Here is a 72,089-nt window from a genome sequence, read left to right on the forward strand (position 1 = left end):
CATGGTGCTATTCTTAAAAAAGGATATATTGCCCAAAGAGAAATCAGAAGCTGACAAGGTACGGAGAAAGGCTCCTCGGTTCTGGCTATCCAAGGACCAAAAGTTGTACAAACGCTTATTTTCTGGGTCATACCTGCTATGCATACATCTTAAGACATCAAAACTACTTCTTGAGGGGTTACATGAAGGGATTTGTGGAAGCTACACAGGAGGTAGATCTTTGTCTCACAAAGCCATCACTTAGGGCTACTAGTGGTCAAATATGCAAAAGGAAGCACAAGAGTATGTGAAGAAGTGTGATCAATGCCAAAGATTTGCACCCAACATTCATCAACCGGGAGGAGTCTTTAATCCTTTGTCCAGCCTTTGGCCATTCGCTCAATGGGGCTTGGACATTGTGGGTCCTTTCCCTAGGGCAGTTAGGAATAAGAGTTATCTGCTGGTTGGTACAAATTACTTCACCAAGTGGATTGAAACTGAACCATTGGCCAATATCAGGGACTTGGATGCCAAGAGATTTGTTTGGAAGAATATTGTCACTTAGTTTGGGATCCCTCATACCCTCATTTCGGATAATGGTTTTCAATTGGATAATAAGGCCTTTAGGAGGTACTGTTGTGACCTGGGAATTACGAAATAGGTATTCCACTTCGGCTTATCCTCAAGGGAATGGACAGGCCGAGGCTATCAATAAATCATAGTAAATGGACTCAAGAAGAGGTTGGATGATGCGAAAGGAAAATGGGTAGAAGAATTGTTACATGTCCTTTGGACATATCAGATTACACCTCGTAGGTCAATGGGGGAAACGTCATTTTCAATGACGTACGGAGCTGAGGTAGTTATTCCTCTAGAGATTGGGTTTCCAACACTGAGAACGAGTTCTTTCACTCCGAGCAACAATGATGGGCTATTGGGGAATAACTTAGACTTAGTTGAAGAACGAAGAAAAAATGCTATGATCCAATTGGTCTATTATCAACACAAGTTCAAGTAAGGATATGATGCCAACGTGAAGCTGAGACTTCTAGAACTGGGGGACTTGGTGTTAAGAAAAGTTTTGGGTACTGCTAAGACCAGCATGGGGAAAGTTGGGACCTAATTGGGAAGGACCATATCGCATCACATCAGTGGCAAGAATAAGTGCATATTATCTGAAAGATTTAGATGAAAATACTATATACTCCGTCCTTGGAATGTAAACAACCTGAAAAAGTATTATTATTAATGAAAGCAGTCTTTACCATATTTCTGGTTTATCATATTATATGTCATCTGTTCTACTACTTATTGGATATTAAACAGAACTTTGGTCATGCCTGGATCCTTGGACCATACACTTTGGGTAAATTCATATCTTAATGACATCTTTCTAAGTATTACACAGAACCTCAGTTATGCCTGGCTCCTCGGGCCATATGTTTTGGGTAAATTAATACTTAATGACATCTTTCTAAGTGTTAAACAGAACCTCAGTCATGCCTGACTCTTCGGATCACATGTTTTGGATAAATTAACACTCTATGACATCTTTCTAAGTATTAAAGAGAACCTTAATCATGCCTAGCTTCCTAGACCACATGCTTTGGGAAAATTAATATTTAATGACATCTTTCTAAGTGTTAAACAGAACCTTAGTCATACCTGACTCCTTGGACCACATGTTTCGGGTAAATTGACACTCTATGACATCTTTCCAAGTGTTGGACAGAACCTTGGGTATGTCTCACTCCTCAAACCACACGCCTTGGGTAAATCAACACAACCTATTTATTTTCCTAAGTGTCAAAATAGATCCTAGGTTATACACAACTTCTCGGATCAGTGGCTTTAAGTAAGTTAATGCTCTTGGATATTTATATAAGTGTTGAGCAGAATAAGGGTTGTCTGCCCTGTTTATTTTTTAAAATATATATTATTCATCTCCATAAGATTTAGCCTTCCTTGTAGAAGGCCCAACTCTCAGTACAAGTATGTGATAATTCTCATTATTGCTGGCACTTGTTCAATTTATTTGAATTAGCAATAATGCACTACCATTAGCTTTTGTTAAAGTATGAGTAATAACAATCCACTATTGTTAGCAATCTCATCAGTCCCAAGTCTCATTAAGGGACAGAACAGTAACAACACCAATAAGAGAATAAAAGTTACAAGGAAAAAGAAAGATTCATGAAACAAAAGGTAAAGTCTTTTCATTGATCAAAAGGAGGGTATATTACAAACAGTGATGAAATACCACAACAACAAAAAATACAAAAAGATAAAAAAAAAAAAAAAATCCTATAACTATGCCTTTGCTTGGTGAGGGTCCTCCTTGGGATCAGCTGCCTTAAATTGGGTATCCCCGGCCTTGGATTTAGACTCTGTATCCTTAGCCTTGGAGGCCACATCCCTGATCGTAAGAGCATCCTCAGAGTGATTGTCCTTGATCGGTGGCCGGACCTCCTTACCTTTGCTAGCCTCTATTGAGACTTCAGTATCAGGAAAAAGGGCTTGGATGGTGGAGAGTTGCTCAGGAGGAGGGAGAGGATCAGCAACAGGAGGAGGGAGCATTCCTAGGACTTCTCGGATGTCCTCCGGGAAGAAAATGTTCTCAGCACTCTTCAGCTCGAAGTTAGCAGGGACTCTTGCCTGGTTAAGCGCTTCTGCCTATACCTCGGTGCAGTAGTTCCTGCACACCCCTGCCACCTCTTCTGCCAACCACGTCTCCGTTTCCTGTACCTCACGTTCGTAGGATGCTGTCTCCGCAGCCTCAGAAGCTTCCTTGGTCACCTGAGCTGCATCCTTAACTTTCTGCAGCTCAGCCTTAAGATCCAGGACTAGCTGTCACTAGGTGGCCAGCTCTATCTTAGTCATGTGAAGCTGTTTGCGTTGGTCCTTGGCCTGGATCTCCGCGCTCTTCAAACCCGCCTCGGCACTCAGACGTGCGCTCTCCGCAACGGTTAACTTGTTGGCAAGCTCCTTATTTTTCTGATCTGAGGCACCCAAGGCCCTGTTAGCCTCAGCACAGAGGTTGGCCTCGACCCTGGCTTCATTCTGGGCATCATTGACTTATTCTTCGGCCACAGAAACTTCTTGGATAGCTTGCACATAAACAACAAATGAATATGTAAGAAATAAAAAAAAATGGTAGGAAGGGAAACAAATAAAGTGTACCTAGGGGCTTACCATAGCCAGGTCCCTCTTCAAGGATAGGAAAAGCTCTAGCTGCCTTATTTTCCTCAAGGCCTCTATGTCCTTGGGAAGCAGAAGGTGGCGCTTTAGAACCTTGGCCACGTGATAGGCATGGCCTCTTTAGAATTCTCTGATGGAGGAATTCTAGGGCAATGTTGTGCCATCCAACTCCAACTTGGGATTTCAAGTTGGATGGCATACATTGGCCGAGTGCTTAGCCTCCCTGCTCTCCACCGAAGTTTCCCTCAGTCTATCTTTGGTTGTTTTTTGCTGCTTTGGGCCCCTCAGTGGGGCAATCTCTCCTTCCTCGATGTCGTTCTCCTTCCTCTTCTTCTTTTGCAAGTTTAGATCAGAGAGTAAGCCGAAAGGGGAGGGAAGAGGGGGAAGGGGAGGATTGGGAGGAAGCTGAGTCTTTGGGGCCTCCTTGGACGATGACCCCTTGTTCCTCCCAGCAACAAGATCTTTTAGGCCTTTCCTTGAGTTCAAGGCCATATCTTTTTCCTCCTCGGAGCAATTGTCAATCCGAGCAACTACAAGTTTAGGAGGATGAGTCGCAGAGGATCTATCAAAGTTAACCTCAGAATTTGAGAGCTCCATAGGCCTTTCTAGTGCCTCTCCTTCTTCTTCGAGGTGGAACTGGTCAATCTCAGCCTTTAAGGACAGGCGTGAAAAGGCTGTTTCTTCCCTTGGAATTGCTACTTCACAAGGAATACGTTGGGAGGGCAGCTCAACAGGTGGCAAATCTCCTTGGGCTAAGAAGCCAGGCACTGAAACGTCTATTCGGGCTAGTCTAGGATCACCGGCTCTTATTGTTTGGCTCGCATCCTGGAATTGATTTGACAATGGCTCAAAATCGAGTATTAAGTGGACAGCTCACAATTGCCTGTCTTCACTTATAAATATCTTTGACCTTAGTACTTTGTTGAGACCCTGAACGTTAACCAGGCTGAGTCTTGGAGCGATGTGTCTTTTGTCTACAAAAAAAATCCGAGGAGTAAAGATCAACGAAACCCATCGTCAAAGGAAAGCGAAGTGTTAAAGGGAAAAGGTAGTAAAGCTAAAAGAGCTAAATCCCATGTCGAGGGACCTAAACTTAGGGTACCCCACCTGGCTCTCCCTCTCGAGTTGGGCAGTGAAGATCGTCGTGCTATTCCCCGGAGGTGATCAGGTAGTCATCCTTTAAGCCTTTGTTGGACTTAGGAAGACACGATACCAGTTTAACAATGTTGGACTACGATTTGAGGTAATATCCCACGTTGTCAAGTGAGTGGCACTCGTACATGTGAATGACATCATGCCACGTGAGTCCCAAGCCCATTTGCTCGTTGAGAGCATCTACGCTACCCAAGACTTTAAATAGGTTAGAGGCGCATTGGTGGGGGCACAATCTGTGATTGATTAGATAGTCTCGGGTCACCCTACCCATGGGAAGCGTTATTCCTCCTTCTATGAAAGCAATCATAGGAATAATGACCTCCCTTTCTTTTCTGTGTGTTAGTATTTGGTCCGGAGCACAATACCGCAGGGCAACTCCCTAGGGTATGTGATATTTGGCCCTAAAGCCCTCTATACCGGCTGAGGACTCTACAAGGTGCTTAAACCTACCCATTTGGTTAAACTAAAGGGAAACAAATAAAGTTTTCAAGGGAAGGAAGTAAAGAATGGAGGGCCGAGGAGAATGGTCGAGGAGAAAAGAAATTGGAAGTATAAAAACTTACGAGAATGAGAGCAACGACACTTCTAAATCTCCTTAAGAATAGAGAGATGTAGGAAATCTTTAGGGGCTTGAGAGCTTGAGAGATCTTAAGAGTTTACGAATTTGTAAGTTAAAGAGAAAAATAAACCCTCCGGGCGCTTTATATAGAGGGTGGAATTGAGTGGGAGTTATCCCGCTCAAAATTCAAGAAAAAACGCCTACCGTTAGATCTGCATCTCACTGTAAGATACGGGGAACAAAGCGCCGCCTGGAGCAATTAATGACACATCGCGGGCTCTGAAGCGTCAGAATAGTTATGAGGCACACGAAACGGTGTTCTCACATGTGCAAATCAAATAAATAAATGGACTTAACTCTTAAAATCAAAACCCCACTTTTTCTCCCTGGATAAGAGGGAAAAAACCGGAGTTTTGAGGAGTTATTGTAGGGATAAGGGCCCAAAATTATATATTGGGCCTTGGGCCTTGGCCAAGGACGTTGGTTGGTCCGAGGACAAATAAACAGCAATGAGGGTGTTAAGCTCAGAGTCGCATGAGTAAGTTGCAAATGGAAAGGTTGAGGAAGGTGAATCGAGGATGAGTATCTCCTCGGATAAACAAAGCACAGATCAAATGTATATCCTATTGTTTAAAATGACCTTCCAGGAAATTTCACTGATAGGGACATGCATTATGGACATACAAAAGGGATGGAAGCTCAGAAATATCTAAGAGAAAGCTGCTAGCACTGCGTTGAATGCTTTGTAGCTAACTCTCTGGCCACATTAATGAGGAAGTGATCTCTGAACAGTGTTTTTTAGTTTTATAGCTACCCTCAAAGATTTCAGAAGGGTGCTGATGGGACAAGGATTAGCATTTAACAATCTACTGTCCACGTGTAGGGTAAAGGTGAGAAGAAAGAGATAGTATAAATTAGAGGGAAGACCCCGAGACAAAGGGATTGAGAGATTAAGAAAGAAACATTGTAGCAATCAAAGTTGTATATGTAACCAACTTCAAGTAATATTTACAAGAACTGATCTCCTCGGACGGTGCCGAGGACGAATTTACTTAGATCAACCCAGTCTATTTTTGCTTGATTGTCTTTTAGATCCACTCTAACTATTATTCAACTCATTATAACCCAGCTTTCCAGCTCACTCTCTACAAATTTATTGTATTGCGCTCTTTACACCTAACTCATTTGATCTATTGGGCTTGGGCTCCAAAAAGCGCGCTTACAGGTCCTATTTAGCGCAATTGGGAAACCTAACTTAGAATCCCTTTTTTTACTTACTTCTTAAGTTTTCAACCTGATTTAGCTAAATTGTAGTAATTGATGCCTTAAAAGAATTCTTCTAATTGACTAACATACTCATTGTACAAGACACATACTTTAAGTGTAAAAAATCCATGAGTGAGGAAAGCTTAAAAGTCAAATTTGAGGGGGAAAATAATAATAATATAATAATGGCCTTGAAGTCGACACCACGAAGAATCCCATGAGGATACCCAAGGTTTGACCCCCTCCCCACTCAATGTAGCAGAAGAAGATGAAGAAATTAAAGTATTGTTGATGCAATTGATCGTATATATAGTGGAACCTCGATGATAGACACTTGCATGAAGGTAAAGGAAGACACAAGAGGGTCGTTAGTTTGATCCGTTGAGGGATTCTCTGTTGCTTAAGACAATAATAAATAATTAATATGAAGAAATTAAAGTATTGCTGATGCAGTTGATTGCACAATCAAACCTTGACGATAAACACTAGCATGAAGGAAAGGGAAGATACAAGTGGATCGTCAATTTAGTTGGTCGAGTGATTTTTCATTGCTTAAGTCAATAAAGGTATAGTTTTTTTTTTTGTTTTTTTTTTATTATTTATTTTTATTTTATTTTATTTTATTAAAAAAATGTAATTAACAAGAAACAACTAATTATTTTGTGCATACCATAACTCAAGAAACTAATTTCTTAATATTTTATAGTGGTTATGATTCAAATTGGACAGTGATTCTCGGGGAATAGAACTTTAAAGGATAATACTATGATTCTCATAATTTGTTCTTGAGATAGTCACTTGGAGACGGAATTTGTGGATCTCACATGTCAGTGAGACATAAGTCTCATACGTCGAGCATATACAAGAATTAGGCTAGTCACTTAGGGGACAAAATTGGCCTCTGTCCTTTACGGGCAAAATTAATAGCATTCTATCCCATTTCCCAAACTAATTAGGGAAATGCCCCTCTTTTGAAACTCGACTTTCTCAAAATCGAGTTAAATTTTTTTTTCTTGAGCCCTATAGTGGCGTTTTAAGGAGCCTATAGTGACGTTTTAATGACCTATAGTGGCGTTTTGTAACTCGATTTCCATGAAGTCGAGTTATATGCAATTTTTTTACCTATAACTCAATTTCATGGAGCTTGAGTTAAAAAACGCCACTATAGGTCCTTAAAAACATCACTATAGGACTTAACTCAATTTTGAGAAAGTCGATTTTCCGAAAAGGGGCATTTCCCTAATTAGTTTGGAAAATGGGGTAGAATGTTATTTATTTTGCCCGAAAGGGGCAAAAGCCAATTTTGTCCGTCACTTGGGTTTAGGAGTGTGCATGAGCCAGGTTGGGTTTTTCAACCCAAGCCACACAAGTCAATCCACATGAATTGGGTTGGACCCATGAGTTGGCCAGATTTGTTTTTTAATTACTTTATTAATATTAAATTGAGAATTAGAACAATGCCACTACAAATAAGAGAAATTTATAACCAAATAATTCTAAGCATAACTCCAAATCAACACAAACTATATGAGAAGAACTTAGGAGTTTGAGCTTTATTTAAGAAGAGAGGTAAAAAGATAAATAATAAAATAGCATAATATATTTTTAAATATATACTTTAAATTTTAAATATATATTAAATATAAGTGGGTTGGGTTGAGTTAGGTGGATTTGTGAATCTTATAACCCCAGCCTAATCCGACCCATTGTAAAAACAAATTTCCCAACCCAACCCACCAACTCTTAAAAATATACCCAACCTAATAGATTGAATTAAATCGGGTCGATTTTGACATGTTGGCTGCACACCCCTACTTGAGTTATTAGATATATAGGTTAACTCGGACTCATCCTTCCTTCTTGCCTGACCTCATTTACCCTTAAAGCTGTGCAAAGAAATGTGGTTGGGCTTGTCATGCCATATTATCATGTTGTCTATCATGGATAAACTTGACATAATCATACCATTTAAAGCATCTCCTTATAATATTGACTTGACTTGTAAAATTATTGAAAATCTTAAGATGAGAGAGAGATTGAATATAAGGAAAAAACAATCATGAAAAACTCAAAATTCTAAAAGAAAAAAAGGATAAAGACAAGATTTTAAACTTTCTTTCTTTTCCCCCTATAGTAAATAAATCATGAAGTAGTGTTTATATGTATATTTTTAATTATTTGTTAAAGTGGTAAAATCAACACTACTTATCTCAGATAAACGGTTTAATATTTAAAAATTAAAAATTATAATTTAAATATTGATCTCGAAAAGTTTAGAAGATTCTCGTATCAAAGGACCCCAACATTGCATTTCAAGTCATGACTATCACTGTAGCAATATGCCACGCCATATTCTTTTTCTAAAATGTCTGTTTCGTATTAATCTTTTCAAATTCACAGAAAGTCAAAACACGTGCAAGTGGTGACCTCACATCACTTTATAGAGTTTATTTCAAGCGTAATGCTAACATAGTAATATACAATCAGAATGCATATCTAACATATACTCAATAGTCATCATGAGTGATGAGCTTATAAATCATTTGGCGAGAAATGTGCGCGTGAAGAGTTCTTAGTTTAACTGGGATTTTATGATGTTTTCAATAAAAATATTTAGGATTTGAATTCTATTTTTCTTATTGTAACTATTCAAAAGAGACAAAATTGAACTATATAACTTTCAATGAATGATTAGATCAGGGACGGACTCAAGAATTTAGGCTAAGGGGGGCCATAGATGAGCAGAAAAAAAAATTCTCTTTGTCTTGCCGCCTTGCTTTTTATTCTCAGTTTTTCTTTTTCTTTTTCTTTTTCTATTGCGTTCTCTGTTTGGAGTTTGGACTGAAATTTTGTATTTACTTTTTTTTTAAATGATTTACATTGGGCTGGCCGGCTAGTAATGGGGTTGAAAATTTTGGAGGGGGTCTATTGCGTTTGGAGTTTGGGTTGAATTTTTGTATTTACCTTTATTTTATTTTATTTTTTGGTTGATTTACATTGGGTTGGTCGGCTAGTAATGGGGTTGAAAATTTTGGAGGGAGGGGGGGGGGGGGGGGGGGGTGGAAGACCTAAGTGAGGAGGGGCCCAAGTTATTATTATTATTATTAATTTTTTTGAAAATATACCTACTAATAAAAAAAAAATTTTGGGCCAGGGGGGTTCGGGCCCCTGCCTGTGTCTGTCCCTGGACTCGATAGTCAATTAAAACTATGACTAATCCTAAGGTTAATATTTTCTATTTAGTAATATTAGGAACTCAAAAAATTTCAAAATCCTTTTTATAATCTTTAACGCAATAACTGTTATTAGAGCAATATTTTTTTTTTGGTTGATAATTTGAAAATTGGGAGTGGAGGTCTCTAGAATTCCTTTTAAAAATATCAAGATGTGTTAGTTGAATTACAAAACTCCTAACTTATTAGAGTAATATTACTCAACCTTGATGCTTTTTGTTTATTAATTAATAACAATCACAATATGTCATTTTAATAGTTGTGGAAAATATTGTAATTTTTTTGGGATATATTTTGAGCTATTGTTTTTTTTTTTTTTTTTAAAATTTTTTTATTACTTGTTTTGAAATTAAAAAAGAATTAAAAGCTTTGTAATTTAATAATTTTTTTGATGTTTTCATTAGAGATGTTTAGAGTGAATTAAAATCTTTTATCTCTTACTATCGAATTAAAAACAAATAAAAGACAAAGAATTTTTTTATTTTTTATTTTTTGGGGAGAGAAACAAAGAAAAGAATGTCTACAAAATATTTCCGACATTTAGGATAAACCAAGGCTATCAAAACCATGGAAATTTTGTGCCAAGTCATGGAAACATCTGGGTAGTTGCTTAAGAACGGAAATACGTGGCCTGAATATAGACTCAAGATTTATGCCTCATACAATTAATGTGACGTATGGCGTCTGCCGGTCCAAACCTCCAAAACCAATTCCTGTCATTTTTTTTTTTTTTTAGTTGATAGGAACCAATCCTGTCATTGAAAACAAGAAAAGAGACATATCTTATTGGAATCTAGAAAAAAGCTGATACCCATAGAGTTGTTTAAAAAAATAATCATTAACGGAAAAAGTACTTGAGGTTTTTAACTTTTGACAAATGGATTAGAAGTATAAGATTTCATGCAAGTGAAGAGTTTTTTAATTTAGTGACATATCTATGTGGAAGAATTTGGATTCAAACTTGGAGGCAAGATCCCACCAACTTATTGTAAGAAGGAAAACAAAAAAGGATTAAACACTCCTCAAAAACAAAAAGTTACAAGAAAAATAAAAAAGAAGTTAGGCCATAGAAATAAGCTTATAATTAATAACAACAAGAGTTAAGTCTTTCTATAATGACTTGAGAATAATAATTCTTGACAAGTTGTTTATTTACTGTTATTAGAGGATAAAAAAATAATTTAAGTGTTGGGTTCGAATTAGAACTAGTCACAATTTACTACATAAGATTTATTGTAAAAATATTGTAGATATATATAACACTTTTCGAAAAAAAAAATTATGACAATTTATTAAAAAGTAAATCTTTAATGTCTTGTAAGAGACCTTCTATTGTCACAACAAAATTTCATAATATTTTTACAATAAATTTAAATATCAACATATTCTAAGTCAAAATAAAATATGATTACAACTCAAAATAAAATTGGTATAAAGATATTGTGAGATTTCATAGTGCCCAAAGACTTTTGTCTTCTAGTAATTTTAGTCCACAAACTTAAACAAAGTTTTCTTTTCTATAAATAATCTAATGAAAAACAGATACCTGGTTTAAGACCGGCAATTGAAAATTGGATTCAATATTTTTGTACATTAGATTTGTCAAAATTATGATATGTATTTATTTTTAGTTATGTGTAACGATCCAAAGCTCTTTTTGTATTAGACCCAAGTCATGTCTATTCAAGATTAAATACATGTGAATATAGATTCTTAATAAAGAATTTATTTTCCAAATAAATAGTCTTAATTATTAAGTTTCCTTTTAAAATCATTATAGAATTTGGCATGGCAAAATAGAAAGATGAGGCTAATCCTTTGCCACGTGTATAGAAAGAAGAAGAAAAATATAGCATTGAATTTGGGTTGGTGTTGCAACTAAGTAATCTCTGACAAAATGCAACTTATTATGGTGGAGTTGATGAGTATAGGAGCACTCACTCTCTCTCTCTCTGAGAGAGAGAGCCAACTAGCTAGGACCAATGTCGAAGCCGCCGAGTCCAGACAAGCCCAGCTCATCAGCCCTGGCTCTTACTTTAAAGTATCATGACGTCATCATACCACCTAGTCATGACGTCACGACATCTAACCAGGCTTTCGGCGATGGGCACGTGGATGGATTATTTGATGCAAAGGTAATATGAGAAATCAGCTCTGCCCCACCTCTTCCACTCTCCGCCTTTGCCGCGTGCATTACACGGACATAAAAAAATTGCTTACCTAATTTGTTCTAATAAAAAAATAATTCCTTTAAACATATTGTATTGCATGTGGCTGCTCTCTAAATAGTAAGACCTGTGCTTAATGATCACGTAAGATCGTGTTTAAGTAGTTATGGACTTATGAACTAGACTTAATATTGGGTAAATTAATTAAAAATTTTGTATCTTAGTGACATTGTATGATCTTCTATATGAGAAGAATTAGAGATTTAAATTCTCTCTTAGTCATTATCATAATTATTAAATTATATAAAAAAAATTTTATAAGAGAGATTAAGAATTAGTACTTTAAGGGTAATGATACCGGTTCTAGTTAAGGATCATAACCTTTTATCTATTTGAAAATATATCATAGGTTCTATGGTGGGACCAAGGTTAGGGAATGGCTCAACCTTCCACTTGCAAACAACTACAACCTCTTCTACCAAAAAAAAAAAAAAAAAAAACTACAACCTCATTAAGGTTTAGGCTCTTCAAGCAATGATTAGTAATGGATAAGAACTACTATCGTCATGCTATTTATTTGAAAAAATCTTATAAAATGCCTAGAATTTAGAATGTGTTTTATACTCAGTCTCATGTTTTTAATATTGAAAATTAAAGTTCCAAATTCATGAAACTATTTTAATTTGAAGAATTTATCCATCTTCATTATTCATTTTCATTATTATAAATTGTAACGAAGTAGAAAAAAAAATTGATAATTTTTATGTTACAACTGGGTATAATAAATTTTGATTTTTATGCAATCACTATCTCATTTTACCATTTTTATTCAGTGTTTTTGGGATTGAATTATGAATAATTTCTAGGTAAAACACAAAATTGAATCAATGGTTTCTTGTACTACTTTACTCCATTATTGCCCACGATAACAAAAATAAGTGACATGGCTAGACATAACCTTTAAATTAAAATGGTTTCATAAATTTTTTTACTTTAACTAACAATTTGAAAAAGGGTATAAACTTTGGCCTTTTATGTAATTTTCTATTTCTATTTTTAATTATTTAAAAAGGCATAATATAATGTTAATGTAAGCGTGAGAAACACGCGCCATGGTGGCGCATGGGAATAGTTAATCTACGCCATAACTTTCTTGTTAGTTTCCATTTGCTGTATCAAAGCTTTAGCTAGAACTATCAATTGTTTTTTACCTTCATTTCCTCTTTATCTTCTTTTCTCACCATTTCTTTTTCCTTTCCAAGAGACTTCTTTTGCAGCCTCAAACGCAATCCCTCTTTTGCTCTCTCTCACCCAATAATCTACTCCACTTTCATGCAAAACATGTTATCTTTTTGAGCTCCTCAAACCCCCTCCTTTTTTATATTTCCAACCACCAAACATGGAAAACAACCTACTAACAAGTGTGCACCAAAGAAAACCAACCAAGAAGGCCAAGCAACCCAAGAAAAACAACAACAACCCCATCAAAGTTGTGTACATATCCAACCCTATGAAGGTCAAGACCAGTGCTTCACAATTCAGGGCCTTGGTTCAAGAACTCACTGGCCAAGATTCTGAATTGCCTGACCCCACAAAGTATTCAAACAGAGATGAACATGTCGGTGGCCGCCAGCATCAAACGGCTCCCGATCCCATGATTAATGATGACAATAAGATGGATGGTGATGATGATGATGATGATGATCATTCACAACAAGAGGAGGTGCCCACTGTGGACCCCAGTACTAGTCAAGAACAGCCCGAGAGTTCAAGCTCTCAGCTTGAGCCGTACGATGATGTTTTCACTCCCCAGATGATTGACAGTTTTTCTGGTTTGTTGCCCAATACTGTATTCTATGATTCTCCCCAACTTGATGTGCTTAGAAGGCTGGATACAGTGTGAAAATTGAGTAAGCTCTCTCAAGCTAAAGGCCTAAGGCCTAGAATCACTGTACGTTACATATCTATTCTATATGTAATTTTTCTATGTTTCTGTTTTTGTTTTTTAATTATTGAATTATGTTAGTATTTTGGGACCCTATAGGCTTTATCCCGTAAATTTCATATTACTGCTGGGTCCAGTCTTGAACTTCTTCTTCTCTGAAAGGGAGGATCTAGAGGACTAGAACTATCCTATCCGTACGGCACGGCTATTGACATATATGATATTATTGTATTTAATTTGAACGTGTTATTTTGTTTCTATTTGTATCAACTTTGTTTTATTAAATTCTAGGGTTGTAATTGTAAGTTTGTAACTCTTGGTGACTAATGGTTTAATGATGTGCTTAATTTGAATAACTTTGATTTTGCACTTTTGATTGTGTTTAATTAAGTGCTAGACTTGTGTTGGGGTTGAATTTGATAAGCAAGAAAAAGATGTGGAAAAAAGTGCAAGAGGCAATATGGGTCCCAGCTTATTTACACTTGTTAGGTCAAGTACACATCATGGAGTGATGGGAGCAGTAGTTGTTGCTGGAAAAACCTAGCCATGAGTCCAAACACCATTTCTCTTCCAAGTTGATAGCAAAGAGCTATACTGTATGGTATGTAAATGTTCATGTTGACCAGTGGTCTGTGTGGAAAATGTGGTTTGGAAAGTAAAGCAGAATTAGTGGTTCAAAATGATTTTCTCTTTTCCCAAGAGCAAGATTTTATAAAAAGGACGAAGTTATTAACTGGAGGGCGACTTTAAGCATATCTTTATTATGGAATGGTAACGCTTTTTTCTCTAGTAATTAAGAAGTGTGCAAGGTTATTCAATGAAATATAATGGAACCATTACTGAAATAGATCATGACAATCATAAAAAGGAAAAAAAGAAAAAGAAAAACCAAAACTATTTGTTCATAACATGTGTCTGGGATTGGGGTTGGTGTGTGTTTTCTTTTGGGTGGGGGGTGGGGGGGGGGGGGGGGGTGTGTACTAAATGATTTTGAAAATGAAATGTAGGTTTTAGGTGCCTAAATGCTTGTTTATTATTTGCTCAATTGTGGCAATGCTAAATGGTGATTAAAATGAAATACATGTTTTTAGTGCTCCTATGATATTAATGGTACTCATGTCTGTAATTTAAGCTTCCCGTGAGTTAGTGCTATGGCTTTCCAGCTTGCAGTATATGTAGGAGATAAGAGGCTTTTGTATCTATAAGGTTTTGTCTTTTGTATTCTTTCTAGGGTTCATTTTCCAAACTTTTGGCTTATTATGATGATATTATTGATTATCGGAAAAAAATTAGAGGGATGTCTTTCTCAGCCTTGTAGTCCCATGCATGATTTGAAAAGATGCTTTCCTTTATAGAAAGGATATGCATATTACAAAGGCCACCGGCTGCTAGTGGGCACGTGTATGTCATATATGGATATGCAGTTCCCTTTTATATTTTAGTGATCACTCTATAGGTGAGAATTATTTTCAAAATTTGGATTTATTAGTTACTTCTCTGAAAAATAGGTACACACAGTCACTTTGAACTTATGATTGCTACATTGAATTTCTACATAAGAATGGATTTATTATAAGAAGGTACTAGAGATGGTATCTTCTAAATGGAGGATTTAGGCAATTCTCTTGAAAAGTTAATTACTAATTACTCAAATATATATTCAGATTCACAGTGCATATGGTGTGTGAGGTAAGAGAGAGGGAGAGAGAGAGAGAGGTAAATCAAATTTTCTACTATTCAAGTTCCTCAGAGAGAGCTAGAAAGCTTCAGAACCCCTCTAGATGGATAGATAGAACCATTTATAACATAAAATAACAGGTTTAAGTAAAATCTTCCTTAAAATTCTTTAAAAAGAAAAAAAGATTTTCGTTCTCTTAGTGTCTCTATGTTTGTTTTAAAGCAAGAGAAAGTGACCTAGCTAGTATTCATCCTCCTTTTGGCTCTAAGTAGCTTTATCACTTATAATATGGTATATAGCAGATATATAAGAGTAGTCTTTGAGCTTCCTCGAAGCTCTCTCTCTATCCATATGCATGCATGCATGCATTTGCACCAGAAGATTGTCCATATGAGTTCACTATTTCACTCTCTTGACTTAATTTGTGGTTCCCCTTGGAAAGTAAGGTTTGAATTCAAGTCAAGTCTGCTGAGTTTGTATCTAACCACTATAAATACATCCAGAGATTCAAGAAACCCACGTGCTAGTGAAAGTAAACAATATTCATGTGACAACTATTGTGTGTCAAATAGTGACAGGTCCTCCAACAAATTGACTTAAGTTTTTTTTATTTTTTATTTTTTATTTTTTATTATTTTATTGGAAACAATATTAGAGCTGAGAGCACTAGAATATTTGGGTTGGAGTTGAATATTTAACCACAATAAGTCCTATTTTTTGTTAAGTGTTTAGCTATGAAAATCTTGGCAGATCGAGGAGTTTGTCTCAATGCATGGCTACCAAGTTGAATTCAACTAGCCATTCATTGCATCTTAATTAGTTTATTCTCATAATTGCTTATATAAGCCTATCTTGACGTAGGAATCCACACGAGAAAAAAGTATTCATGTCTGTGTGCTATAGCCTAGGATTCCTACGAGAAAAAACTATTCATGCCTGTGTGCTATAGCCTAGGATTCCTACGAGAAAAAACTATTCATGCCTGTGTGCTATAGCCTAGGAGCAGGTCTTTAGGCTTTAGCCTTTTTTTTTTTTTTTTTTTTTGGGGGGGGGGGGGGGGGGGTGTGGGGGTGTTGTTTGGGGCAAAGTATAAACCAAGAAAGGGCACAAAAAATTATTTCCCAATACATTTAAAAAAAATCATTAATCGAAAATGAATTCAATATTCTTTTAAATTCTGAAAATAAATTATGATTGATTATAGAGTAAACATAAATTTCCTTTTTAGTGTACAAAATCAAATAGCTTTTGATTTATTTATTTATTTATAAAACTTAGTTTTGACAAAATTTAAGACTAAATTTGCTCATCTTGATAGATTGTTGATCTTTTAATCCTTAACGGCTGTTTGGCACCAAAAAAAAGAAAGAAAAAAAAAACGTACTTCTAGAGGGCGTTTGGCTTGCCCGTTTTCCTGCGTCCACGTTTGGTGTTGCGATTTCTTTGTTTTTTTTTTTTTTCCTTCTGCCCGCATAAGTTGACTTTGGTGGACAAAAATTACTTTTTTGCACTGTAGCAATACTGTTCATGTACTGTAGCAACACTGTTCACACATTAAAAAATATTAAAAATGGGTCCCACGGTACTTTTCACACATTTAAAAATTATTTTGCTACAGTGTTTTCAGTTTTCAGTTTTCAGTTTTCAGTTTCAGCAACAATAAGCTTAATCCAAACGGACCCTAATCTACTACGGTCCCATCAAAATTTTGAAGGAGAAAAGAAAAAAAGAAAGAAAAATGTGCGGACACTTCACACATATAAGATTAAGAAACTAGCTTAGAATATAAATAAATAAATAATTTTACTTTAAGACCCTTAGTCTAATTATTTCTTAATTTGTCCTTAATTTTCTACTTATTAATCTACTTTTACAACGAGTATTTCAAACTGCTAGGTGTGTCTCATGCGGTAATAAGCAAGCTGGCAAGATGCATAAGTGAAAGTTCTTACCTGATAGGTAAATGTTTGCTTTATTGCTATGATTGTTACTTCACTAGAATCACTACACATGACTAGGAGAGTAAGAGTCATGCTGAAGGGCAGTTGGCCGCCCACGTGAGTAGGGGATATAATACTGTAACAATACTACTATTATTGTTGTGTTAATCATTTTCACTACTTAAAGAGAGAAGGAGAGGCGGAGCTCATTGGGCTAAGGGGGGCCATGCATGTTCCCCCCTGGCCATAACATTGCTTCATCCCTGCCTAGAGGACAAGTTAAATTACTATTAGGGTTTTTAGTAGTTGCTTATGTACTCCCTTTTTAGTATACATTTGATGTGTGACTCAATAAACGCCCGCACAATACACATTTATTTAATCCAAACCATATGGTTCGGGGTCTATTTATAGACATGACTTTATACATTTTCAGGAACATTTGTGCTCTCTTTTTAACGGTTAGGAACTAAGCTAGGAAAGTTTGAGCAAGACCATTTAGAGCATTCACAACAATCCGCGTATGATAGAAAACTGTGTAAAATTTACACAGTTTTGCCTAAAAATGACCTATATCAGTCCATGTATAATTGTGAATGGTGATTGTAATGTATGAAGAAAGAAAAAAAATTAAAAAAATTAAGAAAAAAATGATATTTTAATGAAATGTAGTGTAAAATAGGACTAATAAGTTGCATATATATATATATATATATATATGCTGATTGACCTCTCACTATACTTTTGGTATCTCAAATTTTGAATTCTTCTCTCTTTTTCCCTGATCTTTTTGTGTGGCTATCAATGATTGAGTAAAGCCATATATCATGGGCTTTTTCATTATCTCTGCCAATAAATGAACAGAAGATTCAAAGGTAAAATTAGACATGTGTACTTGCATCTATAAAATAAAGAAAAATTATTGTATAGTCTTGGATTATATTTCCTCCCTCTTTTATATATATATATATATATGCTGATTGACCTCTCACTATACTTTTGGTATCTCAAATTTTGAATTCTTCTCTCTTTTTCCCTGATCTTTTTGTGTGGCTATCAATGATTGAGTAAAGCCATATATCATGGGCTTTTTTTTTATCTCTGCCAATAAATGAACAAAAGATTCAAAGGTAAAATTAGACATATGTTCTTGCATCTATAAAATAAAGAAAAATTATTGTATAGTCTTGGATTATATTTCCTCCCTCTCGCAGAGGGTGGGTCCTATGGTGGATAGAACCCACCCTTTAGTAAGAAGGAGGGAGTATAGTCCAAGACTATGCAGTAACAGCCCATAAAATAAGAACATCATTTCAATGGGTAAAAGTTAGGAAAGAAATTTTCAAATTCACTTTTACTCCCAGCCAAATTTGACAAAATTTCAATGTTAAAAGATAGTCAAATGACAGCACAACTTTGACTCAAAAACTATATATATATATATTAGTTGATTAATTTTCTTCCCCCAATATTTGAAGCCTCATCATTAGTCAAACAATGAGAGTACTATCCTTGATGAAGACAGGATTTAAAAACTCAGAATGATCGAGCTGAAATAATCTTATTTGATTATTCTAAAACATTTAATGGTTTGAAATGTTTATTATAAATATATATATATATATATATTTATATATCTTAGTTGGTTAATTTTCTTCCCCCAATATTTGAAGTCTCTTCGTTAGTCAAACAATGAGAGTACCATCCTTGATGAAGACAGTATTTAAAAACTCAGAATGATCGAGCTGAAATAATCTTATTTGATTATTCTAAAACATTTCAACGAACATAATCTGGTGAATGCAACAAAATAATTAGCTTAAAATAGCATGTTGTATTGATCGCTCTTTCAATCAACGAATTGAATTTTAACTCTAATGGGCGGTAGAGGTTTTTTTTTTTTTGAGGGAATAATGGGCGGTAGAGTTAAAAGACTTGAAATCACATGTTTGGGTATTATGATAATTAAAAAGTCATTTAAAAAAAAAAGATTCAAGAAAATGATTAATTTAATTATTATATATCTATATATTATCTAAAAGCTAATTGAGCCACATTAACGGCCATATTCTCATTTTCTTTCTATCTTTTTTCCCCTATTAGTCCACACCTACCATTAGAGTATTTACATCAACTCGTGTGAAAATTTATGTCTATTTTAGCTTTAAAACATACTTTTTCTATTTTACATATTCACTTTCCAAAACAACTCATGTTAAATTATCTATATTACACTACATTTCACCAAAATATAAAATTTTCTTAATTTTTTTAATTGTTCATATTTCTTTACATACAATAACCACTATCCACCTTCTTCTTTCATCATTGGGATATGTAAAGAAAGAATAAAATAAATAAATGAAAAAAAAAATGTCAGTATAAATTTACACGATTATTGTAGCAAACTTGTAAATTTACACAATTATACACTCCTTGACGTGGGTCATTTTAACTATGTAAATTTTACATATTTTTCTATTATTAGTTTACAGTGACAAAAACTTGTAAACTAGCAATAGGCATAATGATCACTTGGTTAGGTTAAGTGTCTATTTGCCATCGGGACTCTAATGTAGGGTGTACTATTAAATTATCAATTGTCCCAAAAACTTAAGTTGTTAGGAAATATTGAATTTAATTATTTAACTATAGTTATAACCATGGGCGGAACTAGGAATTTATGTTTAAAGGCTGAGTTATGTTACTGTTATAAACTCTAATAAGTATACAAAAATTGTCTAGTTTGATATTAGATATTTACACAAATAGAAGAAATAATATCTCTTATCAAAGGTATACTCAATAATGATATTTCATAGAGTTAATTTAAGCTATTATCATGCATATAATTTCATTTTCAATATAAACAATCAAATTGTCATGCAAAGTGATAACAAAATCACAATGAAACCAATGAAGTCTTCAAAACCACAAATAATCTAAAACTTTAGCATATATAAGAATTAATTTTACAACAAAAATGAAAACAAGAAAACAAAAATAACTTGTCTTTATAACTACTAAGCTTATTAATTTTTTTAAAGAAAGATCATGCGATATGTTTTGAGGTCTCTATAATTGTACTACTAAGTCTATTACTTAATTTATTTTTTTAAAGATCATAGGATATATTTTGTGGGGCCATGGTCCCCCAAAGGATACAAATGGTTCTACCCCTGGTTCTAACACCTCCCCTCACATGTGAATGTGAGATTTTTAACATTTCAAATAGGAGGTAGAGTAAAGCTTGTTTTGATATTATATTAAATTATCGATTTTTCCAAACATTTAAGTTGTTAGGAAATTATGAATTTAATTATTTAATTATAATTTTAACATGTACTACTATCATAAGATGAAATATTATTATCATCATTATACGTGACAACTTTTATGATATTACCATATCAAGAAAACATACCTGCCTATTAATAAAAATCCAAATATATTCAGAAGCCACAACCAGCTTAAAAGGGATAAAATTGGAAAAAAAAAAAATCATTTAGGAGTTTACAAAACATTTTTTGTAATCAAGCAAGAGCCAAGGGAGTTTTCAGGATTAATTTGCCCAATCTAAATCTCTATTACTTCAAATGAAGCCTAAGTCATTCCAACATCAAGTTAAATAAGAACATGTCATCATAGATAGTAATCATACTTGAACTTTTAAGGATGGTTTTTTTCCCTCAGTTATAATCATTTTATGATATGACTGCATAGTTATTTACACTACTGCACAAATTGAGACAGCTTTGGAATTTCAAAGGTGCTGGTTATCCATCCACTCAAAGACTTCCAACTACTGTACATTGAAGACAATTATCAATCTCTAAATCACCTTGATACAACCCATAGCATATATATATATATATAAATATATATTTTTTTTAATTTAATAAATAATTGGTGAAAACACCATTTTAGTCCCTACATTTTGAAGTCACAATCAATTTGGTCCCTACATTTTGGTAACAGTCAATTTGGTCCCTATTATTTTCAACTTGCATTTAATTTAGTCCCTACCGTTTACTTACTAACGGAAAATGCTTATGTGGCAAACAGTTTGCACAATTGGCATGTTTAATATTAAATATTAAATGAAATGCTGATGTGTCTAATTTTTAGTGGCTAATGTGGCCATATCAATGCTAAGATGACAAAAAATAGCCACATCAGCTTTTAAAAATATATTTTCTTTTTTACCGATTTTTTTTTTCCTTTTCTCTAGTTTTTCACTTCTATCTTTTTCTTTTAGAAATCCACAGTATCATAAGAACACATCTGAACCCAAATCCCAAATTTAAACTAAACCCCAAACCTTACCCAGATCTACCAAACCACTCATCTTCATCTCCACCTCTCTTTTAATTTCCGGATCACATGGTCGATCTGTGGCCATGAATCGGGCTCCGTGGTGGGTGTGCTGGATGGTTGGGTTGTGGAGAATCTGGGTTACTGCGGCCTTTCACAAACGATGAGCTCTGTTATGGAACTCATCCATTTTTTTTTTTTTATACATTTTTAGTTCTGTTTTTTCTTTTTAACTTTTCTTCTTTATTCTTTAGGTTTTTCCCTGAGGTTGATAGCCACTGAGTTGGTTTTTTCTACTTGTACAACCTTCAGGTGCTAAATCTTTGTATTTTTTTCTTCTTTATTTTTTAATATACTTCTATCGTTTTACTGTTTAAAAAAAAAAAAAAAAGTTCAAAGTTTAAATTAAAAAAAAAAATAGGTAAAAAAGAAAATATATTTTTAAAAGTTGATGTGGCTATTTTTTGCCATCTAAGCACTGATATGGCCACGTTAGCCACTAAAATTTAGCCACATTGGCATTTTATTTAATATTTTAATATTAAACATGCTAATTGTGCAAACTATTTGCCACGTAGGTATTTTCCGTTAGTGAGTTAACGGTAGGGACTAAATTAAATGCAAGTTGAAAATAACAGGGACTAAATTGACTGCTACCAAAATGTAAGGACCAAATTGACCGTGACTTCAAAATGTAGGGACTAAAATAATGTTTTCGCCTAAATAATTTTCTAGGATGGGACAATCTAGGAGCTCTAATATCATCACAAAAATTGCCATTGTCATCCATCCACACACACAATATTAACCACAAATTGGATATCATATGATTCATTTAAGCACAAACTCATCTGTAAGAAATCGTTCCCTCACATCAATTAGGTAACAGGAAATGAAGAGTCTAACCCTGCCCTCAGAATTTGTACTTTTAGTAAGCAAATTTGGGTGTAATGCTGAAAGCAATAATGGCTGTGCAAATATATTATGCCAGTTATTGATGCAGATGACCAAAAATAGTAATAACCATCGTAGTTATACTTGGTTTCAAAGCCTCCTTCAATTGGGTTAGGTGTTATGGTTCCTTGGACAAACCCCGCAATTTTATTTATTTATTTACTTTTTCATAAGTTGTAAACTACCCAAATTTAATTATCTCACAGAAGTCATACGGTTAATCCTTTTTGAAATTCATTTGCAAGCCTATCATAGCATAAAAAGGTCTTTGCATATGGCTACTCATCATGCATTCAAAATCATCCATATAAAAACTATGATGGGTATGACCTAATCCTGTTCTTAAAGGGGAAAAAAAAAGATATGATTTTTTTTCAGCTGCACTTTAGGGTAGACAGTCATGTTTGACATATTATATATTTGAACTAATCAATTAGCTTGGAGTTAGACGCATCAAGAATTTCATTCTTCATTGGAACTGTACGAACAATTCACCTAAAACTCTTTGAGTATCCAATAACCCAAAAATGAACGCAGATCAGTAAGGAACCAAGATAATGAAACCCCAAAGACAGGTCATGCCCTACTTCCTCACAAAAGAGAGAGAGAACCTACTAGACCACCTGCTGAATTAACCAGTGACCAAGTCATATAAAATTTGGATAACTGCAATGCATGAAACATGAAAAGAAAGTATGCAGCTTTCGTAGGTGATTAGACAACCTAATGACATGAGATAAGCTGATTTTGTATGACTGATTTACACCTCCCTCCCCCTCCCCCTCTCCAAAAAAAAAAAAAAATAGACTACGTAGTACACAGTCTTTCCGCTAGAAAAACAACACATGCTTGGAAGAAAAACTAATAAATGGAACTCCACCGTATGGATTCCCTTCTGATATACTTTCTGGAAGTACTCTGCATTTGACATTGCTTCCAAAACTCATTCTATTGACTACCGTTAGAAGAACATAAGGCTAAGGGACTTCCGCACAAACTTGACAGCTCGTTTTTTAATTCTGTCTATGGGTAATGTGAGATACTTTACAGGTAGCAGAATGTTTGTATAAATAACTATATCCAGACTCAAAGAATGTGAGATACTTTAGGCTGAACTTGACATCCTACTACATACCAGACTCAAAGATTTATAAAGCTAGAAAAAGAGACACATGATTGCCTACTTTACTAAAGATGATACTAAGAAGGTTGATACAATACAAGTGTGATGCCCCTCTTGCCACACATTTATAGACAAATCAATTTATATATAAAAGTACTGACCTCATGTGAGAGTTCATGATTTAAAATAAAAAAAAAATAAAAAAAAAGCTTCCCTTGAGAATGCTACGAATGTGTAGTGAAGCTTCAAACTAATTTTTATTATCTCAAAATATATACGTTTTTTTACTCTAATTTAGTTTACTTTTTCTTTATAATATATGTACAACATTCTTAAAAACTGTTTTACGTAAAATATCACAAAATGCATGAGCAAGTTACTAGTTTACATAATTGGAAAACTCAGAAATTTATATAGTTATTTCACTATCCTTACGCAATAATGCAATCTACAAATAGGAGCGTCATCGAGAAGGTACAAATCTATATATTACTAAAAGCTGAAACGTAGCATTTAATGCTGCTACTCTTACGTTGCGCCACATCAGCTGTCACGTCATTCTTTTTTTTCTTTTTTCTTTTTAAATATAATTTTTCCTACAATTTTAAAATGATTTTTACAATTTTCAGCCCTATAAATGCAACCCACTATTTATTTATTTACTTCCAGTATCACCCTATAATAAATCTGTATAATTAATCCAGTCCACTTCTTATTTATTTAGTTCCACTCTCAAGCTCAACCCAAAACCTTTTCAATTTAGTTTTAGGGTTTCGTGTGAGCCTTTTCAGCTTAAAGGAAGAAAACAAAAACAAAAACAAAAAAACAAAACGTTGAATCCTTTCAAGCTTTAGGGTTTTTTTTTTTTTTTCCAATTTTCTTATAATTGTTTTTAACATTTTTTTTTTAATATTTACACTTCTCCAACATTTCTCTCTCCCTTACCATTTCATCTCTCCACTACTTCTTCACTCTTTCTCCCTCCCTTACCTTTTCATCTCCCCACTACCCTCTACATTAATATCATTCTTCCTCTTTCCCTTTATCTTCCTTTATTTTTGTCTCTTCTTATTCACATCCTCTTACTATAAATTTGTCACTATCTCTTCTATTCTATGCATAGTTTTCCCTCACAAAAAAAAGGTTCCCTCTCTCTCTCCCTCTCTCTCTCTCTCTCTCTCTCTCTCTCTCTCTCTCTAAATTTTTTGGTGGATTTCTTTATTTTTCTTGCATCTTTACTTTAGGTTGATAATTTTTTATATTCTTTAAAACTCTATTTTGGGTTAATGCGATTTAGTTTTGTTTTTTAAATTGTGATTTAGTTTTGTTTTTTAAATTGTTATTGTTTTTATTTTTTATTTTTTATTCTCTTTGATTGTTAAATGTTATCCTATTGCGTTCTAAAGAATTAAATATAGCATATAAAAATATAATATTATTCTATTACATAGTATGATTTGAATAAATTAGTATTTATTCTATTACATAGCATGATTTTTTTATAATTCTCAATTTAGATGTTAAACTATGAGACTTTACTAGTTTTTGTTTATTTTCTAATCATTTGTGGTGGACAAAATACTCTTAATAGTTGTATTAGAAGTACTCGATAATTCCATTTATTTAAAGAAAAGCAAAGGTTAGCCAAACGAAAATAATCGGATAGGTGACAAATTTTAACTTTTGCAATTTTATTTTGTAACAATACATGTATGGAAATTTAATTCTTAGATTTTGCTAATAATTGTTTATTTGATAATATGTTTTGGGCGGCCGAAATTATAATTTCTACAAAGAAAATAACCTTAATAGATTATTAATTTTTTTTAGTTTACGTTTTTTTGGTGTTTTAAATTGTTCCTATATTACATTTATGATTGTTCTTATAATAAATAAAAATATAATTATTAAATACATTACTCATTATTAGATTAGTTTAAATTGTAAAAAAAAAAATTAATAAAACCACCATAAAAATAATTATCACGCACAACGCATGGGCTCGTGGCTAGTATGAGTAAAAGCCAAAAGGCATGTAATAATCAACAAGCTGGACAAAAAGTCTTAAGGATAAAGAAGAGACCCTGAAATGTTTGACCTAGGGCATTGGAAGACCAAAAAATAATAGCTTCATTTGTTCTTTACCTATTTTATGGGACAGATTGAATCTGCTTTTGCCAATTCCTAAGTCTTCAGACAGGTTATCTCATCATCCGGGACATTTAGGTCAAATTAGATGTAGACATGGCCATTGGAAATCAGTTGTGTAAATCTATTATATGTCACCCACAATCATTCATTCACTTTGAGCCTGATTCTAAGTTTCTAACTAAAGTAAGCACACAACCACAAAATACACGACCGCCTTACTCGAAAATATGAAAACAATCTTCTCCATGATTTGGTAACAATAAATCTGATCTAACTTATATCACCATTCTACCAGTTCCTCTAATAATAATAATAATAATAATTAAAAAAAAAAAAAACTTACATCACCATCAAATTCAATTACTAAACACAGTATTAAATGGTTAAACAAGTCAAGCTTTGAATGTCCCTGTTTTGTGGTGGCAAATAAGTAATTCATGATGTCCACCTCTTAATTCTAATAAACCAGGCAAAAATCCAAAATAAAAACAACAATGAACAGCTTGGAAACTAGAGACGTCCATATGTAGGATGCTTTCATATAAAAAAAACAGCAACTTTGTTTCAAATTCAAAGAAGACTAAATTAAAATGAAAAAAAGAAAAGAAAAATACAAGTTACTGTCCTATTCTATCAAATAATGATTGGACTTAAAGTTGGCAGGAGTTCTACCCTAGGGGTGTTTGTAAATCAAAAAAATGCACAATCAGAGAAGTCAGCAGCATACAATCCCATCCACGAACCAAGCAGAAGATCTACACAAGACAGTGGCTACTGACTAATATCAGAAAGACCAGAGAATGTGTCATCAATAAGATTAAGTCCGTCATCAAATGCAGACCCATCTTCTTGGTTCCTTCTTGTGAATCCAAGAATTGGAATTGTGAACGATCATCAAGGGGAGCAAATCTTGGATTTTCATCAAACGGGACTTGATCATCAAAGGCTGAAAATCTTGGACTTTCATCAAATGGGTCCTGATCATCAAGGGCAGAAAATCTTGGATTTTCATGAAATAATTTTCCGATATGTATAAGAGTAACTAATAATTTTCCGATTTGTACTCATTCTGTGCAGATTAGATTTGAATCCTTGACTTCGGCTATGCAAAATGTTCTAAGCCAATTTTTTGGGTTATGTAAACTTGGTTTCCAAGTGGGCAATAAGAGATGAATGAAAGAGAGTCAAGAGACACCTGGGCCATGTTGTCTAGTGGTGTGGCACCGATGTTGATGCAATGATGTTGTTGCCTATGGTTGATGTGGCAAACGTTGTTGAGACACATAGCTAGACCAAATTTGCTGCACTAGGATTAGCTGGAAGTGGAGTGAAGGAGAGATTGTCAGATTCGTGGAATCAATTTCAAGAAAGATGAATATCTGTGAGATTGAGCAATGAGGAAAGAAGTGTATTCAAGACTGCAGTGGTTGAGAAAGAGAGACTATTCTATGCTCGCTGTTTGGAAGAATATTGACTCGCTCAATATCCCATTAGTATCTTGCACGATTCTCAAGCCAAACATTTGGAATTGACCACAACAGAGACTGCCATGAACTTGCTTACCCTTTCTCAGAAAAATAACGTAGCCCTTACGCGACATCGTTCATGTTTTGTCGATTAGCATGCCGGCTTCCATACTAACAATTCAATCATCTTTCAATTTCCCTTATCCTCCCCCCAAAAAATAAATAAAACAAAATAAAATGAATGAACAAAGTTTATTGAACAAAGACGACAAACAATATCATTCTCAAAAAAAGAAGCTATTCCAGCTGTTATTCACTTTGCAACAAACACACCAATAATGCATCAACATGGTTACCATCAATCGAACTCAACTCTTCCTTCAATTCTTCAAGTATTAGAGGCCAGCCATTCAAGTCCTAAAGTATAGAAACTAGCCATTCAAATCTTCAAGTTTTCATCAGAGTCTTCATTAGCCACCATTAGAACCTCTTTTCACAGACCATTTTGCCTAGTTCAATTCACATTCAAGTCTTCAAATACTGAAACCAAGTTGAAATTATATAAAGTTACCAATTGAGCTCCTTACTAATGTTAAACATCACTTTGACAAATATTCATTACTGGAATCCACAACAGTTAAAAGCCACAAATTTAAAGAAAGCTATCAAAAAATTCTCAAATAAAAAAGAGGTTCAACCAAATCACAAGCCCTACAAGAACCGGCAAATCTTTCATTTCCAATTGAAATTATATACTCCATTGAAGTTAAAATTATCAAAAAATCTCCAAGAACACTTAAAGATTTAGCACTTAGTTGAAACCCAATAAAACTTTCTTGTATAGAGCGACAAAATTGAACTCCAGAATACAAACAAGAATAGAAACCAAAAAAAGCAAGAAACTAAAAGTTATCTGCACCTTATCATTATTCATGAATTAAACAAGAGCAGCAAAAAGAATAAAAGCTCATTAACGTATTTCCAAATTCATCAATCAGAGACAATTTGAGAGCAAATGAAATGAGGATAAAAGATCTGTTTCTTCACATTGCCAAACGTTCAAAATAAACAATTAATGCAGCAGGAAAATGAAGGGGTAATAGGATAAAACTCATCAAAATATTGCTAGTTATTAAGAACGTTAATTAGAGGATAAAGAAGCTGTACCATTTCCACATAGCTGTACATGGTGATGATGAACTTTCTGTTTGCAGCTGTAGAACTTGGTGAGCAAGTCTGCAAATAAAAGCAAATAACAGATTCATAATGACATAATTTCAGAACAAAAGCCATAACTGACATTGAGAGGGAGAGAGAGAGAGAGATTTGCCATGGGCTTTCTTGAAATGTTTGAGAAGAATCCAGATGCTTGTCGAATTGAAATATAGAGTAGAAGAGGTTTTAGAGATAAATTGAAAATGTTCTACAAACCCAGAAAATTTAGCCCACAAAAATCAAATTTTCTAAAATTAACCTGAGATTATACTGCAGGAATGGTGAATTGAAGCACCCCATCAACCCATCTGGGTATCAGAGTGAGAAAGATTGGGTATCAGATACAAAGAGAGTGAGAAAATAGTGGAAGCAGTGGTAGAGCACATCAGGCATTAGCAACACATGACACCAACAGCAGTGCAGCACTGCACCACTGCTCAGAAACTTGAAGAAGCAGCTTACTGGGGGATTACATTGGAAATTTTGCATTTTTCAGTGAGATTCCTACAGGTCGGGAATAAGAAAACCACCAGAGATGGTAATTTAAGATTACCACATGAAATTCCTAGGAATATTCTCCAATTCCCTTAACCAAAAGGCCCCTAAGAAACATTATATTACATCATCCACTTCCTCCAAGAAGAAAGAAATAAGAACTGTTAAATGACAACAATATAAATATTATAGAATTGATAACAAGTAAATGATATAAAATTAAATCGCTTATACATATTACTTAATTTTTCCAAAAATCTATACAATTGCACAACTTTCAACTAGATTTTTTTTTATCCATCCTGTTTTTACCTACAAGGCTACAACTTTCCTAAAGCACTTTCTTGCACCTATCTCAGACTTGTTATACGACAATTACCCCAGTCAAAAACACAGGCTTTATATAAATTAAAAAAATAAAACCCAAATGCCCAATTCTTGCACAATTCTCATACTGTCTTAAAATGCTGCCTTTGATTGTTGTTTAGCAACAATATCTCATCGCATCACTCATTACTATAAGGGTCTAATTTGAATAAACAAAGTTCAGTGTCTAGACGATGAAACAGAGGGATTTTCATGATGGATTCTTGATTAACAGGAACACCAAAAAGGGTTTGCAGACTACATTCACAAATTAACAACACTGTTAGCCTTTTAAGTACTTATAATCCAAAATGATGCCATGCAAGCTTCACTTCTTCCCACATTAAAAAGCGATAGGAAACAAATGGTTTTCTCCTTTTTTTTCCCCCTTAATAAAAAACATCCAGACCTTTCTCACCTGAGAACCATCCTTCAATTATTTAACTCAAACTAGGTAGAACTTAAGGAGCCTCTTCCAACATCATAACTGGAGCACTAGAACACAAAACCTTCAAATAGAAGGGAATGAATGTATCATAAAAACCACAGGAATTGAGGAAATTTAACTTTTTCCTATAATTTGGAAAATATTAAGAAAAAATATACTGATGCAAATACCTTTGGTGAGGTACTTCTACCATCTCCATCAACCTAGTGTTTAAAAGATATATCCTGGCAAAAGCTTAACCCTCCTTACAAGCTCATCCTTCAATAGCTGCACATCCATTTGCGACAAATAAATGCAATGAAAAAGATAAATCAATACAATTACAATTGCTAACCATATATATAATATTTATAAGAGCATGCTTTACATTTTAAAACTCATGCATCTCAGCTTGTAGCACATATTTTCATAAAATTTCTAAGCAACCAAAAAAAAACACTTGCAAGGAACAAAGACTAATTAAATAAAGTTGATAACCAAAATTATAGTACTAAATTAGAGGTTTTAGGGTTGAGAAATAGCCTTCCATTTAGAGAGAATAAATACAGTAGCTAGTTTTATACAATTTATATCTCAACTGATGCAGTTTAAGCTTTCATAGTTTGGTATTAACTAAGTTAAATAAGCAATGTGATCAATGTTTAAAATATAAACCATCAGCAAATCCTGAACTGACAACACATCATAAGAAAAAACCCGGAAGACCAAATAATTAAATACGAGTGAGTAGGCAGAATAGAAACTATAGATAACAATATTACCTTCAAGATACCTGCCAAGAGCTTTGTAGCTCAGTGGCATAGCCTGCTCTCCATTATTCCAGTGTTTGAATCCCCCCTCCCCTACTGTTGTAATTATTGAATTATCAAAAAACAACCTTCACGATGCCTGACAAAAATACAGAAGAATCTCTGATCTATGGAGAAAAGATCAAATGAATCTCAACCCACTGAAGCAGCCACATCAGAAAGGTCCTCAGAGCCAGATGTGCCCACAAACGGATCATTTTCCAAATATCCTTTTAACAATAAGCTCCCAACATCTACTTTCAGACCTTGGACATGTTCTTCAGATAAAGGCACACAGATTGCATTAGCTGGTATTAACCCGAGATCTCTCATCTCAATTAAGAGATTAACGGCTGAATTAGAATTGTGGGATCTACAAAGGAACTCACATAACCTAAAGTAATTATTACAACTGAGTTCTATCCTTGCATCAATCATCTCTTGTAGCAACTCTATCACCATTTTAAGATCTCTTTCTCTACAAAAGATATAGAGCATTACGTTATATGTATGTGCATTGGGAGTTATATTGACCTCCTTCATCTGGTTATATAGGGTGCAAGCCTCTCCAAATCTACCACTCTTAAGAAGTCCACGGATAGCAACTGTGTATGATACAGCATCAAGTGGATGCTTCTCTACAACTGCTTTCCTAAATACTCTAATGGCCTTATAAAATTTTCCAGCCTTTACAAGTCCATCTGTAATTACAGTATGGATGTAAGCATCCTGACCAGGATAATTCATGATGATCCCATAGTACACATTAACTGCTTCATCAACTCTTCTCGCTCCACATAGTCCACTAAGTAATCCAACAAAACTATACTTATCTGGCGTAAAACCTCTATCAAGCATATCACTATATAACTCCACAGCAAGACTTGGAAACCCCGCGTTACAAAAATAAATTAGCAGTGCATTACAAACCACCAAGTCTGCTTCTATGACAAGTCCATGGACTAATTTGGGCAAGAGAGAAAACCTCTTAGACAAACATATGGTAGATAACAAAGAACAAAATGTATAAGAATCAGGTGCCATTTTTTGAGTTTCTAAATTTACAAAAACATCAACCGCATCATCATACCTTCCAACCTTGGAGAAACAGTCTATTAATACATTACAAAGAACCAAGTCAGGGGCATAACCTTTGGATTTCATGATATTTAAAACATGGAATGCATCACCAATCATTTTTGATTCCATAAGCCCCTTTATTAAAGTAGTATATGTTACAATATTTGGAGAACAACCAGTCTTACCCATCTTCTCCAATAGACTACACGCAATATCAATTCTATGCAGCCGGCAAAACCCATCAATAAGTATACTCCATGCATTCACAGATAATGGAATGCCCAAAATAATCATTCGACCCAACACTTGATATGCCTCCACTAACATACCCAACTTGCAAAAATAATTCAAAATCATCTCAAATGTCTCAACATTCGGGTAATACCCCATTCCCAACATCATTGTAAAAATCTCCCGAACACGAACCAAATCATTCAACTTACAAAAATTACACAATGCAATATTAAATGTCAAAAAATTAGGCAACTGGGTCTCCTTAAAAACCTTAATGGCTACATCAACACGCCCAATCTTGAACAATATATCCATAATTACATTACGCGCAAACGTGTTGGGCTCAAAACCAGAGCAACCCATTTGCTCAAAAGCCTCAAAAACCATGTCATACATTCCTCCACGCCAATAAATCCTCAACAAAAGCAAAAAAGTTTGTGCCTTTGGAACACACCCAATACTCTCTAACCCCCAAACAACCCCTCCAACTGTCTCATACCGTTGCATAAGGCGGTTAACCACACCGACCATGTGGTCAAACGCAGTGGTATTATGGAAATAATTGGGTTGCTTAGCACACCATAGAAAGAAGCTCAATGCAATCAAATCAGAAGTGCAGTTCAGTAAGGTGGAATGTACAATCTGATGAGTGAGAGTGATAAACAGCTTGTTATTTTTCTCGGGAAAATGTTGATGATTTTCACGGAATTTTTTATACTGGGTAGTTGGGTTAGTTGCACATACCGTCGCTGCCGAGGAGAGAAAACGAAGTGGCAGAACTGGTGCAATGAAGAAGAGGCGATTTGGGGTTGACTGTAAGAAACTCCATCTATAATACCTCCATAACATTTCCAGGAAAATTTTTATTTTCCCAGAAACCAAACGAAGCGAGTAGAGAAGACGAGCATGGTGGGCGGCTAGAGCTACCTCCGGTGTGATAAATGGCCTAACCCAAGTAACCCATTCCTCTTTATATATTGAGGGGCCAATAATTAATATATGAAAAGTGCATATCTATAATTGCAAAAATAAATACTAGCGATTGAATACCTTACAATTTGGTCCTTTATTATTATTATATTTATATATATTTTTTTATTGCTGATACAGTAATAATTTTTCTTTTCAATCAAGCAAAAAGTTCCTATCATTCAAATCTTCCATCTCTAACCAAACACACATAAGAGAAAACTAAATATTTTCTATCCCAACCAAACGAAACTAGGCATTTTAGGGATTTTGGTTATATACCAAATTTTCTACTATTGAATAGGGAAGCTTTGTTTTGAGAAAGAGAAGCATTTATATGATTTTTCAAATGAAATCAAGACACACATTTTAAAAAATTTTAGATATATATTATGACATTTCTAAATAAAAAATACTTCTACTTCGATTTATTTTCTCATGATTAACTTATTATGTTAATTCATTAATGAAAATGTATTATTTTGATTATTATTTTTTAAATCTTTTTATTTTGTATAACATTAACATACATACCTAACTATAACAATGATTGTATACTAAATAACCCAATCAAATCATGTGTTTAAAATATGATTATCTTGAACATAAAATTTATTTTGATTACCTATATAACAAAGAAAGATATATTCAAAACTATTAACAAAAAAAAAAAAATCAATCAATCAGTGATTTCTAAAATATGAAAAACCAACAAGGGAAATTTGAGTACACTCATGCGAAAAAATAAATATATTACAGTTTACATATATTCATCATCACTTTTTGATGCAGATTTTGACAATGGACCTCTCTAGTAAAACTGTAAAAGTACTAGAGTCCAGCCTCTAAATTTAGAGTATCAGCAAGCAGGAAGCCAGAAATTTGAAACCATTATAAATTTAGAATGCTATACTTCGCCATTGCCTCAAAAAAGGGCCTATTAACTGCCTATACCTAACTTTGAAGGAGAAAAAGCACCAAAATCAACTTCACAAAGGTGGTCTCTTTCTCAATTCTGAACTGGGGTTGGGGTTGAATCAGGCAAAATTAGAGGATTCTCTTCCTTTGAATTGCTTAATACTTGATCAGCATGCCACTTTGAGAAACCTTCAAGTGACTCTTGCATCCATGGATACTGGCAACACTCCTTTGCTTTAGGGACTGTTAGCCAACTTCTCTGACGAGTGTTCTGTTCTGGCCAAGACTCAAGTTCCTCAGTCACAAGCAAGGCAAACATGGCAGCTTTGCACAAACCATCTGGACAAAACTCATCTTGCAGGGTTTTGCTCTTAAAAATGTAGTCCCCCAGAAAATGCTGGGGAAAAAAGACAGCCTTTATTCTATAAACAAATGGAACTGCTGGACAAAAGATGTCATTTCCAACTAAAACACACAAAATTAACCTTTTATGCCAGAAATGGCATCAAGGGATATCAAGCAATATGTTTTGCAGGAATATTAGAAACTCCCTATTTTCTTTAACAGTAGAGTGGTTAAACAAAGAAATAAACACTTCATTAATTTCAAATTTTACTTTTAACAACAGCAAAAGCAGGAAAAAAGCAGCCAAGAAACCAATAAGGTCATCCTAAATTTATACAAATATTGAAATCTTGTTCTTTTTATTTTTATTTTTATTTTTTATAATTTTTGTTAGGGATTAGAAAAAAAAAGGAAAAGAAAACCCTCCCTCATTGAAAGTAAAGTTACTGTTCTATAACAATATATGTATGTACACAAAAGTAACCACAAACATGATTGAATATCAACTAAATGCCTCCTCCAACCCCAATCATTCTGAAACTTCAACATAAACTTCTGCCCATAAGCCATGTCTTCAACTTAGGGCTCCATTGCCCTTGTTGTTGGGAGGCAAAGAAGAAAGGTAAAAATCCATTTAATGATAATCCAGGTCAATGGATTAAAATTAAATAAGGATTTTTTTAACAAAACTTTACAGATGGATTTGAGAGAAAAGAACACTTCAGCAAAGAAAAGGAGAAGAAATAAGAAAGAGATTCAAAGATGGAGGAGAGAAGAATGTGAGAGGCAATCCCAATAAAAGATTAGACTAGAAGGTTTATGCAAGGACCAAATATTTAAGGTAATGGATCCATCCCTAAACAGGGATTCCACCTCACCTCCCATTGGGCAACACGAGGACTAACTGAATACACAACCAAGATATAGGGAGGGGGCTATCACAATGTAGTTGTGGCATGTGACTCCAATGCATTTCATGATCAGATATGCTTCCACAATGAATTTAAAATAACTCTTGCATTTTGGCTCCCTTATTGTGCACCCAAAGCTCACAGTTGCATGCAGCACTGCTAATTCTTTCCTTGTAGGCTTTGATGCCTTGAAGTATTTTTCATTCGTTTCAATGAAAAAAAAAAAAAAAAAAAAAAAATCTTCCTTGATGTCCTTGCACATAAAGTGATGCTCTTGTCTTTGATTGATTGATCAGACAATAATTTCAAGCTGGTAAGCTAATATTTTTGTTGCGTTTGAGAATTTGCTGGTGTATTACTGGGGAACAACTCAATGTTTCAAAGATTGTAGTGCAGTTGGCGTTTGTTAAATCTAGGAAGTCAGATTGGTATGTGACAATAGTTTAAAACACTTGTACTTCAGGACTCTACATTTTATTTGATATAAGAGATTGAGAGTCTATGCGTGCACAAGTACACTTAAATATTTTTTCAGGAATCACACTATTATTGGTGGTGGTAAAATATTAACTTAAATCTTGGAGAGGAATCACAGTATGTAAGAAAGAGATTTAATGCAATTGACATCTAAAGGCTGCACTTTATCTGTCTCCAAATTCACACACATGAATACTAAAAGCCACAGTCTAAGCATGGGTGTCATGCTGGTAAAGGCCATTGTCATACAGGTATTGGCCCTTTTCATAAAAGAGACCTTTGATTGAATTTTACATACACCAAGGAATAGCGGGTTCCAAGGGGTGGTAGAGGGACACCAGCTGATGAATAACCGATAGGCTAATGGGCTGCCAATGGACCAGAAAAATTAGGGAAAGAAGTAAGGTCAATATATCTTTTCATAATTATGAATCGCTTAGAATTGCAATTGAATGTTAGCAAGATACATTGCAGATCAAAATTGTTTTCTTAGTCTTCCATAAAAGGTTATGCTTGACTTTTACTAACAGGAGGTAGATGTCTTCCAAGAATACATATCCCATGCCCATGTCATCTATTGAAGAAAAAGAACAGGATGTTCTAACTCTTTGTACTTCCACATAATCCTTAGGGTACTGATGGGAAAGTTTCCAAAGTGCTTAATGGATATCTATTCTAAAATTCCTACATGAATATGTTAATCTATGAAAGGAAATGGGGATTTCTTAATCGAATACATGTGTCAACTCATTCACACTCACTAACAAATGTGTGCACAAACAAACACACTTCCACATACACACACAATTGACTTAATAAATTACAAACTCTTTCAGCCTCCTAAAAGAGCAACTCTATCAAACCATTGAAAGATGATAATACAATTAAGACTTGAAAAATAGCATACATAGAGCAAAAGATAACAAAGTCATTTCTCCATACCACTAAATTGCCTCGAACTCCAGCCTCTTCTAAAGCTTCACGTTTTGCTGCCTCCTCAACCGTCTCATCATTTTCCCAGCCACCCTATAACCGAACAAATCGCAACAGCAAAAGCACAAATAGTAATTTATTATTTCTAATTCCTTTTGGGAGACAATGAAATATTAATACTAACTTGGTCTGTAACAAATCAATGATTATCACTCTGTTATCAACATTTCACTGAATGTTATGCATGCAATTAAGACTATTATATAAAAAAATTTACAATATAAATTAAAAAAAAAAAAAAAAAACTGTGGAACTTGGTGGCCATTCAGGCATAAAAAACCATATGGAATTCAGTTTTGGCTCTAACAGTAAGGGAGAAAGAGAGATGCTTTTTGCGCAAGGATAGGAAAACAGAATTTCGCAGGAGGTTGATATGAAGCTTAGGGAGGTGAGAAGTGCTTATGATGTGGATGTAGGAAAAGCCAAGATGACTCGTGTTTTCATTCCTTTTCTTGCTATTGCAGCCAGGGGAAAAAGAAGGGGGGGGGGGGGGGTTGTGGGGGGATTGGCAATGTCATTTCTGGACTTACTTGATACCGCTTCTCATAAACAAGCAAAAGTGGGATAGAATATGAATAGAAAGGGGATGTAGAAATGTTTAAGATGTAATCTTTCATAGAGCTCTGAATGATTAGGAGGCAAAGGCAGTTTAAAAATCGTTTGATGAGTATATTGTGGTCTCTGTTGTGGAAGAACACCTGTACTAAAATTGAAACTTTGAAGCCTTGGCAGACAATTACAATATGAATTTTTCAACAAAACAAGATCCAGGTTCAATGGCTCTTCCAGGCTGACGGCTTATTGCACAAATTTATCATTAAAACTTACCTTATAAGTAGAAATTGGAAATCTCTAATAAAATTTGCAAGTGAAAAAGGAAGGGGAAGAAAATATAAACCATTGTTCAAGGTCTTTGGAACATCTTAATGTTCCACTTTTGGTGCTTGTTGTGTGCTTCTAGAAGTAGATACTAATTACTGGTTTCTTGCTAGATTGGTGAGATCCAATAAGTTCACTTCAAAGTCTTGGAATGTGGTCTGCTATGTAATTTCTGATACTTTTCTAGAAAGTGAAATGTTAATATTCTCAAAATCACCTAACTACTTGTTTCAAGAGGTACTACTATTAAGACTCACATTCTTGGCTGCTAGTATTGAAAAAGCCTGTAAAGTTTGTCACTGGGATTCTTGGGAGCCCATCTTTTCAGGATGAGGCACTTTTAGGGGTAGAAGGGCTTTGCATTTTAGGCCATTTAATCTTTTTTGGTATACATCTTACCAAACTGGATTCAATTCATCATGATAAGATTTCTGCTTTCAACAAGAGAGAGAGAGATTTCTTAAACACCATTGATTTCTGTGTTTCACAAGTTGAATGACTAGCTTAATCTGTTGCTTTTGGCAACCAAAAATTAGTTACAATTTTTTAGTGTATCCATTCCAAATTATATTCAACATTCCTTTCTAGAATTTAATGGTTTACAACAAAAGTTGTACTTGCTCTAAAACTATTTGAAGCTAACCCCAGCTTGATCGCCAAAGTCATGCCACAACAACATCAACAAAACCTTAGTCCTAAAATTTTGGGGTTGGCTATCTCCAAACTCATACCATTAACAGTTAATTTTACCCGTTGTCCATGCATTTGTGTTATGCACTGCTGTAGACTTTTACAAGGGCTTAACCACCATACTCATTAATTAACCTAAAGAAATAAGTTGCCTAACACCTTCCCACTCTCGAATCTAGCTTCCATTTCTTGCACCTTTCCACTCTCGAATCTAGTTTCCATTTCTTGCATCTATCAACAAGTCATTTCTTATAATGAATATCAGGGCACATCCTCATCCCCCCACCAAAAAAAAAGAAAAAGCATCGACATAAAAAAAAAAACAGTTTCGAACATTCCGTTTGCTGTCAAAAGGCAAACATAGTACATACAGAAGTACTGTCTTAAATCCTAAGTATATATATACATTCAAGCTAAGTGAAAAGTGAAAACTTTCAAGGACAGCAAATACGAATAAAATCGTTATATGCAAGTATTCAATAATACACAGCTTTACAAGACGTGACAACAAAAGAAAACATAACACAATCGGAGAAGACAACAAAAGACAAGTGATAACGGCCAAAACTAATCAACCACAATAAAAAGCCTTATATTCTCTTTTTTTTTTTTTTTTTTTTCCTTTCTTAATTTAAAATTTTAATATAACAAAGATTCTGATTCTAAAACATAAAAAAATACAATCATAAAAGAAAAATTATAAACCTTAGGGAAGAGAAGACCACGTCCACTAGTTGAATTGATCATGAGTAGCTCCACAACATCATTATCCAACGTTCCATCACTATTTTTACTAATCTTAAAAGGAATACACCTGCCATATTTTATATATATAAATATAATACATAACCAAATTAATTTGCAAAAGAAAATTTTAGCAACCATATATAGCCAATATTATTTTTGAAAGACTGTAAGAAAATGAAGCAATACATATATATATAACATATATACCCAGCAACAAGACGGCAACCGTCCTTGTAACGTTGCAGATGGCGACCAGTACGAGCCACCAATTCTGACATTTCTTCTGCTTCTTGACTGCTGCCCTTCTCTGTTCTTTCCTTCCAACTTAAAAAAAAAAAAAAAAAAAAAAAAAAAAAAACAATAATTTCACTACTTTCTATATATGACAAATTAACACCCGCCACGAGACGACAACTAAAGAGTACATGTGACCGACCTTAATTAAACTAGAGAATTCATAGCCTGACTGACTCCAAAATTTTGTGAGAGTTTTTGTTGCATCAAACCTGCTTATTAGCTTTCAAAATCCAAATTTTTTTTTTTTTTTCTTTTTTCTGAAAGAAAATATTAGAATGGGATGGAAATAAATATGCATGCAAAGCACGGGGAGGCAACTGGCCAGGAGAGACGGTGAAAGGTCAACAGTGGGGTCCACGATGCTTTAGGTCTATTCTACGCTTTTCTCTTTTTTATTTTTTATTTTTTTTTATTTTTTATTTTTTTTTTAGATAATAATCATTTAAGTACTGATTCTCTAATTTTCTTTTAATAGACTTAAAAAAAAATTATTATTATTATTTTAAAAATGCTAAACTGAAAATTTTTAGTAGTCTTTTTCAGAAAAGAAACAAGGATCATGATTAGCCACAAATTTTTTTTCCTTGGTCATGTTTAATGCATCGCTGTATTTTACTTTTTTTTTTTTTAGATAGAAATCATACTCTAATTTAATTTAAGTATATGTTTATGTTAATCAAACCAAATCTGAGCATACTTACATTACATTTCCAAGGATCCAAGTTTAGAGATATCACAATTTTAGGAATCTAAATACGAGAATATATCTTTATTCATAATATTGTTGCCCATTTTTGTACCTAATATTTTGCTAGAATTTATTTATTTATTTGGTTAAAATATAGGATTTTAAAATAGCATACATAAGCAAATAATTTTTCTTTTTTTTTTTAAATGTTGGCAATTTTGAAAATTTATAATTAAAAAAAATCTCATACAGTACTATTCTGCCTTATTCGTTGGGCATGTTGCATGCTGTGTCATTTGTCACACAATGATACAAATCCCACTTTCCAATTAGAAGACTATGACTATAGTATTATGTCATGTTTGAAAATGACTATATGTCAATATAGTTGGCTTTATGTATTCAAAATCTGCAATAATGACCGCTTTCAAAAAAAAAAAAAAAAAATCTGCAATAATGACCATAATAGACTTCAACTTGGTCCAGTTTTTGCGGTTGCATATATGATACCAAATAATATTAAAAAAAAAAAAAAAAAAAAAAAAGAGAGAATATCATGCCTTACACTTTCATTAGAAATTTGTTAATAGTGCCAAAAACCTCTATGTGGAATGAATTGAATTCTCTCCATTTGAAACAAATTTGTTTTTTAATTCTGATTAAATATTATAGATTCATTTTTTATTTATTTATAATTCTGATTAAATATTATATAAATTTAAAGATGTAATATAAGGCGAGCTTGAGTTTAAAGCCTATTTGGTGAAGAAGAATTAAGTTTGGGGATAATAATAATAAAATGAAAAATTATATAAAAAGACCCAAAGTTTAAATCCTAATTCAGGTCATAGTTTTTTTTTTTTTTTTATAATTTTTTTTAAATATATATTTTTATATTAAAGTCTCATAAATATTAAACAATTTCAATTTGAATCTTATATCCATGTCCTCGTTGTTCTATGCAATAACTAAGTAGAGAAAATGGCGAAACTTTTGATAAAACTTAAGTAATTAGTTTTGATTTTCTAGCAATCACTTTCTTACACTAAACAAAACTTTCACTCTCTAAGAGGAGTTTTCTCTCTCTACCATCTTTGTTCAATAGCTACTAAATTTATTTATAAACAAGCTCTAAGTAAAACACAGAAGTTAATCAATGATTTCCCACTTTTCCCTACTTCATTTATATTTGAACAAAGGCTTCAAATATAAATGATTGCATAAATTTTGGACTTTAATTGACAAAATTAAAAACTTAGGATTTAATTCGAAAAGGTTCCGTATGAACAACAACAAACCAGTGTGTACTCCAGTGAAAGTGAATGAAAAACTACACTCAAATGATGTTGCAGAGAAATATGACATAAATCCAGAACATTTTTATGTAATTTTTCCAAATAATAATAATAATAAGTTGCCTACTTTGTCTTGAAAGTGGAATGCAAAGTTGTTCCACCATGTTCCAACACTCACCTTGGTTGAATCTTCATTCATGTTCATTGATTTGGAAAACACCAAAATTTTGATTCCTAGAGGCCTTTTTGACACACTAGCAATTCCACTCGCATTTAGTGCTTTTTTTATTTTTAATATTTTGGATGAGATGTTTGGGGCTCTCTTGAACTAGGGTAATGCCTTTGGCTCAAGGCTAAACTAAAAGGCCAACTCTGCAGTGTGCTTTTACTAGGGAATGATGAATGCCACTTCTTTTCTAACCAAAAAACATTCTTAGATTTATTGCCCTACATGTCATTCTCTGATTCGTCAAAATTAAAGAGCTTTACTTTATAAGAGGATTTGGTTGCAGGGTAGGATATGATATACGATATGAATTGAGAATGAAGACAAAAGGGTATCTGAAATGCCATCTATAATTAGATGCTACAAAATCTATGAGAAATGGCTTTATTGCTTAAAATAACCTAGTGTACAGATTTAGAATCGTTTTTCAGTTAAAAAGGCTAAAGTCCAGAGGCTCTCTGACAAGAACCATTAAAATGCTTGTCACTTTGTTCTAAGGTCAAAAGACTCAAAACACTAGTTTTTAGTAAATTAGATACACACTGAGACTTGCGTGCACATAAACACAAAGTATTTGAGTAAAAACAAAAAGGGATTACCACTGCACACCTTGTTACAATGGTCACTCCACAAGTATAAATGCTTGTGGGGTGTGGGAGGTAAAGGCCGAGATTTAAGAGAAGGGATTGCAGTAAGCGAAGGACATAAGTATCATCATTACGGAAATTACAGCTAGAGTGACTGTTGATCTTCTTCAATGTTACAAATGATAATATCAATGTATTCAGTACAAAAATTACCATAAAAAAATGTGTTTAATACAAGTCCTTAAAGGCTACATTTAAAGATATAATTGAGTTTCAGCATTCAAAAGGTCTAATTCCTGGCTATAATCTGTGACTTGAATATTTAGTGTGATGCAAAGAGAATGCACATACCACAGGGATGGGTATTTACCAGAATTATTGACATGTTGAACCATTTGAATATTTCAGTAACTATTCACAATGTCTGACACTGAAGAATATGTTCCAACAGTTGCACAAATGACACCCAATACAGCTATTGTGGTACTTGAAACAATCTGATTATGTAGGTGAAGAGAAATAGTGTCAAGAAAGGTAGGAAAAAAAAAAAAAAAAAAAAGAGGACATGAATATAGTAAGTAAAGAAAAACATGCAAACATAAATGGCACTAGCTTTTCTGGAAGAGTGCAAGAAAATAGGGGGGGGGGGGGGGGTGGGGAAAGAATATTGAAACGTGTTTTGTATATGGATCCCTAATAAGTCTCCTTTATGGTCTTATTGTAAGAACCAGTCTTGCATGGGAAAAATATAAACCAGGAATAACTGTCTCAAAAAATTTTGTTTTGAGAAACCGAGAGGGACTTGAAGGGCCGGGTCTTCTTACTTATTGCCATTACATTTATTCAGCCTTAAGATCCTCCTACAACAAATTCTTTTCCTCTGATTTGAAAGACACTTTGCAGGGGATAATCAATGAATTTAAATTTACATTTGCTATTGAGTCAGTATTCACTGTCCTAACCACTTTCATTGTTGAAGTAGAACTCACCATCTTATTAAATTAGTTTATTCTAGATCCACCTAATGGCCTTCTTTTCTTTTCTTTTTTATTTTTAATTTTCCCATCATCAGATTTCACCATGCCATAAAGGAGATATTTTTAGGTATCATTTTGGGTTCTACTGTTTACAGCTAGTAATGGGCATATTTTTAAATTTTAAGGAATTAGTCCTATCTGCAATAAACAGAGCCCACAACTATAGTCTTCATATCAGCCGTTATCTAAAGTGACATGGTGTTGTGTAGCACCAAATTGCTGTCAGATTCTTCCCCCATATGTATAGAATAATTTTCTTCCAAAATGATTTTGAATAAAGAATATATATATATATATATATAGAGAGAGAGAGAGAGAGAGAGAGAGAGAGAGAGTAAAACTCTGCTTACCTGTGTCCTTGTAGCTTTATTCCCCTTGATTTTTAAAAAACATAAAGCTGGCATTATTATTGACTGGATCAAAGACACATCCATCCATTAAAACATGTTATGTCATATTGGTTGGCATAAATCAGCATTTCAGAAACAATGCAGGCTATATACACCACAAACCAAGTGAATTTGTGTTTTGCAAGTGCAGAAACATTTATATCAAATTACAATGGCTTATGAAAATTAATGATCTTTTACGTCATGTTGCCCTCCAGAATCTTTGTTTAATAAAGTCAAACAAAATTCCTTTTCTTTAAGTAAAAGTTTCTTGACGAGTTTTGTGAAGAATCATCATTAAAATATTTAGAATGTTATAAAAAAAAATGATTGTATGGAATTCTTACATGAAATTGATGTGGACTACAACTATGTATATATTGAACAAAGTGAAAGCTTACCACAATTATACTGAAGAGAGAACCAATTAAAGCCATAACAAGACCTGCAACCATTAAAAAAAAGAAAAAAGAGACTATTAAGTAATTGAGTTCACTTGATAGCCCAAGAAGTTGTTGAAGCTGGAAGAGAATGAATCAGAAGTTGCAACTATTTCCACCAAATCCTTACAGGTTACACCTATAAAACGTTTCTAAATTGAAAGTAAGAAAAATTAATTACAAGAAACATATTTAGATGCATGATTATTTTTGTTTTGTAAAAAAATTAGTCAGCAGGATAAAAAACTGAAAATTGCAATGTCACCAAAGTGGCATTAGTTCAAAAATGACCTAGTAAGAATCAACCCCTAGCTGACCTAATTCAGAATTTGAATTAAATCCAACCTTGATCCTAATCCATTTATACAAATGCCAATCCAATTGCATCAGGGTCAGCAAAGGACAAGTTACTTGACACCACATTGGAAATACATGTAATATAGAACTACTTATATTTAATTGAAAGGATTCTTGCAGGACTGCAGCACATACTTCATAGCTTGTGCAGTGATTAAGCAATTCATTACATATTGCAAGGTCTCTAGGCTTGGTTTGAACAAAATACTTCATAGCATTGGGCAAGAGGCTCAATCCGACTTGAATTGCCAACCCTTTAAACCCCAGAATATTTAGAAAACTACAATTATTATCACATAAAAATAATTATCAATAATTCACGGGAGTATCATCAACATCAAGCAATCTTGTATGGTACATCACCCTTACCTTCTATCCCACTGTGTAGTGTAATTGACTCTAGAATGTAATGTAGTTACCATGTACGTTGTCAAAATGTAAAACACTTAGCTGACCACTCATTCGTTCCATCAAACGTAGTACAGATATACAACCTTCATCTATTTGTTTTGATTACTTATGAAATCAGATAACATGATTTCCCTCAGATTGCATAATTCGTGATCAAGTTAATTGCTGACTAGGTTATATTGCAACTGTACAATCAAAATAACTTACAAAAGAGCATATGGGTTTATGTTGAACAAAAGTATATTATATTTAATTGCAGGATATGGTAGACAAGTTTTATGTCCAGAATCAAGTGAGTTTGCTGATAATATTTTGATACCTTTTACTATCTAACTAATAATATAAAATGAAACTAAGAACTGAATTATTTGCCTTAAGTCAGATTATTTACCAAAAAAGGGAAGAAGAAAAGCCACACAAACTGAAGAAGCAACAAGTGCTGTTCTTAAAAGGACATAACACCAGAGACTATTTGAAACTCCAACCGGCAGCAGCTCCTCTATACTCCTTGCCAAAGGGTTCATCAATAGCGCATATTTGTTCAATGTTAAGGAATCAAAATCAATAAAAAGAATGCAGATAATGATTTAAAAAATGTAGCCTAATTTGATTTCAATAAATAAGTAATATTTGTAAAAAGGATATTTAGTGCCCGGATTAATAACCTGCAGAAAGCAGGAAAGCCAAGCTTAGAATCCACATAAATGTTCATGACCCAAGTTCAAACACAAACATTGCATTTCCATGACAATCTCATACTTACTGTTGTCCAAATTGCAACTTTGGAAACAAAAGCTTCTGGTGGCATATTCAAAGTTATCTGGGACAATGTATTTTGACCATAAATGAGATACCCCATCACTGCAACACCCCCGTATATCAAGACACACAAAAGAAAACTGCACAAAAAGATGAAGTCAAGGCATGCGAGAATAGAAGACAAGTACAATGTGAGCCCAATCTAAACAACAAAGTTGTTTACCATATTAGGAGTGCCTTGCTAAATTTTGTCTTGTCAGCCATTGAGTGGTAGATATTTGGAAAAACAGAATGCCCAGAAAAGCAAAATCCATATGCACCAATGACAAATGGAATGCCACTCCAGTTCACTACTTGAGCAGTTTGAGGGAACTCAATTCCATCTATTGTACCAAGGAAAAGTACACATAGGGCTATCAAAACTGTTGCAAGGACCCCACCAGCTGCAAAATAGATGACAAGAATTCAGATGTCTGTGCAATTTCAAGAACCAATGGAGGCCTGCCAGAACATGTTTGCAATACCTGAAAGGTATGAGATCACGCGGAGATCCCTCAACCAAACGGTTGGCAGAACAATCAGGGCAATTAGAATTCCAAACAAGTGCATGGAGTCCAGATGAACACCAGCCCAATCCAATGATGTTCCAGGGAATAGCTTGGTGAGATTATCTCCTTCTAAAATAATAAATTCTACACAATAGGACTGAACATATGGAAAATAAGTGGATTAACTTGACCAAGATTGAAGGGAATATAATCCAAGGATTCAGAATCAGCGTGTCACTTACATATAATTCACCGTACAAAACAATCTGCACCAGGATCCAAAAAAATCAATAACATCAGAGATATTGGACACAAAATAAATCAAGGAGATGAGTAAAATAATTCATTTTCATCTCCCACGATTAACACTTCAAAAAAGTTCATAAGAAAATGGGGCTAAACAATAGAATTCAAAATAAATTAATTGTAGACAAATTATCATGTCTGTATATACGCAATGAACTAACCAAACATGAGATTAAATTGAATCCATCCAATTTAAACTAATCGATGTTAATTCAAGAGTTAAGATGTTCCGAATAAATTCTTAAACTGTAAAGGAATAGAGAACCAACAGTTTGGTATCAACAACTATAAAGAACTAGCCTGACCAATTTAAAAAAAAAAAAGATATCCTGTTTCCATTTGAAGTTTCAAGCAACTCACAGCTATGAAAAGACGTCCATATCTTCCAAAAGCAGCTTCTCCTAAATCTGGGTAGGTTATGATGCTTTCTTTGCTCTCAAAGCAGTATCTCAGGAGGGAGGCAGTGTAATAACATACAACTGCAAAAAAACCTAGGACTACCAAACTTGCCCAGCCACCTTCTTTCACCGTGTAAGGTGTAGAAAGAAGCCCAACTCCAGCCAGCACATTAATGCCTGCCTCAAAAAAAAGTGAAATTATAAAACTATTCCAAAGATGGTCAGAAGATAATAAGTTCAAATTATAAAACATACACAGATGTCAAAAACTTCATTCATAATAATTTCAGTAAGTTATGTCATTACTCAAAGTTGAATCTCTGCTTCCTGGTATCTATTAAGGATAAATGAGAACATAAGAGATAAACAACTATTAAACTTTATATAATACATTAGTCATTCTCTTCCGATGATGAGTATTGGTTATTTGATACCTTTTCACATATATCAGGAATTTCTCCACCAGTAATAGAATGTATGATATATCAAAAAGAGGCTCAGATCAGATATCTAATTGTAATGGTAACAAAACACTAGAATATCATAGCTTACCATTGAAGACAGTCTGAGTAAGGCTGCAACCATGACCAATGGGTAACTCCCCAGTAACCTGCTTATGAAATGAGGCTTCCTCTGACAATGATGATTGTGCCCTTGAGATCCTATCCAAGTCTTGCTTTTGATAACTTCTTTCATAATCAGACAATAAAGGAGACTTTCCAAGGAGGTCTAAATTACTTTTAGAATGATTGTCAAATCCAAAAGATGTAACACTTGGGCTAGGACCAAGATATCCAAAATTTGGTGATGCTGCGATGGTATAAGAATCGGTAGTCTCTCTGCAAGAATTATGTGAATCATGTTAGGAACATATGTCACTTAGAATTGGCTAATTCTTTGACAAAATGCATTTTACTTGTAATTGGGTAGATCTAGGTTGTGTTTAATACTTCAAGGAATAAAAGTTCAAGTCCAAGTGTTAAAGCTATGCAAATTTGTCCAAGAATTAAGTGAAAAAATGCTGCATTTTAAAACCCGACAGTTAGCTTAGATAGCATCTATCGAGGTTTAAAAGGCATGTTTATCCCGATGCTTGACAACTGCTTGATAGATAACCTATCTATCGAGATTTACGAAAATCAGTTTTTCAGATTTGATTTCACACATATCTGTGTATACTTGTTTAGGTTTTCTTTTTTCTCACAACCCTAAACATATATAAGAATTATTTTAAGGCTCGTCACAGCTAATGAAACTTGATGCAAAGGTTTTGTTCAAACACATTGTGACTGGAGACAAATTTGCCCTAGTTCATCTTTCTCTTGAAGAAATTGCTGCGTTTGTACGCTGTAGGGTTTTGTAACCAAGGAACTTCGTGATCTTCATCATGTTGATGAACTAAAAAGCTTTGCAACTAACATCCTTCTCAAGTTTGTGGTTAGTCACGTACTTGGATCTGTGCATCGATTGGTTAGTCATATATTGGGAGTCGTGCATTGAAAATGAGAGATTGTCACTACAAAACAAGTCCAATTGTGTATTAGGGTAAGAGTTCAACTATAAGTTGGTATAAGACACTAAGATTTCTTTACTTGTAACCGCTTGTTGTGATAATAGTGGATTCTTGAGAGTGGTGACCTTAAATCACCCGGTGGAGGTTTTGCCTTGGAGGTTTTCCCCATTTGTAAACAAATCACCGTGTCAACTTTATTTTCCGTTGCATATTAACTTAGTTGGTGATTTGTTTGTGTTACCACACGTATTGCATGCTAATTGAATTAATTAATTAACTTAGCTAATTAATTAGTTAATTCATCACAAGAGGTTAATACATTCTTGACCTATCACGTATGTACTATACAATATTGTACTTGATAATTTGTTCAGATGAATTCAAAGTACATACATATGCTTTGGGTGTCTTATCAATTTAAGCACCAGGCTGTAGGACATATTGATGTGGCAATTGGCAAAGCTAGCTAAGTTACTTATTCATGTTTTCATGTGTGTGAAAAAAATCGTTTTCAATTCTATAATTCTAGAATTTGCATCACATTGCTTAGTTCATGTGTGCAAAACATTCGTTTCCGGCAAGATATTCTTTCTAGATAGGTGGATAGATAGGGCTACTAGTTGCTTGATCAGGACCCTAGCTTTATTGCAAGCCAAAAACCAAGACCAATTCCCCTTCCCTTTCTATCCACAATAGTAGAAACAAAGGACTTCCCTACACCCAAAATTATATGTAATGTAATGCTTGGTATGTATTATGTATCATATGAGCATGATAAATATTTGTACTTCCTATGTGTCATCAAACACACCCTAAAATATCCAAGAGCACTCTAACCAATAACCATGATAATACCATTTGTTGCCACATAGGTTACTGAACTTAACATATAATTGGAGGAATATGATTTCCTAAACCAATCCTCCATTTTAAGAGTCTGTTGAAAATTAACACATAAACAGGCTATGGACAGTAATATATATATATTTTCACAATATTCATCAAGCTATTCAATACTGACATCTTAAATCTCATCATGTTCACCAATATCCTTGTTGGGGCAAATTATTGTCCCTCTAGCATAGGCAAATTGACTTAACAGAAATATCATCCCCTAAACCACAAAGCTTTGATGCAGTCTAGTTATATGACCTTGTAAATGGGCAAGCTCCTCCTCCCACACACTTCCAAGGGGTGGCAATGACACTATTGCCATTCTAAAAGTTCACTTAAGACAACCTAGACACATGTTTGGATTGAAGCGTATGAAATGAAACTCCATACATTTCAAACTAAATCTGAATAAAATATACAAAATTATTTGATACCCTAAACTACTGATTTTAGATTGTAAATTCGGTTCAGCACTATGATGCTTAAAGTAACATATAGGCTAAGGTTGAAATGAAAACTCATAAGTTGAACAGGATTACTGGCTAAAACCACATCTCAAGCAGACTAATTAGACAATCTAAGCTTAGTTGAAGCCCCTTAGTTCCAAAAAAAAAGCATAAAGTGCGGACATTACCTAATTCTTGATAAAATTTTGGAGTTTAAATGTTAGTGACCATAGAACATGTCTGACATACTGGCTTATTTTCATGCATGTCAAACAGAAAAGCTAGAATGTACCACATATACACGTGACCTTATTTATATGACTTATCTGCCAAACTATTAGTCCCCACTGTCTCTAACTACCTAGGCAGTCCCCACATTAACTGTTCATTAACATTGATTTGAAAGAGTTTTATGGGCTAGTTCTTTGTGCAACAAAAACTTTTTATTCAGAAGGAAAAAAAGAAGTACCACTCATAAAAAAATTAAAATTAAAAAAAAAAAAAAAAAACCTACTCAAACTCTCTTTGGTTCAATAGAAATTATTATCCAATATTTTCTAATGTCCAAATAAAAGCCCTAAATAATTCTCAAAAAAAAAAAAAAATGTACATACAAGCTGTTTTTCATCCCAAGTGAAAGAGAGAGAGAGAGAGAGTCAATTTCCAGTTAAAATTTTATTTTAGTCTACAGAATTTTAAATGACTTGACATTGAATATATAAAAACAAAATTAAGTTTTTTTGAAATTGGTATTTTCTTGACTGTTTCAAATTATTAATTTTTATGCAAAACCAAACGGAGAAGATTGTGGAAAACACTTACCTATAACTCTTTGGCCATTGCTGAGAAATGAAAGAACTAGAAGGAGAACCCTGTAAACCTCCTTCAACATTTTCAATATCACTGCTGCTAATATTACTACCAGCACCAGCACCACCATAACTCTTGTTCACTTCAAAAACATCATCAACACTCTCATCCAACAAAAACTGTTCAGCTTCTCTCCCCTTATCCTTTTCTGCAGCCATTTTGCACTATCCACTGGGATGACCTCTCTCTAGCCACACACACAATACCAAGCAACTTAAAAAGGCTGTCTTTTTTGTTTCTGGGTTCTTTGTCTTCTTGGGAAATTTATAGTATTGAGAGACATGTCGCGAAGGATCCAGAGTGTACTTGGAAGCGGTCCAAAATATGAGTCACTGACAAGTCTTTTCTGAGTGAGTTTGGGTTAAAGGTTCACCGCAACGGGGTTTTCTTTTTCCTTCTTTTTAACAGTTCTATAAACCGCCGCAAGTTTTGCCGCAGCTATTCAATGCGTCAAATAATGACCGTTTGATTGTCACTTCACTTAGACTAACTATCTTTTCTCCACCACTTCTAGTCTATCATGTAGACAGTTGTGATACAAATTGTGCAGTTTTACCTGGTCTAAGAATTTTTCCGCATTTTAGGCAAGTACTATTTGGAACAATTCACTTTATGAACAAAAAGAGAGTTGTGAAAAAATTTGTCCTCTCTTTACCAGGTTGTTAAAAAAAAAAGAAAAAGAAAAAAAAGCCTAAAGTTTCAAAATTAGGATATCTAATTCTAGTATATTAGACCATTAGCAGCTTATTCTAGTATTTTAATGAATATTTTAACAATTGAGCCCAAAATAATTATTTTTGGCCCCCTCCTCCCAATAAGTTACAAATTGGCCCATGAAAATGATAAAATCCAATTGGCAAATAACTATACTATAACATCTGTATTACTGTGTTGGTTGTTTCTTACTATTTCTTCTTAGATTCAAGCTATTTTTTTTATGAATGTTAAGATTGACTATTTGAATTTTTGTGAAAAAGATATGACTATTTTTGCTGAAAAGAAAAAAAATGCGCAAAGAAAAAATGAAGAATGATAGATGTATACAAATTACAAACCAAGTTAATGTACTTGTAGTGAGTGAGAGTGGGGTGTGTGGGTAGCCACTAATTAGTGTGTGGAGTGGGATTGCAGGTGTGTTTGGCTATTAATTTTTAACTTAAAATATTTAATTTAATTTTTTTTTTTAACTTACTACTTACTAGTTGGTTGTTTATGTGGGCTATTATAGAATTGAATAGTTGTGTTAATAAATTGGTGCTAATGTGTAGTGTACAGTCATTAGTATTACAAATTTTATTATATAAAATTTATAAATTCATGTATCATTAATCAAAAGAAAATTAGGATTGAAAGGGAGATTGTTGCAAAGTTTAGTACAAAATCAACTATAGATGATTTTTGTTATTTAAAAGAATGTTGAATTCTATTTTTAAATTATTAATTTAAAATGTATTAATAAACGGTTATTTTGTTTCTTCTCTCTTTTATTGATATTTTCTTAACATTAAATATATGCTAATTTATATTTTAAAGAATTGTTTTTATTGAGGTTTTGGCCTCCCTAAATTTTGGTCCTAGTTCTGTCCCTGGCCATGCTTCCTGATATGGCTAAACTCCACTACTGCAAACTGGCTTACAAGTAGTTTGGCATCCTCAATCAGATTACCAAACTCAGACAGCGATGGAACATTGCTCTGAATAGCTTCAATTGTCGTCTCCGAATCTCCCTCTAATAAAGGTTTTTTTTAGCCCGTTAATAAAGGTATTTTTATGTATAGCTCAAAATGACAGTTTTAATAAAATATCAATGTTTTGTCCACGTTAGTAAAAAAGTTATTTTAACATTTTACTCTATTCCCGTTATTTTTATTTATTTATTTTTACTTTCAGTTTCCTTTATTTGATTGCCTTAGGAAACACACACATACATACAAAATGATCGAAAAATGCTTCACCTCGTTGAGTCTCATGCTCTCCTCTCAAATATTAACAAACAGAAATTCACGACCATTTTCTGGGTCTTCAAACTGAAACCCAACAAGAAACTAAGAAATCCAATAATAAATTCACTTTGAAATCGACTTAAAACTACTACTAAACATTAATCTCCTACCATCGCAAGCATCCACAACCTTAAAATAGTCTCATTCATCAAATGCTCTATCATTTTCTCATTTTTTATATTCTAAGATTAGGGTGGCAATTCATGTTAGCGGGGTCATGTTCATGTCATGTCGATATATGAGTATTCAAATAAATGGTTCAACCCTAAACCTGACTCATTTAATAATCATGTCAAACCCCCTCAACCCTAGCACAACCCATTAATTAAGTGGGTTGACATGACACAACCAATTTCAACCTGTTTAATACACAATCTAACAAATATAAACTAAAAAAAATATTTTTTTGGGGTAAAATGTAACACCCCATAATTTTATTATCAATTTCTTTCTTATACATAAATTAAAAAGGAGGACCATAATTAAATGGATTTAATTGATTCGGGCCTAAGATATTTAAATCAAATAATTATTATGGTATAACGGGCCTATGCGAGATGGCATAAGTATATATATATATATATATATATATATGGGCCTTGATAAGTTTTAAAAAACCCTAGTCTTTTTCCTCTTAAGCTACACGTGTGTGTGTGTGTGTGTGTGTGTGTGTGTAAAAGAGGTTTCCTTTAATTTTAGCCGCAACACACGATTAAGCTTTTCTTTTCTTCTCTACGGCTATGCTTGAGAATTTCAGGTATGGTTTTCTCCTGCTCTAAATTTAGAAAGTTGGAATATCTTAGCAATTGTTCCCACGCTTATAAGAAGACATGGGTCTATGCATCTATTATTGTTGGTACCTAGTAGAATATAATTGGGAAAGCTGACCTATCATTTTATTAATGGGAAAGCTGATCTATGATTGTTACAATATTAATATAGGCATGGTACATATAGCCGTATGGTCCTCCATAGCCTTTGAGATTGATTGGATAAAAAAATAGTACCTTATAAAGTAATAGGCTTGGACTTTTTCAATTTAAGTTTGTCCCCATGTGAATGGGAAAAGGTTGCTTTATGGTTGATATATATCTTCCTCATCAGTCATCATCCTTCTAGTGATGTGTATTCATCTCTAATTCATTGTAGTAGGCAGCAATACTTTTCAAGCCTATAATATATTTTTAGCCCTTATAAAGTAGTAATAAGAAATAATTTATTATCTAAGTTAACCAATTTGTCATCCCCATGTGAATGGGAAAAGGTTGCTTTATGGTTGATATATATCTTCCTCATCAGTCATCATCCTTCTAGTGACGTGTATTCATCACTAATTCATTATAGTAGGCAGCAATACTTTTCAAGCCTATAATATCTTTTTAGCCCTTATAACGTAGTAATAAGAAATCATTTATTATCTAAGTTAACCAATTTGTCATCCACACATTGCCATTGTTCAAAAATTTGTCCAGATTTATCATTTAAGTTTGGCAGCATCAAGGGAATAATGGGCTAGCTATGGGATTGATAAATTAAGATATAATATTAGCTTCAACTATATATTAGATTTATCAGATATGATTATAATGTGGCTTCTAAGAATTGTAGTAGACTATATGATGGTTGGAAACGTAATGAAATGCTAGAGGTCTATAGAGTTGTAGTACAATCATGCCAATTAATAGACAGTGAGAATATTTGAAATAGAACAATTGGAACAAAACTGAAAATGAATCGGAGAGTGAAGTAAATAAATGGAAAATTTTGGAAATATCAGTGTTGTTCAAGATTATATTGTTTAAGTATGAAAACAAATTTTAGTAGGAAATTTGTGTATTGATGGACTTATGTTTGGTGTTGCTAGGTTCTAATTCTACTAATTTATTGTGACTCAAGGGTGGTTGATTTCTTTCTTTTTCTTTTTCTTTTTCTTTTTTTTTTTTTTTTTTTTTTTTTTTTTTTTTTTTTTTGCAAATAAGAGGTAAGTGGTGTTTACTAATTTGGGGATTTTCCCAAAAACAGTTTTGATTATGAAACTATTCTTATCTCAAAGAAATATGTTGATATTCTATGAATATATTGATATTCTATAAACGTTTGATGAGCACATTGTATGGAAATGTTGACTATTTGTTATATGAAAAACTTCTGGGACAACCTAAACCTATTTTAACTTGTATGTGTGGATAAATCTTTGTATTTTTGAATATTATGACTGGATTATTTGTTGTGAGCATCTTGAGATTTGTTTTGAATCCTATGGCAAGTCGCGATTAAAAGCTTAGTGTTGTATTTAGTCCTTAGTAAGGGACAATCATACAGTAGCTAGTCCTTAGTAAGGGATGGTCTTAGAAAAGGAGACAGTGCACATTTGGTAGCTCCTTAGCAAGAAAATATACTATTGAAGATCCAAAAAGGGTGCTCCTTAGCAAGGGAGTGCACCTTCAGGTTCCAAAGGAGCCACCCTTAAGAAAAGGGATGAAAAGAGGGTTTCAATCCTAAAAGGAGACAACACAACCCTATCGATGGGGCGTAAACGTTGACCACGAGAAAAGCTTAGAAATTTATTTATATGATAGTGTTTGTATATCGTGATAGCTCATAATATAATGATATTTTATATGAAATATATGATGTTAAAAAAAAAATAGATGGCTTGCAAGTTATAACTTTGTTATATGGATTATTCTTTTAAAAGGTTTGTTCTCACACTCCAATGTTAGTGAATTCCACTTATTGAGTTATCTCACCCCTCCTTTTATTCCCCTTTATATATGCATTAGAGGGATCATTGGAGTAAAGATTTTTGGAAGACAACAGTTACAAATTATATTGTGGAATTGAGAATTTCATTATTATTTTTATGGTATTAAATATTGTACTAGAGAATTATTTTGAGGATATTTTATCTATGGTGGGATTAAAGCTCTGACAATTGTGATGAGATTTTAGATTGTTGGTTGCATTTATTTAATTTTTTTTATGGATTATTTAGATTGAATAGACTTTTATTATTTATGATTTTGGAGCGTAACATAAAAGGTTCAGGGATTTTAGAGTTTCAAGTTTCAACTAAGAATTTATCAATATAATCATTAAAATTATTTTAATTACTTAATTTTATTTAGAATTCAAATTTATTTTAGAGTAAAATGACATTAATTTTTATTTAGCAGATTAACATGGAATTAACCTATTTATTAATTGTGTTAAAGTGTGTTGACCCATTTTTTACACTAACCCACAAAAAACCGTGTTGTATTCAAATCGTGTTAAATATTGCCACCCCAGACAACCATACACAGAAGATTATACAGTCCACATCATTCTTAGTTAGCCTCAAAACCACAATTATCTACTCACTGCTAGGGACCCTGAAAAGCACTTTTCAACTACAAGGCCATAACCATAAATAGATCACCCATAAATCCCCACTAAGCCCCAACGCAAACACATGGCCTAAATCAAACCCAAACTGATCTGCCACCTAAAGCTTCCAATAGTGACCATGCAGTAGTGGCTTCAAGAAATTTTTTTCAAGGGGTCATTAGGAAATTTAAATTAAACAAAATTTAATAGAAAAAAAACACTTGAATATATCGACTCAAAAAAAAATGTAAATATATGAAATTTTACAACTTTTACGATTTTTCATATTTTAAAATCGCTACATGATAGTTTGTTATCATTTTTTTATTATTTATTGTCAATGTGGCTACGTGTGATCTTTTTATTTTGTTAAGTTTGTATAAAACTTATTTATTTTTATGCACTTGTCATTATTTTTATAAAAATATTTTAAACTAAAATGACAAAATGTAACCCACTGACACTATATTATTTATTAACCCACACATCCATAATCATCCAGACATACTTATTACACTAAGTATCTGCTTAACCAATCAAATATTTGAACAATTGCTAATTTTACTATTTTTTTTCTTCAATTACATACTAACATAAATAATACACTAAATGTCTAATTGTTGTTTAGTTCTAGGTTGTACTGATTTGTGATTAGAGTGTACAAGATTTCAACCAATATATGTAAAAATATTTTTAAGCATAAAATAAAGTAATAATTTTTTTATATATAATATATATATATATATATATATTTTTTTTTTTTTAAGTTATGAACCCCCTGAACAGCAAGTGCCGCTGCCCTTGCCCCCATGCCTCTCTGCCTTCAACCGCATGTCATCGAAACACCAAACTTTATAGCAAATTCATCCAAGTCCTTACTGTAGCCTTAGACCTATGGCTAAGGTGATTGAAACCACCATATTCCAAATCAACCTTTGCCTTAGACCTATTGCCGAGTGACCAAAAAGGGATTCTGATAATAACTTAATTTTGTATATTTATATCATTATTAGAAAGTATTATCACATTTATTTTGAGTTAATACATGCATTTTCTATTAGGTTTTGAAATAATATTCAATAACTAATTTTATGCTTAAATGAATTTTAATGGGTAAATATGTCTTTTTTATAGGAGAATGAAATTAAATGGGCAGATCTGTGTAAAGAATAAAACTAATGGACTTTATTTGTACGAGGCCATATTGAAGTTAAAGAAGGTCAATCCAATTAAATTGGAGTCCAATTGGAGTGAGAAATCAAATGAAATTTGCACAAAATCCAAGTCAAATTCGGATCAGGATTCTAACATGCACACTTGTTAGTATTTTGGGCATAACTTTAAGCTCAAATATCCAATTGAGATGATTTAAGTTGGGCTGGAAAGATACATTAAAGGGTTACATTAATTAGAAATAGAGATTTACATTAATCAAAAGAGACATTAATTTTAAGAATTTTGATAATTATGTCATAAAAAGTTAATTTCATTCGTATAAGAATTTTGATTAACCACAAAGTTAGGGTAGCTATTTAACATATAAATATCTATTTTACTATAATAGTATTTAGTACCTATTTGCTAAAAGCAATATATCCACTTACTAAAAACTTCTCAAAATGGTAACGAATATTACCATCTTCCAACAATAAATAACTGAATTTTGTTAAGAAAAAAAAAAAAACAAAAGGCATGTATTATTGAATATTCTATTAGATAAATTATAAGTTTTGAAAATTTAAACCTAGAAAATCAATTTTTTTTAGATAACAAATAAAACACTTTATGTCATCATTCCAACTTTCCAAAAATTACTACTATCTAAAACTCAAAATACGTTAAGAAAATTTTTGGGATGTTAAAATCTAGTCCCGTATTTTAGACATTACACAATAAATATTTTGAGAATCATAAACTTTCATTACGGTTTAACTAAGAGAATAATGATATGACATATTTGCTAATTTCCAAAATATTAAGGGAAAAATTGCTTGATTTTGGGTTTAAGGAGGAATTGTAAACTACCCCAAACATAAATGATGAAAAGTGTTTTTTTCTTAAGTTTTTTTGTGTGTGTGTGTGTGTGTGTAAAACTATGTGTTTTTACTTAAAATGATGCGTAAAGAAAAAAAAATACAAAAAGTCAACCCAAAAAAGTTGTATGTGAAACTGTAAATTTTAGCTCAACAAAGTTAACTAAACCAACAAAAAATTTCTAAAAACACAACAAAATGACACAACATTTTCATAATACCTTTATAATTTTGTTATATTTTATTTTGACTTGTAAATAATTGATAGCTCAGTAGTTTTGAAAATATTGTGACGAGAGCAAGATGTCTAAACATTTTCACAAAAGAAATGTTATGTCCACGACATTTTTATAACAAATCATAAATAGTAGGTTGTTGCAGACTGTTATTTGTGAGAAAAAAAGTAGTTTCATGGGTGAGTTTAAATTAGAACTAATAAAAATTTACTACCTATGATTTGTTATGAAAGTGTTATGAAAAATATTGTGTATATATCACTTCTTTAATCACAATACCTTTATTTTTAGTTTTGGTTGGTTCTAGTATGATATTTTATTACTTTATTTTGATCTATAAAGAATTAACACCTTAACAATTGTGAAAATATTATGCCAATTTGCTGTGTTAATATTTTATTATAATGTGAAACAGTGCAAATTGGACAAACCAAAAATAATATAGCAAATCTACTCTAGCTTTACCCATTCACCAAAAAAAAAAAAAAAAAAAAAGTGGCCAGCAAAACAGTGAAAATTGAACAAGCCAAAACTACTGTAGCAAAGCTATCATAACTTTTCCTATTCACTCCTTTTATATATAGAAAGTGTTGTGAAAAATTTTGCTGATGTATCACTTTTTTTTCACAATATTTTTATTTTTAGTAGTAGTTGGTTCCAGTATGATATTTTATTTTGACCTACAAAGAATTAACACTTTAATAATTGTAAAAATATTATGACAATTTGTTGTATTACCAACTTATTATATATAATTCGGGTAACTAACAGTTCATATGTCTATAAATTTTTTTTTTTTTTTTAAAAGGTTCAACTGGTGATGTTATGAGAGGAAGAAGAAGAAAAAAGGCCAGTGAATAGTACGTGTTGAGTAAACCAAAAACACTGTAGATGTAAGGATTGGCTCTTTTTATATATAGAAAAAAAGAAAAGAAAAAAAAAAGGCCAGTCAATAGTACGTGTTGAATAAACCAAAAACACTATAGCGGTAAGGATTGACTCTTTATATATATATATATATATATATATATAGAAAAAAGAAAGAAAAAGGGTTCAACTGGTGATTTTATGAGAAGAAGAAGGAAAAAAAAAAAAAAAACAAAAGGCTAGTCAATAGTACATGTTGAATAAACCGAAAACATTGTAATTGTAAGGATTGGCTCTTTTTATATATAGATTTAAGCAGAAAATTAATTATTTAATATTATTTCAAAACCTAATATAAAATGCATGAATTAATTCAAAATAAATATAATAATGCTTTTTAATAATGATATAAATATGCAAAATTAAGCTATTGTTAGGTTCTGGCTATTGAAACCAATAAAAGGAAAATGTTTCTTCATCAATGCCCAATTATAGACTTCATTCATTCTCAAAGGTCAACTTACTAATTGAAATGAACAACATGACCAACATATAAACAAAATCAAATATAAAAAGTCAAAATAAAAATAATCCCTAACTTTAAAGGTTAAAAGTGTAATTTAGCTTAAAAATTACTTCTCCAATCAACAACAATTATATTATATTATATTATATTATATATGTAGGGCATTCAAGGATCGAAGAGGATGGAACATGAAGTATCGTACGGTTCCACCCGCAAAAGTGTATCCAACCCGAGGACTTCGTCGATTCGAGAAGGGAGGAAGATGCGAGATAACATTTTGGGAGAACCCATTTTGAGGAAAAAGGATCATGGAAGAGGGCCAAGATGGTGGAAGAAAGCTTCCTATAAAGGGTATACATTCCCCCACCGCATTGAATGCACTGCAACAACCTTATCAGTTGCATTAATGAAGAAATGACACTTGAATAGTAGTTTCACAGCTAGCAGCTTCTTCCACCACCTTCAGCAGAACTCTGATGGGACAAGTGACCTAAGGAAAGCTCTGAGGCATATAGGTGGAGGGCTATGATGCAAAGAGGAAGGATATATAAGAGAAGGGGAACCTCCCAGTTATGGGGATGATTCTCTAAGAATTTAAAAAACAAGAAAGTGAACAGTGAATTATTTGGTATAGATGTGTCATTCATATATAAGAACTAGACCTCTGACTCACCCGAGGATCTCAATATCCTTAGTTGTTACTTGAATTATCTTTCTTCATTACTTTAGGTTCCTTGGCTTTAGACCTGAACTTAGTCCCAAAATTACGTTAGAAATATTTTCCCATTCTCTATAAAAATACTATTGTGTAGACTTGGTTTGTTCTCAGTGGACTTGGGCCATCAATTTCCGAGTACTTACAATATATATATATATATATATATATATATATAAACTAGGAAAAAGTATGATGTATTTTATATATACTTGAAATACAAGATACCATCTCTTAATCTAGTAGGTATCTTACCAAATCATGCCATATCATTACAATGCATGAGAAATAGTATAAGTGGTTAGTCATGCATAAGTACTCTAATCACTCTTTATTACCTCAATCACTTATTGCATGAGAAATAGTTAAGCAGGGAGCCACTCTAATCACTGTTTATTACCTCAGTCACTTTTTTTTATTTTTATATATATATATATATATTATTTTTTAAATTATGAAAAATAATATTTTAAGCAAAAAAATTTTAGGACCACGAATAAATTCATAATTTTGTCACCAACTTTTTCATGTGACTGACTTTGAATAGCAAAAAAAAAAAAAGTAGTTAATGTGAAAGGCACAAGTAGATTGCTTTACATCTTTTATTATATTATGTCTGAACTTTGAAGCAAACCAGGCGGGACCACATCACAAGCATACTTTGTCTCTTTGTCAATTAAAGTACCTCCAAGCACCTCAAAAAAAAAAAAAAAAAAGTACCTCCAAGCACTATGCTCCACAAAAGTACCATCCTCCTCAAAGGTGTGACATCCAGATTCTATAGATGTCCAAATTAATTATATAAACAAGTAATTAATTGCATTTGCTTATTTTGTTGAAACTGAAATTTTTTTTGTTAAAAGTATTGTAGATAAATGTAAAAGTTAGCTGAAATAGTATAGTGAGACCCATGAATAGAACTAAAAAGTGCATTAGGGCCTATAAATAGTAGCAAAAATAAGATTAATAGTAAAATAAGTTGGGTTTTTAAGCTGGAGCCAAACACACACTTTGACTCTAATTACCCCTTCCCCCTCCCCTAACTCTGAACTTATGAAGGTGGTGATAATTACACATTGTATGTACGAGATACACAAACATAACTAAAATTGTATTTTTGAAACATGATTTCAATTATAATTATGAAATGTTTCAATTAGAGTGTGTACGACAATATATAACTTAGCATGTACCAAAATAATTAGTGACTCATAAAAGTGATAGTTTTCCCATGCCATGCCTAACATTCAAAAAAAAAAAAAAAAATGGCATGGTTTGGCAGCCTCACACTTTTGACATTCAAGCGACATGATTTATAAAATGGGAAAATTATTTATCGTTGTTGTTATTATTATTGTTGTTGCTGTTGTTGTTGGTGGTTCAATTATGAAAAATAGCTAACAAAATTAATAATTCTTTTTATTTTCTTATAAAAAGTTTATAAAAATACTTACTAAATCAATGTTCTTAGGGTATTGGTTAAATTTTCCCTATTCTTATTAGGATTTGGTGTAGATGATGGCAAGTGCCTTTTATGGGGGTTTGGATCCTTTCCATTTCCAAGTATCCATTTAAGGGCCATGATTTAAAGTGGAGTATATCTAGAATCTAGATTGTACTAACTCATTTAAAAACTTATAATTCTAGTTTTGTTTAGAGAACTTATAACTCTAATTTAGTTTAATCACAATTAAATTTATCCATAGTCAAAATTTAAATGAGTTGGCACAATCTAGATCCTAGAATATATCCACTTAGTATCACGGCCTTTGATACAGAGAGGAGAGGAACCTTATCCCTTTCATGGTTTTACCAAAAACTATAAGGTTGTGGTTTGAGTACAAAAATCACTCTCCAAAAAAAAAAAAAAAAAAAAAAAAAAAAGGAATAAAGTTGTTTGCCATCACTTCTCTAGAACTCTACAAAAGTGAAAGTTTTGTACCCCTTTTACCTGTGCAGTGTATGTTATTTAAATGAGAAATGATATCTCCCCAACATTTTCAGAACAAATCTTAAGTGGTAAGTTGTTATGGATGGACAAAAAGGTAATTTAAGTTGTGGATTCAAATTAGAACCAATAACAACTTAACATTTATAATTTGTTCTAAAAATATTGTAAAAATGTTATGGACGTAGTCACGTAGCACCTCTTGATACCAACATTGCTCAAGAATAAATAGAAGCTCCATGAACCAAAAGCTTTTTATGTTACCCAGCGCCAGCGACTAGTGGAGAATCTAAGAAGTTTTCATTTCAGGGGACAAGAGTATAAATAATTTCTCATAGTGGACTTTGTAAAACACATCTAGATTATGGAGTTATCGATGGAAATTTATAAATGATGGGGTATCTCTAAGTCTAACTTTACCTAGATTCTTCTCTATTGTTTCTTATTTTGATAATTCTTTTTAAACGTTTATAATAATTGATTTTGTTATTATATCCCATATATATGGTATATCAGGTGTGAGAGTGAGAAGATATAAAAATGTAACTCTTTATAACTTATCATGACATCTAAAATGAATAATAATCTTCTATTTCATTCTAAGTATTTTATTTTGAAGGGGCAAAATTTAGCGCAATGGACTTTCATGACATTGGACCTAACGGATTCGAGCCCATGGGCCGGCAACGGTAGAGCCCAGTGGCCTAGAGCAGTTCCATACTCTTGGCGCGCACGTGTGGTCTCCAAGGAAACTAGAAACCTAGCGCAAGGAGCATTCCGAAAGATACGCGCGTTAATCCCCTCTACAAAGAAATGTCTTGTCCATCACGTTTGGGATTACTCAAGAGGATTCCCACAAGGAAAAGACTTCTAGTCCAAGGAAGAGAAGCCGACTTTCTTCTACTATAAAAGCTTCAATACTCTCGCGAATCAAGGTACGCATAATTTACCCTCTCTAGCACTCTAGAGTTGAGAACAATTCTAACTTGACCGTCAGAGGGTATTTGGTCGACACCACATCGATGCCCACAGCGAGATCACTTCTTTCTTCTTGCAGGTTGTTAGCTTGAGTGAGTGTGGATTGTGTTGCTCACTAGTGATATTACGGCATCATCATATTTTATAATTTTTTAAGTTACTAACTCTAATATGCCATGATCAGTGATTTTTAGGTTAAACTAGTCGTGAATCTGCGCGTTGTGCGTGATAATTATTTTTCTGGTGGTTTTATTAATTTTTGTTTTTACAATTTAAACTAATCTAATAATGAGTAATGTATTTTGTAATTATATTTTTATTTATTATATGAACAATCATAAATGTAATATAGGAACAATCCAAAACACCAAAAAAACGTAAACTAAAAAAAAATAATAAAACTTAACAATGATTAATTGAACCAATATTAGGATAAAATTTTGTTTTTGATAATCTATTAAGGTTATTTTCTTTGTAGAAATTATAATTTTGGCCGCCCAAAACATATTATCAAATAAATAATTATTAGCAAAATCTAAGAGTTAAATTTCTATACATGCATTGTTATAAAATAATAATAATAAAAAAATAAATTGCAAAAGTTAAAATTTGTCACCTATCTGATTATTTTCGTTTGGCTAACCTTTACTTTTCTTTAAATAAATGGCATTATAGAGTACTTCTAATACAACTATTAAGAGTACGTTGTCCACCACAAAGGATTAGAAAATAAACAAAAATTAGTAAAGTCTCATAGTTTAACATCTAAATTGAGCACTATAAAAGATAATATTATGCAACAGAATAAATACCAAATTATCCAAGTCATGCTATGTAATAGAATAATATTATATTTTTATATGTTATATTTAATTCTTTAGAACGCAATAGGATAACATTTAACAATCAAAGAGAATAAAAAAAAATAAAAAAAACAAGAACAATTTAAAAAACAAAACTAAATCGCATTAACCTAAAATAGAGTTTTAAAGAGTATAAAAAATTATCAACCTAAAGTAGAGATGCAAGAAAAATAAAAAAATCCACCCAAAAATTTAGAGAGAGAGAGAGAGAGAGAGAGAGGGAACCTTTTTTTTTTTTTTTTTTTTTTTGTGAGGAAAAACTATGCATAGAATAGAAGAGATAGTGACAAATTTATAGTAAGAGGGTGTGAATAAGAAGAGACAAAAATAAAGGAAGATGAAAAACCTAAAGCTTGAAAGGCTTCATCGTTTTGTTTTGTTTTTTTTTTTTGGATAATTACACTTTACCCACCTGTGGTTTGCTTCTAATTTGATGTGTCTACCCGTTGTTTAAATTTTGACACTTTACCCACCTATGATTCCCACTGTTACTATGTAGTAACCCACCTCTCCCTCAGTTGTTACTCTAACACAGAATATGTAAAAAATAAAAGCCCAAAAAGATCAAAACACTCTCACTCAAATCTTGAACACGAAGAACATGAAGAACATACCCAAACATCTGAAAAATTACAGGAAGTTGAACCCAAAAACAATATCCAACACAAGCAAATCCCTGAGCTGACCGACCAACAAGAAAAACAGAAGAAAAGAGAAGAAAAGAAAATAAGATCAAAACATGCTATTTCAAACCCAAGAATATGAATCTGGCTCAAATCAAATTTTTTTCAAACCTAGAACACAAACAAAGCTGACCCATTGATGTCGGCCTGTCACCACCTCATTCTGTTACCCATTACACTCCAAAACCACCGGTTTGCCCCAAAATTACATCAAAACATCACAAATTTTCCGATTGGGTCAATTGATCAAATACCCAACACAAAAAAAAAAGAGGCCTTTCTTTTCATTTATCTGACGCTGGGGTCTAGCTAGGGGAAATTCGTTGAATGACAGTGAGCTTATAACACACTAGACACACATAGCAAATCAAGACGAAAAATCAAAAATTCAAATCTTTGTAGGCTGAAAATGCTAGAAATGTATGCTCTGTATCATTTAAATAACGTAGAAACCACAAGCTAGTACATTTCTAGATTAGTGGCATTTACGACAACAACAACAGCATTTACGTTAAGGCGTCGAGCTCCAATTCCCAAATGACGTTGTCGTCGTCGTCTGTGACGATGTTGATGTCGTTTGACTGGTTCAATAGTGGGGATCATAAGAACATTCTCAAATCTCAAGCCTATGAATCCAAACAAAATTGTCAAGAGGATAGAAAAGATTGAAAAAGAAATTTGTGGTGTGTTTGATTTGGTTTTAATCTTTGGTTGCAGTGGCTGTGGGTTATGTTTAAAATTTATGGGTTTAATTTTTGGTTAATCTTCAAGATTTCTGGGTTTAGTTTTTGGTTTGGGTTTATGTTCAAAAATTTTGGGTTCACTTTTTTTTTTTTTGAGATAATAGACAGAACTATATTAATGTAAAAGAGTAATCGTATACAAATATAAAAATATAAAGAAAAGAACAAACGTCTAGGCTTGCTCTAGTGAGCCAACTTAAGAGACAAATAGGAAAAGATAAAGTGCAAGTCATATTATGTTCTTCAGATTTTTGGGTATGTTCTTCATGTTCTTTATGTTCAAGATTTGAGTGAGAGTGTTTTGATCTGTTTGGGTTTTTGTTTTTTACATATTCTGTGTTAGAGTAATGGCTGAGGGAGAGGTGGGTTATGGTATAGTAACGGTGGGAATCACAGGTGGGTAAAGTGTCAAAATTTAAACCATAGGTAGACACATCAAATTAGAGGCAAACTACAGGTGAGTAAAGTGTAATTATCCATTTTTTTTTTCCTTTAAGCTGAAAAGACTCACACAAAACCATAAAGCTGAATTGAAAAGGCTTTGGGTTAGGCTTGATAGTGGAACTAAATAAATAAGAGGTGGGTTGGATTAATTATACATATTTATTATAGGGTGATAGTGGAAGTAAATAAATAAGTAGTAGGTTGCATTTATAGGGCTGAAAATTGTAAAAACCATTTTAAAATTGTAGGAAAAATTATATTTTAAAAAAGAAAAGAAAAAAAAATGATGTGGCAGTTGATATGGCGGAACGTGAGAGCAGCATTAAATGCTATGTTTTAACTTTTAGTAATATATAGATGACATTTCAAGATATTTCTAACTGAGAGTATTTTTCATTGTTTGATTTTTCTTCATTACTTTATAAAGAAAAACATTTGTGTTAGTGGAGTAGGATACAAATTTTCTGTACCACTTTTTATGTTCCCTCTAAGAGAACCAATATCCAAGTTTGCATTTGAACAAAAGAGAAGGATTGTGGTTGATTAGAGGAGGAGATAGACAAGTTTTATTTTGAAGAAAACAATCCAAAGGCTCCTTTGATTAACCTTTCGGAAGCCGAGGGTGAGTCAGACAGAAACTCCAACATTCGCACCCTTCCCCTTGTGATCGCCTGCCTGGACAACTCCTTTGACGAAGAGGAAGATAATATGGCCTTGAACAAGGGCAATAAGAGCCTAAGGGAGCTCATGGCTACTAGGGGCAAAGGGTTAACCTCGAAGGCACCCACTAAGTCTCAAGCTCCCTCCAACCTTCCTCCTGCTCCTCTATCGGTCCCTTTCGACCTCGGCCTAAAGGTTAACCCCGACTTGAAAAAGAAAAGGCCAGCCGAGTTGCTCGAGGAAGGCGACGTGGGTCTTCGGCATGGTACAAAACATCAAAAGGTGATTTCGGAATCTCGGGACAAAAGGGCCTCGGCCGTGGACAGCGGCGAGGAGCAAGATAGAGCTGAAGTGCGCGTGGCACAACGTACTTGGAGCCCTCGGCTTAAGGTGGATGAGGCACCGATTCCTTGGAATGCCTCGGTCCGAGAATACCAGAGGGGCCGTGCAAGATACATTGTTGTAGCCCTGGAGCAACCCATGCTCCTTCCTAGGGACATGGACGCTTGCAGGCGTTTCTCGCAAAATGAACTCTTCCTGTCCCTGAAGAGGGACCTTGCGATGGTAAGGCAACTTATCCCTTTATACACATAAATATTGAATCATATTTTGTTCTAACTCATGTTGTTTTGTGATCTTTGGGCAGATTACTCAGCAAGTTTTTGTGGCCGAGGAGTGGTATCGCGATGCTCGCAAGCGGGCCGATGTTGAAGCCCTTTCTCGCGCCGAGATGGAGAAAACACTAGGGGCTATCAAGCAGGAGCAATACAAGCTAACTGAGAAGCTGGAGGAAGCACAATCAGCTCGTCTGAGCGCCGAGGCTGGCTTGAAAACTGCAGAGAAGTAAGTTGAGGACCAGCACCAGAAGTTGCACGTGACTGAGATTAATCTCGCCATTGAGAAACAGGCTATCTTAGATCTCAAAGCCTCGTTGCAGAAGGCCAAGGAGGAAATCCAACTGGCCAAGGAAGAAGTCGAGGCGGAGAAGAGAGCTGCATTCCAACTTGGCGTGGAGGAGACGCAAGTAAGGCTTGCCGAGGAGCTATCAGAGGTATGTAGGGACTACTGTAGCATTACATGGGACAAGGCCTTCAACGTTGCGGGTGTCCTTACAGACTCTGTTTGAAGGCTGCATGAAAACGTCTTCTACCCCCTGGAGATTCAGGAGGTCCCTGCTGATGCCCCAGAATCCTTCAAGCAACCTGCGGCTATCCTAGATGCTATCCCGTTAGCTGAAACTACAAAGGGGTCTAGCCAAGTTACTGACCAAGGTCAGGGAGCCTTGGGGGAGAAGGGCAAAGGCAAGGGCAAAGGGAAAAAACTCTCTGCCAAATCAAAGGATCCCGCCAAGGAGAAGGTTGCAGAGGCTGAGGATCATGGAGTTGACCCCCAAGCCAAGGATGTTCCTCCTTCTCAGCTAGACCAAAATGAAGACCCTTCTGCTGAAGCTTAGCCCCTAGGGTTTTTCTTGTAATATCATTTTGTAGTAGAAGTATATTTTTGTTTTTGTTTTTGATGACATCTCGTCCGAGCGTATTGTACTATCTTTATTACTTAATGTGAATGCTCTTCCTTTCATCCTTTGTCCTTTTGCCTGATGTTGTTTGGATTTTATTACATAGTTCTGAATTAATGTAACTGTGCCTTCAGTTAGAGTTTGCAATAATGTTTTGCCAATATGACTAAGTGTTAAGGGTAAAACTGTGCAGTGAATCTTAGTTAATGAACGCTGACATGCAGACAGTTTGTATACTGCGCATAAGTATAGGTTTAAATTTGCCTTGGGTTTGTTTAGGCTTCAAGTCCTGTTTAAAAATCTACATATATGCATTTTAAGATTACAGAATGCATAGTTTTATCCCCATATGTGGTTCGAAAGACCTGACCCACTTTAAGATTCGTTTGATCTGTTTAACGCCCAAATAGATGCCATAAGTTATTAATTTTCCCAAAACTTGTGGTCCGAGGAGCTATGTAGGACTTAGGTTCTATTTAACACTTGGATAGATGCCATAAATTATTAATTTCCCCTAAGCCTGTGGTCTGAGGAGCCATGCAGGACTTAGGTTCTGCTTAACACTTGGATATATGCCATAAGTTATTAATTTCCCCAAAGCCTGTGGTCCGAGGAGCCATGCAGGACTTAGGTTTTGTTTAATACTTGAATAGATGCCATAAGTTATTAATTTCCCCTAAACCTGTGGTTCGAGGAGCCATGCAGGACTTAGGTTCCGTTTAACACTTGGATAGATGTCATAAGTTATTAATTTCCCCTAAGCTTGTGATCCAAGGAGGCATGCAGGACTTAAGTTCTGTTTAACACTTGGATAGATGCCATAAGTTATTAATTTCTCCTAAGCCTATGGTCCGAGGATTCATGCAGGACTTAGGTTCTGTTTAATACTTGAATAGTAATGAATCGCATGACTCGCAATTACAATAAATCATAATGCAAGCAAAACTGCTTTTATTAATAATAATACATTCTTAGATTATTTACATTCCATGGGCGGGGTACAGCTTTCTCATCTAAGTCTTCCAAATGATATGCACCTATTCCTGCTACTGAAGTGATGTGATATGGACCTTCCTAGTTGGGCCCCAGCTTTCCCTAGGATGGGTTCTTGGCATTACCCAAAATTTTCCTCAGCACTAGGTCTCCTAGCGCTAGTGACTGTAGTTTTACATTGGCATCATACTCCTGCTTGAGTTTCCGGTGGTAATAGGCTAGTTGAATCATTGCCTTTTCTCTTTTTTCTTCAATTAAATCCAAACTCCTTCCTATCAGTTCGTCATTGTTGCTTGGAGTGAAGGTGCTCGTTCTTAGCGTTGGGAAGCTAATCTCTAAGGGGAGGATAACCTCGGCCCCATAAGTCATGGAAAAGGGAGTCTCTCCTGTTGACCGTCGTGGTGTAGTTCGATAGGTCCATAGGACATGTGGCAGCTCTTCCACCCATCTTCCCTTCGCATCATCTAATCTCTTTTTCAACCCATTGACTATGACCTTATTAACAGCCTCGGCCTGCCCATTCCCTTGGAGGTAGGCCGGAGTGGAATATCAGTTCGTAATTCCCAAGTTGCAACAGTATTTCCTGAAGGCCTTGTTATCAAATTGAAGGTCATTGTCCGAGACGAGGGCATGAGAGACTCCAAATCGAGTAACGATATTCTTCCAGATAAATTTCTTTGCATCCACGTCCTTGATGTTGGCCAAGGGCTCGTCTTCGACCCATTTGGTGAAATAATTTGTGCCGACCAACAGGTATCTCTTATTTCCTGCTACTTTAGGGAAAGGGCCTACAATATCCAGGCTCCATTGAGCGAACGGCCAAGGACTAGAGAGGGGATTAAAGACCAAATGATCAACAAGTGTAAGGTCTAAATGATCAGAAAGGAGCTATATAATGTGGAAGAACCCCATGAGTGACGGGGTGAAAAAGGAGGGAGAGTAAACACTGTAGCATACTAAACAATCTTAATATTCAATTGTGATCAGTATACGTTAAACTTTGGCCTCCTCGGACTAAAAATCCATTGACACCGATGTCCTTTATTTGTGCTTAATTATCTCTTAACTTAATATTAGCTATTGCCCAACTTATTAAGATCTAGTTCTTTGACTCATATTCTACAAATTCATTGTATTGGTTTTATTATTAGACCAGGACTCCATACATTTGGGCTTGGGCTCCAAATCTTGCCCTTATAGATATATATATATATATATATATAATTTTTTTTTTTTTTGAGAAATATTTCAAAATGGATATTTGATGAAACACGCTAACAATATTTTTTATTTAGTTAATATATATATATATATATATATATATATATCTGTATAAGCCAAAGCATTTCCTCAAATAACAGTAACTTGCAAGTAGTTCCTTCCTTGAGCATAAAATTAAATAGCTTTTCCAAATTCTTTCCTCTCTTTAATCTGTCAAGACTTAATCATGACTTTGCTTCTTGCCTATGAAATGGGAAATATTCTTCTCACTGGCCAAGTCTTGTTGTTCCTTGGATCACATAAAACATATAAATTTCCTTTGGTGTCTGTGTAATTAGCCACCCTATCCCTATCGTGACACTGATACCCCTTTCAAGGGAAAACAGAAATATGGGTGGAGCTTTGCAAAAATTTGCTGCTGGTATAACCTCTAGCTCTATGTCTTTTATATAAAAAGTGGTGTGCACAATTATGTTACATATTGCCTATTCCATTTTTCTTTTTTTTCTTTTTTTGTTTAAAATTCTTTTGAACTATGATAAAGCTGATGTTTTGCTGGTAAATATATGGAAAATGTGCATACATATACGTCAACGTATTTAAAAAGTCCATTGTTGAATTGAATGTTATTTTAAGATTATGTCCATCATGATGGGATCATGGAAAATGTATACATAAATGTTATGAAATGTTATTATTCAATGTATATAAAAAGTTTGTTGTCGGTTATCCAGTTGAATTTAGTAAATGTTATGATCATCAAGGTGCAATTGAATTGCCCCAACATAGTCAGCATAATCCACAGTAATTGGAGCAGAAGACAGTAGGAGCTAACATGATTTCATAAAATTCTAGATGTTTAATCTCTCATCAACAACAAAAGCAAATCATTTCTGATACTTACAGAAAAGAATGGCTCATTCAAATGCCATGTAATAAGCACAACTTTGTGAATGAAATCTCACAAATTGTCCAAATTGGAAAACTTATCTCATGTAGAAGACCAGCCTTGCATTTTTCTGCACAACATTTTTATGTGTAGATTGTGGATTACTAACACCATTTACTTGTTTTGTTATATTTATAGATTTTCAAATTGACCCTTGTTATTGATATGACCAGAAGGGCTTCTTATTTTTTACTTTCTCATGCAGGAAGTGAGGAAAAGGCTAAAGAAATCAATGAAATTATAGATAAATGCTATGAGGCACATTTTACCACGGAGCAGATGAACTATGTTGAATTCTTTCGAGCAGTTTGCGAAACTGTCGAGTAATTATCTACCTCTTTTTCTATATTAGAATTCATTAGCATTGATAAAATTTGCTTATTCTAATCAAATTTTGACAGAGATATCAACAAAAAGCTCGGTAACACACAATTTCGTGTACCGAAGACCACAACACTCACCTTAGCCTACAAGGTAAGAATTGATTCCATCAGGCACCTTCTACCTTTTAAATTGATATGTTTCATATGTTCACTAATTTGATAATTTTCCCTCCTCTGCAGCCCCCCTGACAGGCAATGTGGATGAACTGTGTGTGACCCTTAGTTTTTTTTATTATTATTATTTATTTATTATTTGGGAGACCCTTAGTTATTGATCCTCTTTAGTTTCTTTGCATGTGGCATTAATTACATGTATGTTTCTAGCACATCCAAATAGGGTAGGTGCAACTGTAGTTATTAAATGTGATGAGCAGTCCTTTAGGCCCAAGATTTGCACAAACAAAACAAATATTTATCAAACTAATCTTCTATGAGTCGTTTGGAAAATCAAACTAATATTTGGTCCAGTATTATGGATTGTACCCGATGCACAAAACTCTTACTTTTGCGAGTTTGGGAGGGGTGGTTGGTAAACAACCTTACCCCAAATTTTGGCTTAGTATTATGAGTATTATCCATTTACAGTTAACCTTATTATAACATAAATAATCAAAATAATAGTTTTCTGTTTAGAAATCAATAAAATAAAGGGTTTGATTAACAAATGCTTTTAGGAAATTTGTTAATAGACCACTTAAGGAAAGTTTTAATACTGCTTTTATGAAAAAATATAAAAAACTGTTAAAAAAGTTAATTTATTTTTTTCTCTTATAAAAAGTTTCTAATAATATTTCCTAAATCAATGTTCTTAGAA

General features: G+C 33.6%; 5 protein-coding genes across 11 annotated transcripts in view; 2 read left to right on the forward strand and 3 right to left on the reverse strand.

Moving 5' to 3' along the window:
* Positions 1-12,765: 12,765 nt before the first annotated feature.
* On the forward strand, positions 12,766-13,859 carry LOC126693414 (sigma factor binding protein 1, chloroplastic). The gene has a single exon (XM_050389376.1). The coding sequence runs from the start codon at positions 12,958-12,960 to the stop codon at positions 13,459-13,461; it is 504 nt and encodes a 167-aa protein (XP_050245333.1). The 5' UTR covers positions 12,766-12,957; the 3' UTR covers positions 13,462-13,859.
* A 12,307-nt stretch (positions 13,860-26,166) lies between these two features.
* On the reverse strand, positions 26,167-32,706 carry LOC126693408 (putative pentatricopeptide repeat-containing protein At1g16830). Of its 7 annotated transcripts, none has more exons than XM_050389369.1 (5): positions 30,415-32,706; positions 29,824-29,920; positions 28,604-28,652; positions 28,297-28,365; positions 26,167-27,669 (listed from the first exon to the last, which is right to left on the reverse strand). In XM_050389369.1, the coding sequence occupies exon 1, from the start codon at positions 32,602-32,604 to the stop codon at positions 30,595-30,597; it is 2,010 nt and encodes a 669-aa protein (XP_050245326.1). In that variant the 5' UTR covers positions 32,605-32,706; the 3' UTR covers positions 26,167-27,669; positions 28,297-28,365; positions 28,604-28,652; positions 29,824-29,920; positions 30,415-30,594. The 7 variants fall into 7 exon arrangements, with proteins under 7 accessions (XP_050245326.1, XP_050245325.1, XP_050245323.1 ...); XM_050389368.1 differs by having other exon boundaries at positions 28,604-28,848; XM_050389366.1 differs by having other exon boundaries at positions 26,167-26,979; positions 27,227-27,669; positions 28,297-28,848.
* A 684-nt stretch (positions 32,707-33,390) lies between these two features.
* On the reverse strand, positions 33,391-39,256 carry LOC126693411 (nudix hydrolase 16, mitochondrial-like). The gene is made up of 5 exons (XM_050389373.1): positions 39,121-39,256; positions 38,892-39,008; positions 38,643-38,751; positions 36,318-36,401; positions 33,391-34,039 (listed from the first exon to the last, which is right to left on the reverse strand). Exons 2-5 carry the CDS (start codon positions 38,960-38,962, stop codon positions 33,734-33,736), a joined length of 570 nt encoding a protein of 189 aa, XP_050245330.1. The 5' UTR covers positions 38,963-39,008; positions 39,121-39,256; the 3' UTR covers positions 33,391-33,733.
* Positions 39,257-41,876: 2,620 nt separating this feature from the next.
* Positions 41,877-50,531, reverse strand: LOC126693417 (amino acid transporter AVT1A). Its single transcript, XM_050389377.1, has 12 exons — positions 50,098-50,531; positions 46,975-47,261; positions 46,385-46,599; positions 45,961-45,984; positions 45,695-45,875; positions 45,394-45,613; positions 45,175-45,310; positions 45,053-45,076; positions 44,803-44,944; positions 43,605-43,648; positions 43,165-43,227; positions 41,877-42,274 (listed from the first exon to the last, which is right to left on the reverse strand). Exons 1-12 carry the CDS (start codon positions 50,301-50,303, stop codon positions 42,182-42,184), a joined length of 1,635 nt encoding a protein of 544 aa, XP_050245334.1. The 5' UTR covers positions 50,304-50,531; the 3' UTR covers positions 41,877-42,181.
* A 19,691-nt stretch (positions 50,532-70,222) lies between these two features.
* LOC126693418 (uncharacterized) overlaps positions 70,223-72,089 on the forward strand; it is a 2,690-nt gene continuing 823 nt past the window's right edge. The window contains exons 1-3 of the mRNA XM_050389378.1: positions 70,223-70,364; positions 71,098-71,215; positions 71,294-71,366. Of these exons, the coding sequence (XP_050245335.1) occupies positions 70,334-70,364; positions 71,098-71,215; positions 71,294-71,366 (222 nt within the window). The 5' untranslated portion in view covers positions 70,223-70,333. The remainder of the gene's footprint in view (positions 70,365-71,097; positions 71,216-71,293; positions 71,367-72,089) is intronic.

This window comes from Quercus robur, chromosome 7 (genome assembly GCF_932294415.1).
Source record: "Quercus robur chromosome 7, dhQueRobu3.1, whole genome shotgun sequence".
NCBI lineage: Eukaryota > Viridiplantae > Streptophyta > Magnoliopsida > Fagales > Fagaceae > Quercus > Quercus robur.

Coding starts and splice junctions, on each gene's coding strand:
- LOC126693414 (XM_050389376.1), top strand. CDS start 12,958: ATGGAAAACAACCTACTAACAAGTGTGCACCAAAGAAAACCAACCAAG.
- LOC126693408 (XM_050389364.1), bottom strand. CDS start 32,604: ATGTTATGGAGGTATTATAGATGGAGTTTCTTACAGTCAACCCCAAAT.
- LOC126693411 (XM_050389373.1), bottom strand. CDS start 38,962: ATGTCAGAATTGGTGGCTCGTACTGGTCGCCATCTGCAACGTTACAAG. Junction 38,752..38,891: donor GGTTGCCGTCTTGTTGCTGG/GTATATATGTTA, acceptor AAAATATGGCAG/GTGTATTCCTTTTAAGATTA. Junction 34,040..36,317: donor GAGTTCGAGGCAATTTAGTG/GTATGGAGAAAT, acceptor TTTTTTCCCCAG/CATTTTCTGGGGGACTACAT.
- LOC126693417 (XM_050389377.1), bottom strand. CDS start 50,303: ATGGCTGCAGAAAAGGATAAGGGGAGAGAAGCTGAACAGTTTTTGTTG. Junction 45,985..46,384: donor ATGGACGTCTTTTCATAGCT/GTGAGTTGCTTG, acceptor ATCCTGGTGCAG/ATTGTTTTGTACGGTGAATT. Junction 45,614..45,694: donor CGTGATCTCATACCTTTCAG/GTATTGCAAACA, acceptor TCTATTTTGCAG/CTGGTGGGGTCCTTGCAACA.